At 44.3% G+C, this 72,089-nt stretch overlaps 1 protein-coding gene across 3 annotated transcripts; it reads right to left on the minus strand.

Annotated features, from left to right (window-relative positions):
- Window positions 1-11,563: 11,563 nt before the first annotated feature.
- Window positions 11,564-37,950, minus strand: EIF4E (eukaryotic translation initiation factor 4E). Of its 3 annotated transcripts, none has more exons than XM_044302315.1 (7): window positions 37,799-37,950; window positions 24,736-24,836; window positions 23,807-23,902; window positions 21,005-21,068; window positions 19,013-19,126; window positions 16,859-16,998; window positions 11,564-12,724 (listed from the first exon to the last, which is right to left on the minus strand). In XM_044302315.1, the coding sequence occupies exons 1-7, from the start codon at window positions 37,814-37,816 to the stop codon at window positions 12,610-12,612; spliced, it is 648 nt and encodes a 215-aa protein (XP_044158250.1). In that variant the 5' UTR covers window positions 37,817-37,950; the 3' UTR covers window positions 11,564-12,609. The 3 variants fall into 3 exon arrangements, with proteins under 3 accessions (XP_044158250.1, XP_044158243.1, XP_044158236.1); XM_044302308.1 differs by having other exon boundaries at window positions 37,778-37,831; XM_044302301.1 differs by having other exon boundaries at window positions 37,745-37,831.
- Window positions 37,951-72,089: the final 34,139 nt, after the last annotated feature.

The following is a 72,089-nucleotide window of genomic DNA, read 5'->3' on the forward strand; positions in this document are numbered from 1 at the left end:
AGATTTATCCTCCTTAACGTCCTCAATGTTCATAGTAGATCTTATAACTTTCAGTAGTTTGTCAGTATCTTCTGGAGGAAAAAAAGTGTTAGACATAGACTCATCCTCCGATGAGGAACCAGACGCGGACGACCCCGGTGGTGTGTCATTGTCGTCTGATGAGGGGTCAAGAGATAGGCAAGATCCCGCACCTTTATCCTTAACGGATGTTTTAACCCTTTTTTCTGATTTAAGGGAATTTTTAACCTCCGTCTTAATGAGTGATCTAATATTCTCCAGTAAGGAAGGTGATTCGTCCGAAATGGTCTTGTCAATGCATGCCTGGCATAATTTCTATTCATAAGAAGATAGAGAAGCTCTGCAGAGCGCACATTCCTTGTTTTTTCTTTTTGCCAGCATTTTCTTTGGTTTAGGCGTAAATTTTAAAAGGGTTTGTAAATGAATTGAGCCACTTACCCCTTGAAGATCAAAGAGCTACCAGGATGGGAGTCACTTCACCCTCAGCAGCTCCTTGTCTTCTTTCCTCCTCCATTGTTTATCGGATGGAGGAGGTAGGGAGTCTATACGCTAAGGAAACAAGGGGGGTATAATTAATCAAAAGGCCTCCATTACAGATACCCCTGTACTACTCCCAGGAGGCTCCTACATGTCTATAAGTAAGCACAGACCGTCCAGTATAGCTCAAGGACTGGTCTGGCTTGCCTCCCTTAAATAGAGAACCCGGCGTCTATTCAGACATCTTCACACTATCCGGTCTCTCCGATGGAGCTGGGGGAAACCGGAAGTCACGTGTGCGTTCCACGCCTCAATGGAGCTGGAGGGAAACCGGAAGTCGTCATACCCTCCGCCCACGTGACCGGAAGCGCAACGCTGCTCCAGCCTGGTTCTAAGTGGTAGAGCCCTGCGATCAGGGATACCACCTCCGGCCGCCACTTGTATTCCCCATGGGGCAGAGCTCTCCCCGAGTCACCCACATGGCTGCCGCAAGATACGGAGGGCCCCTGGAGCACCTCCGCATCCTAGGGTCCTGTCAGCCTGCCCAGCAGCGCGATGGACCCCGGCAGCTACCGCCAGCCCTCTAGGAACTCCTAGGAAGCAAAGACCGACGGTAAGACCTGAAAGGAAAAACTGTAGGTCTCCCACTCCAGGGACAGGAAACCACTGAATGGGAGGAGAGGCTCCAGCCTTTTATTTCTGTAGGTTTCCTGTCCCTGGGGGGTGGATCCCTCTCTCTCTCTCTCTCTCTATGGTGCTGTCGTGGGGGAGGGGAAAAAGTAAGTGGAGCGCCATTGATGGGAAGCGGTGCAAGTACTACTGCTGAACGACACCTGAGAACAGAACTTTCGTTGCAGGAGTTTGCAGTAAGGACACCTTCTGAACCTTTTGGTTCTAACAAGCTGGTAAATCTGTATATAATTCTATGGACATTTGAGTGGTACAATTGAATGATTCTTGCAGTTACACTCTAGCCATAAGCTATTTAGGTTTTGTGCGCGAGCTCCGCACTTTATATACCTTTAATGTATTTATGCTGACATGTCGACACTAAGTTGGTTTTTGTTTTATTAAGTGTATTAATAAATTTGTATGCAAAAATACTGTGAGCCAGCCTATACTATTATTATTTGATTTTGTAATCAAGTCCAAATTGATGGAAGGCAGGGGCAACACAAGTAGGCGAGCCCAGCAATACCATATTGTGGCACATTATACCACCCCCAACAAAGTCAAATATCACAATCCATCACAAAATACATTCCCAAAAACTTCCACTGGCCATCCAGGAGGAGGGCTCAGGCGGCCACCTGGGCATCGGCCCACCAGATTTCCCTGTGAGGTCTATGGCCAATCCACCCCTGGACGTCCACTTCCATGCCTTTCCGTCTCTCTGTTGCAACCTCCTGATGACACTCTAAGCTCAGTGGCTACTTCCGCCTGAGAACATCCTGCTTTAAGCCTCGCAATGCAGAGGTGTTGATCAATTGTTAGGTGTTGTATTGGGCTCATGATGTCAAAATGTGAACAGCATGATGAGGAGGACTATTTAAATGCCAATTCTAATTGAACCAGAAAATTTATTGGTAGACTTATGGAACATCTGTTGTGAATTTTGCCGTTAAGCAACTTGTTAGAGAAGTTGTGCAAAAAAGTACTAAAAACATTGAACAGTTGGACATGTGCATTCAAACGTTTAGAGAAGGTCAGTTAACCTGTAAAGGTTAGAGTGTATTTTTAACGTTTATCCTGAAATTTCACTCACAAGCCAAAAATGCATAACTTTGTGAGTAGTGTATATACATACATGTGTTTTATATACAGGGTGGGAATAATTCTGGGTGCTGGCATAGGCTCATGGAAAACAGATTACTAGTAAGTGTAATTCAATATATCCTTTACACCCATGACATCACCTGAGAGAAAGATAAGAATGGTAAATAGCTAGGGAGGGATTACAGCTTGCAACACCTTTCTTCCAAAATATAGCTGTAAAGAATAAATCAAGGCTACTGGACGTACTGTAGATTTCTTGAAACGTTTCACTCGTTCTTCCAACGAGCTTTCTCAATTCTGAGTGATTGTACAAAAATTCTGGGAATAAATATGTAACTGAATCCACATCTGGTAATTGTACCCAGCATTGGGTCAAAGGTGTTGATTCCATTATCCTAATTGGAGTCAGTAGGTGATAAAGACTTCCCAGAAAAAGGTGTCAATCTTCCAAAAGATAAAAAGGTCATCAGAACCCAAGTCTAATCTATAGTGCCTGAAATAGGTATTAGGGGAGCTCCAGGTGGCTGCTCTACAAATTTGTTCTATTGAAGTGTCAGCTTTCTGCACCAAGGAAGTAGATATGGACCTGGTATAATAAGCCCCAAACCCAGACAGAAGTGGATCTATCTGCTGCAGTGTAGACCAAGGAGATGGCCCCCATTATCCATCTAGCAAGAAGAACCCTCATCTCCCCTATTCTTGCCCCCACACTGAACAAAAAGATGAGAAGTCTTTCTCCACTGATTAGTCAACTAGAAAGACACCTTTTAACAAAACATTGTTGGGGTCCTGACCGTGATGGTCCAATCCCCTGAGATCGATGAAAGGGGAGACTACCTTAGGAAGGCCGACGGAAAAAGGTTGGATAACATTCCTATGCTTCAGGATGTTAGTGCAAGGGCTGTTTCACACGAGCAAGGCCACTGCAGGAATCACACTACGTGTGCGAGTGATCCTCTGCTCTGGACTTGCAGAAGCGCACAGTATTATCATGATTTAGAATGCCATGTTCCTCTGCTTGACCTTATTTCTACAGAATCCTAAAGACAGCTTTAAGTCACTATGATTCTGTGGAAAAAAGGTCATGCAGAGATGCTTAGCATTATAAATCATTATAATGCCATGCGCTCCTGCAAGTCCAGAGCGGAGGATCACACACGGAGTATGATTGCCACAATGAACTCGCTCATGTGAAACAGCCCTGAGGAGAGGCAGAAAAGGTGCTAATCTAACCAACCCTTCTAGCTGACGAGATGGCAACCAGAAAAGCAGTCTTGAACAACAAAACCTTAAAATAGGTAAATCCTGTAAAAGCTTGAAAGGTGGTTCTATCATTTCTGACTAGACTAAATTAAGCTCCTATAGGGGAACACGTCGTTTTAGAGACTTAATTCTACTCACTGCCCTAAAGAAAAGTTTAACCCAAGGGTAATAAGCAATAGGGAAATAAAAAAAGGCACTAAGAGCAGAGACTTGCACGTAAGTGTGCTAGGTTTAAAGTTTTATTTAGACCTTCCTGTAGAAAATCTAAGATCCTGGACATAGGTGGGGAACAAAGAGGGTCAATGGAAATTTTTTAAAAATTAAGGAAAGCTCTCCAAACCCCAAGATAGATAGTAGAGGTAATGTCTTCCTGCTGGATAAAAGGGTAGAGATCACTGATCCGACAAACCTCTCTCCCTCAAAATCCTCCTCTCAAGTACCAGGCAGCTAGGTGAAGGTTCTGTAACTCGGGGTGATAAATTGGGCCCTGAAACAGAAGATCTGTCCTCATAGGAAGCATCCAGGGGTCTGACAGCGACATTATCCTTAGCTAAGTGAACCAGGTTCTTGGCCAGAATGGGGGCAATCAATATGACCTTTACCTGTTCCGGTCTTAGCTTCTGCAGAACTCTGGGAAGAAGGCTCAGAGGAGGAAAGGCATATAGCAGCTGGTCTGGCCAGGGTAGGGAAGAGACGCATTCATCCCTGTAGGGTGGCCCTCAGGATTTAGAGAAAATTTTTATTCTGCGTTTCCTGTTCTGCCTCGTTGCAAAGAGGCCCAGGGACAGAAGACCCCAAAGCCAAACTATCTGCTGAAAAACTTCCTGAATGATGTACCACTCCCCCGGTCTAAAAAGTGATAGCTTAAAAAATCCACCACCTTGTTTTCCAAACCCCCAAGCTTTGATAGATGGACCCAGAGGCATAATCATAGAATATTTTTTTTTGAGACTAAGGACATCAAACTTTTAAACAGAGTATCCCCACCACCCACCCGGCTGTTTAGGTAAGCTAAGGCATTGTCTGACATGATCTTTACGGCGTTTCTCCCCCCCTTATCTTCCAGGGACTACCAGTCTGCAGTCATGGCCCGCTGAGGTCTCCCTAGGATGGCATTGGATTAAATAGGTTGGCTGAGTTCCTGCCATGCAGCACAATGTTCCAAAACTGCTGGCACTCACATGTGGTCAAACTGGAAGATGCGCTCCCCATGTCACTACCAATGCGCCACTCAAGCAACTCCATGTGCCTACCCAATACAAGAAGTTGCGCCACTTCCAGTACACACATCTGCTGCCCGCATCAGGAGAAAGACGCCCAGATCGTAGATGATACAAAAAATGGCCCCAGACCTCCTCAATCCTGCAAGGAGGATCAGATGTGCCTGGACAACCTCCAGGTTCCCCAGGGACTGCTGCAAACACTGACTTGACAGAAGTCAGGAACAGGGAAGGAAAACCCCAGCCTTTACAGGCGTCTCTTAGAGGCAACTTAAACATCAACATAATCGAGGCCTGGCAGGCTAAATGCAGCTCTCCAAAGTGACCCCTATCAAGTAGGACAGGAAACAGGAACTGACGTACAGGGGGAGTACCTCTATTTATAGCTCTTCACTGAAGTTCCTGTTCTGTATAGGAGGTGGTCTCTCAAGGGTGCTGTCATGGGCATGAAGGAAAGAGAAAGACACCAACTGACCAAAACTGCTGCAGACTGAGTGTAGGACACCACAAGCAAGCAGTCAAGATAATTGTATGGCAGTACTCAACAATTGAGTCCAATATAAAATACCAATGTATTCTTTGTATCAACATTGAAATATACTGAGTGGATTATCATACCAATGTATTTTTGTGATATGAAAAGGGGGTCAGACCCAAAAAGAAAATTTTACCTTCCCGGATCTGACAGAGTAATACTTTGATCCACTTTAAGATCCCGTAGTCTCAGCTGTTCTCGTCTCATGAGGTTTTGGCGATTTGGTCTAAATTGTTGAAGTTCCTCTAGCTCCCTCCTACTGTTTTAGAAATCTCAATGCTTGAGCAATCAACTGAAGTGGTGATGTGGTGCTTTTAATTTTGAGGGGTGAAAGGTCCCTTGTGCTCTCCACAAGGAGATCTCTGTGTGTGGGAGTTTTTTTTTTTTATCTGTCTTCCTACTTTCATAAAATTCTGTATATTTAGTGCCATAAAATTAGTTTTCTGTAAAAGCAGGAAAACAAGATTTTTGTAAAACTTACCAGTAAAATCTCTCTCGCTCTTCATTGGGGGACACAGAGACCATGGGTATAGCTATGTCCTCTAGGAGGCATTAACACTAGTAAAAGCTGTTAGCTCCTCCGCTGGCAGCTATACCCCCCTCCAGCCTGGAGAGAGAGCTTCAGTTTGGGAGAGACAGTAGGAGAAGCAAGTAAACCAACGAAAAAAACCTGGAACAGCAGCAATGCCAAGAACCGAACCGGGTTCTAACCAGCAACAGCCACAACTGTGGCCGAACCACAATACTGGGTGGGTGCTGTGTCCCCCAATGAAGAGCGAGAAAGATTTTACTGGTAAGTTTTACAAAAATGTAGTTGTTTCGCCCATATGCATTGGGGGACACAGACCGTGGGACGTCCTAGAGCAGTCCACAGGGAGGGAAAACCACAGACCCATGGAGCAAGTGCCCCTGCAGGCAACTAAGAACTGACGCCTGCAAGACCATGCAACCCAAGGCAGCGCCCGCAATGCATAAATATGCGCCTGGCAAAATTTTGTGAATGTGCATAAGGCGGACAGCAGCCGCCCTGCACAACCGAACCTTGAATCCTCCGAGCCCAAGAGAGCCCACTGCTCTGGTGGAGTGAGCCGTAACACCGAAGGGGTGCAGTATGCTTAAGCAAATGCAGACGTGCAAGTGCCACCCTGGAGGCCGCCAATGCCTTGCGAGGACCCTCCGGGATGACAAAAAAAAAAAAAAGAAAAAAAAAAAAAAAAAAAAAAAAAAAGAGTCCGTACGCCGGAAGGAACTGGCAGTAAAACGTCGGAGACCTGACAGCGTCCAAATGATCTAACTCCCTTTCCCTAGTGTGTGAAGGGTAGGGACAGTAATGGAAGGACAGTCTATTCATTGAAATGGAAATCAGAGACCACCTTCGGGAGAAAGGAATGAACGGGCCGGGGAACCGCTTATCCCTGTCAGAACCAGGAAGCTCTCTACAAGAGTGCCCCAATCCGGACACCCGTCTGATGGATGTGATAGCCACAAGAAAAAAAAAACCACCTTGCAGTACATAAGTTGGAGAGACATCTCCCGCAAGGGTTCAAGGGGAAATTCCGGAGCACCGAAAGGACCAAGGTCAGATCCCCAGGTGGTAAGGGAGGACGGTATGGAAGGTATAATGGGCCCCGGGTGAGTCAGAGGGCGCTGGGAGGATACACAGTGCCGAACCTGACCCAGTAAGGAGCTAATGGCCAAACCAAAAAACCCAGCACCGCAGGATCCACCCCTGCAAAAGGGAAGTGCTCCACGGCGACGGTAAGTGGTCCACCAATGTCCCCCGAGCTGAAGAAGCTTGTGGGGAGACTGAGAAGCTGGCTGATAAACTACCGAGAAAAAAAAAAGAAAACACACGCCTGATTGAGGCATGTTTAACCTGAGAATCACCGGCGGTGGAGTTCCGTCAGCGACCGTGTATTGACTGTGTAGCAACCCTGCTCAAAAGAAATTTCGACCAGACCAAGATGAGCGAAAAAACACCTGCCTCGAAGTGGAAGATAGAAGGGGTGTTACGGTCCAGGAGCAAAACTATTAACCGCCATGACAGCACCCCTGCTCAGCCTGGCGTGGCGAGTCTCGTAGTTTAGCCACGGAGGGTGCAGTGAACAGGCATGACTACATCGGACTGACATGGCAGTCACTAGTCAAGTCTTGGGAGAGGTAGTTATAGCTACGGGTAGTACACCCAGGACCAACGGGTGAATTTGGAAAATCGTCATAGCCCAACAGTTGATCCGGAACAAGACTTGGAAGAAGAAAAAAATAAAAAATACAGAACAAATACCCTGCATCAACATCGATGAGGGGAAGTAGTAACATAGGAGCTACCCAGGGTTGCGGAGTGGCCGTGAACCCCGAGCCAGATAAGGAAGGGAAAAAAAAAAGAAGCAGGGCAAAGCCCATTCCCCATCTGAGACTGACACTACACAGAAGTAGCCACCGGATGATCGTGGCGGTGCTATACTCCGCCTAAGGGTCCATTCACACGTCCGCAATGTGTTTTGCGGATACACGGATCCGCAAAACACGGAAAGCGGCAATTTGCGTTGCGCATTTTGCGGACCGCACCTTGCCGTCACTAATAGAATATGCCTGTTCTTGTCCGCAATTGCGGACAAGAATAGGACAGGTTCTATTTTTTTGCAGAAACTGAAGCACGGATGCGGAAGTGCGGATCCGCAAATGTGGATGCGGACAGCACATTCCGGCCCCATTGAAAATGAATGGGTTTGCACCCGTTCCGCAAAATTGCGGAACGGATGCGGATCCATTTTGCGGACGTGTGAATGGACCCTAAGGAGGAGGCCATGCAGTGTACGCCACTGAATTTGGCGTAAGAAGAATCAGTCACCTGAGAAAAAAAAAAACGTGCAGGGGGAGCCAGAGTATGTAATGGCTAATCCAGGACCCCCACACCATAGTAGCTGTAGCGTGCCACCAGCACAAAATGAGGGGCAGACTAGAGGGATCCAGTAGAGACCATGGTACCATACTGCCCCAGGAAAGGAGAGCTAACCTAAACACTCCACCCGGGAAGGGCGTTGGACAGGAACAACCTCCAAGCCAGCGTCAGTGTAGAACAAGTACCTGAGGTACTGCCCCACTGCAGCGACTGCGAACGCTAGTACCAGCGTGAAAAATCCGCACCATCGGAGAACACGCTGCAATGCTAAACCAGAGTGCCAGCACAACCACTTCCCACATCAGAAATAGTGGATAGGGGATATAGAGTCCGTGAAACACTTGACTTGCTGGAACGTGATCACAATATTACGTGCCATGGTGTACACACTATATACTGTTGAAGACACATAGTGGGACAGTGGATGACCATGGATATAGGGGACGCTGGACAACCCCCTGAGGGGAGAGGTTGTCATATTCATTCCCCAAAATGGCATTGAAAGAAAAAGACAACGTGAAAACAGCCACAGTAACCCTGAAGGCACCGAGATACCAAGAGAATAATACAGGGCAGCAGCATGTACGATACTCGCTACGCTCCACATATAGAAGCTAAGGCATCTATAGCTGTGGCGTAGTTGATAGTGGATCAGTTGTGGAATAGGCAATGTTGTAATTATCCCACCAATGAAAGGGGGTAATGCTTACGGCAAGCACTACCCTAGTGGTAGTGCAAATACTCCACCATAAAGGGTGGTAATGCATCTAGTAGGAACTGAATCCAAATAGAGAGTACACCTTTCACGGAAAGGGCAAGGCATAAGGAGAGTCCCGTATTGATACCCCACCTACTTAAGGGGGTAAGACATATAGTAAACACTGAACCAGGGACAATGCCATGGGGGGGGGTCCCGTAGTGATGGGGACTGAGGGGTGAGGGCCCGAATAGACTTTCTTTTTAAATATATATAAAATTGGGATGCCCATCTGAATTGGGCAAGGGGCAGAGGAGTTAAATTCCTCAACATTAAGGCCCCTCAGCAAGAAAACCCCTAGAATCCTGTGCCAGCCTCAAGAGAAGGCTGACCAGGAACAGAAAGGGTTAACTTCCTGAGAACTGAGGGCGGGTCTCTGTGAGCTACAGTGGGAGGGGAAGCAAAGTCGGGAAGAATTCGCGCCAGACCACCCCCCTCCCCGGGGATGAGATGTGGGCTAGTAGGCCGCAAGCCGGGGCCTAAAGTAATGGGACCCGGCTGACTGTACGGCCGGAGCACCGAGGGCTGCGGGGACAATACTGCACGACCCATGTCATTTGCGCAGGCAGCCGCTGACAGCCAAATTGGACTGCGCAGGTGAAGGGCAGACGACCGCAGACAAATGAGCACGCATGTCGGGGAGATCACAGCGGCAGGGCAGGTGGTCGTTGGAGCCGCAGCCCGTGAGGAGGGGGGGGACTGACAGAGGGGACGGCACTGCAGAAAATAGCTGAGGCTCCAGCAGGATCGGTGCGTGCAGCATAGGAGTAGGAGCCGACCGGACCCAGCGCTATTTTCCTGGAGAGGTGCGCTCCCAGGGGATGATAACGCTGGGGAGCAGAAGCAAGGGGTGTCTGAGCACGAGGTCAGCACTCTGCAACCTGTACTCCACACCCTACCAAAGCGGTGCGTACGGTCGCCCGCTGTTTAAAAGTGCCTGCGGAGACCTGGTCATTAACCCCCTTATGTGCCCAAGTATTGACGGCACAGAGGGGGAGGGAAGGAAGACTGTTGGAGCTGGGCTTGGGGGGGGGGGGGGGGAGTTATAAATGAAGCCTGTGTCTGCCAGGGAGCCTATTCCGTAGAACCCTTTAATAGGAAGGGAGGGGGTTAACATACTCACCTAGTCCCGTGTACTCACCTTATCTTCCTCCTCTTCGCTTCACCCTCCCTAAGTGGGCCCATAATGGTACCTTCTCCAGCAGGGTCACCTCCTCAGCAGCTAGCACCGAAGTGGCAGGAGTCTGGAATGGCGGAAGGGTCTTCTCAATGTTGGACCTAGGCGACTCCTTGGCTGGCAGGATGCAGGGGAGCGAGGCTGCCCTGGTCCACCTTGTCTTCTGTGGGGGAAGCAGCAGTGCGAGTGACCGGCACTGGCACAACTCAACCCCAGAAGAAACAGGGAGGTGAGGCGTCCACTGTTTGCCCATCTGAAAAAGAAGGAACAAAATAAACTAAAATAAGAAATCTTCAGGAGATCCCTGCAGAGCAGGGAGGTCTTGCCTCCTATTGACACTAGAAAAAACTGAAGCTCTCTCCCCAGGCTGGAGGGGGTATAGCTGCCAGGGGAGGAGCAAACACCTCCTAGAGGACATGGCCATATCCACAGTCTGTGTCCCTCAATAAATATGGGCGAGAAAACCCTCTTAAACCACCACCCTCCCTCATACTATGGGAAGTATTCCCTGCATTAATACTAGGGTATCCAGGGCAGTTTTTTGGGGCACTAAATCTATACCTCACACCTACAGCTGTATTAAGTAAATGAATGCAACACCATGTTCCTATTTTATGGCCACCAAAAAAGATTAGAGGATTAAGGTTGGCACAGTCCTATACAATAGATAAAAAGCTGAAATTTGTGCACTAGTTTTTGGATTAACGGAAAAAAATAAAGTGAGCCAACTGTCCCTTGCAGCGTCTCCATTTCTGGAGAAAAATAAATCTCCATTTAGTTATCCATTTCTCACAAAGTAATTGTTGCATCAACGCTTGCTCCCAGTACACCACAACGACAAACCATAAAATGGGGGGGGGGGGGGTTCCTACAAAGTTCTCTAAACCAAGCTAAGTCTTTAGAACATGATCTAATGCTCCAGGTATACTGTACCACCAGCAGAAGGAACAGTCAACTGTTGGTACCAGATGAAAGGAAATTTTTGAAATGCAATTGCTAGAGGTAGAAATTATTACCATATTTAGACAAACACCATGCGTGATTTCATTAGGATCCATTTACACGTCCGTGAATGTGTCCGCAACCGTTCCGCAATTCTGCAGAATGTGTGCGGACGCATTCATTTTCTATGGGGAAGGAATGGAAGCAGACAGTGTGTGGTCTGCATCCGCATTTCCGGAGCACCCCCGAGATCTTCCGGTATGCGGCTCCGGACAAAAAATAGAGCATGTCCTATTCTTGTCCGGACAAGAATAGGCAGTTCTTTGGGGGGGGGGGGGGGGTGCCGGCCGGGTGTATTGTGGATCTGCAATACTCTACAGACGTGTGAATAAACCCTTACAGTGTATATGGATTACTAGAAGGATGGTGCACACTTGCCATTTTGAAGGGAGTGATTCCTCTTGTGGAAATAAAAAAAATGACAAATCTAGTTGTCTAAAAGACAATTCACTGTACATGTTTTATTTACAGTTTTGTACACTGTCTTAATATGAATGGTGACTGCTTTGCTACTTGAGCCAATTTTTTTTTATATAACCAAAGCAAAATATAGTCTAATACAATGTGTTAAAATACGCCATAGGATACAAAAAAAAAAATTTAAAAAATAAAACAAAGGCATACTATGTCTAGTAAAGGAATGTCATTATGATGTACATTAAAAAAAAATCCACAATTATGTTTAAGAAATCACAGAAACAGGTCACTGATTCTACTGAAATGCATAAACTTGCAGCAAAGCTTTGTAATGGCATACAAAATAAAAAAATTAAATTAAAAGAAGGTTTCTAAACGCACAAAATAACACTTTTATTCAACCAATTTCCTTTTTTTCCCCTGGATCCATCACCAATGTTACATGAACTAAAAAAAGAAAAAAAATGAAATCAGAATATCACTAATGTTATCAAGGAGGGAACAAATAAATTAAACCTAGCAGCCAACATCAGCACAAAATACAGCCAAAACAATGCTGTTAAAAAGAGAAAGAAAAAAAAAATTCAAATAAAACAAACCATGAATCGCTAGATAAGTTTGAATGCATTTTAATCCTCCGCCTTGCAAATCAGCAAACTATTGTAACTGCAGACAATGTAAATATTCATTTTCCTGTGGGAGTTGCAAGTGCACACTCTGGATAAATAGTTCTGTAATAGTAGAGACAAAAAATAAAGGACTATTACAGAGATAACCTGGGCAACCTTTGAGAGAACTGGGAGGAAGGGCATTTGCGCATTGAAATGTTTTGATTGGATAACTTATTTGACCAAATATAAAAGAAAAAAAAAGAAAAAATGTGAGGGAATTAACATAGCACAAGACAAAAAGGCGAATGACTTTTCATAATTCTTAGCAATATTGAGGTGGAAATCAATTTTTTTAAATGCAGTCCACTCTGCTTTTGTAGAGGCTTTGGTACAGCTCCCAAGTCGCGATTGCTTGACGCAGTCTCCTATGAAAGAATACTCAGATGGCGTCTTCTTAAACAACAAATCTATTCTTAGTGGTGGAGCCGCTCTTGGTAGCAGTGTCTGCATGGGACTGGTATCCAAGTGCTACTTTGGGGGGAAGTCCTAACCTTTCTTTGTAAACTCTCCTAAAGGTTTAAAGAAATAAAAAATAAAAAAAAGAACATTAGATATTTCACATAAACATTCAAAGTTGTAAAAAAAAAAAATTAGTTTTGAATATCAAAACTGGAAAATCAGTTTTGATATTCAGTTGCTGTAGGTTGTGCGCTACAAATGCAGGACGTGATCTGATGTCAGGATGCCTATCACTGCCATAATCAGCCTAAGGTCTCATGCACATGAACGTTGTGTTTTGCGGTCCACAAGAGAATAGGACAGGTTATATTTTTTTCAGACCACGGAACAGATGCGGACAACACATGGAGTGCTGTCCGCATCTTTTGCAGCCCCATTGAAGTGAATGGGTCCGCATCCAAGCCGCCAAAACGGTGACTCCGATGTGGACCAAAACAACGGCAGTGTGCATGAGGCCTAAATAAGAGTAATGTACACATTACAGGTGGATGGTTTTCTGGATAAACTCTTATGAAGTCACTACTTCCTGCCCTGGCTCTAACTTTCTCCTGTGTTTGCATTTTTATCATGGTAATCAGGCTCACTTTAAGGTCCCTTTAGACGGGAACATTCATAAGGTGACTGTTGAGAAAATAGGGATAGTCTTATCTTTTTCCCCCCCTTTTTAAAATAGTGTCGGTTTTTTTTTTTATGCCATGACTAAGGAAAGTATGCGGATGTTTGGGGTAATTTACTATTCAGAAACTCCTCTATATTAGATGCATTTCTGGTGCAGATTGTGGCACAAAGGTTATTTGCAACGCAATGTAACACTTACCTGCTCACAACAGGTCTAAAAAAAAAAAAAAAAAAAAAAAAAAGTGGGCGGGGAAGGGGACGGTCTCGTTCATCATTTTCTACACCTGTTTTAGATGTAGAAAATGGTCTAAATTAGGGATCGACCGATATTTATTTTTTAGGACAGATACCGATAATTTGTGAACTTTCAGGCCGATAGCCGATAATTTATACAGATATTCTGGAAATTTTCATTTTTGAAAAAAAAAAAAATATATATATTCTTGCACAAATCTGCAGAAAATTAATATGTTTATTGTCAACATGTAGGTTTTATTTTTTTTGTAAATCTTTTTTTCATTCATACTTAATATTTTGGCGTTTTGTTTTTGTTTTTTACTTTCTTTTAGCCCCCTTAGGGACTAGAACCCTTGTCCTATTCACCCTGATAGATCTCCATCAGGGTGAATAGGAGCTCACACTGTCCCTGCTGCTCTGTGCACACAGCAGCATGGAGCTTACTATGGCAGCCAGGGCTTCAGTAGCGTCCTGGCTGCCATGGTAACCGATCGCAGCCCCAGGATTACACTGCTGGGGCTCCGATCGGAGGAGCATGGGAGAGGAGATCCTGTGGCCACCAATGATTAATACAGGGGGGAAAGCGCACTGCGCCACCAATGAAGAGAAATCTCTCATTAATTCATATACAGGAGGCGGGAGCTGGCGGAAAAAAAAAAAAAAAAAAAAAAAAAAAAAAAAAAAAAATCACATAGCCGACTCCCAACCTCTATGAGCGGTAGCTGCGATCTGCGGTAGTTAACCCCTCAGGTGCCGCAGATCGCAGCTACCGCTCAGAGGTTGGGAGCTGGCTATGCGATTTTGCAGCCAGCTCCCACCTCCTGTATATGAATTCATGAGAGAGGTATCTTCATTGGTGGCGCAGTGGCCACAGCCCCGCCCCTTCTCTCATTGGTGGCAGCAGCACAGGGGGGGGAGGGAGACACTGCTTCCTTCTCCCCTGTGCTGCTGAGGGAACACGGAGAGCACTGACAGCAGCGCGATCTGTGTTCCCTATAAGCTATCGGAATATCGGCAAAATAGATGCCGATAGCGGTCAAAATCCTGAATATTGGCTGATATCGGTAAAACCAATAATCGGTCGATCCCTAGTCTAAATGTAAGCCAGCAAGGAAGCTGTCTTACACTTAGACTGGAGCTGAATAGGCCAAAGATATGTAGAGGCGGATCCACCGCCAGCTATGGGGTTACTAAGACCTGCGTCTAAAACGTCAGTCTCAATAAATGACCATGGATTTCCTCTGATATTCTGGAGCCGTAGCAGCCTCCTGTGCACTGTCCCATACGTGTGGTCAAATGCATTACGCCTATAGACTAATTTGGACTGGTTTATTTTCATCATTTACTTGTTGCCAAGATTTTCAGGTGTCTCGTATGCAGGAAAAAATTGTTATGCATGCAAATGACAGACACTATTGCAGAACCAATGGGGTCTGTGACCGCTGCATGACGGTCTTACAGTATCACAGCATGGACTCCAACTTCATGTATGGCTCTGGTCACATCTTTAAAGATGTTGCCCGCTCCAGACCGGGTACAATAGCTGCCAGATTTCTGCTGTTAGTCGTAATGCTGGTCACAGACTATTAACTTCTTAGATGCCGTGGTCAACTGTGACTAAGCGTGGTGACCGAGGGAGACGTTCAATCGTTGTGATAAACTTGGTCCCCCTGAAGAATCTGAGGCCATCACAGCAGTAGTTACCATGGATGCCTGGAAGTGGCAGGGCTCCATAGGAACATTTCACAACTGCCATAGGCTGCAGTGGTAGTGCCTTACAGTCTATGGGCTAAGCGATTGCTGGTTAAAGTCTTCTACCTGAGGGGACTTAAAGGGAACCAGTCACCTCAAAAACGCATATAAACCCACCATCACCACCTTATAGTAGCCCCAATTCTGTTATTATAGAGGTGTTTGATACGGTAATCTGATGCTCCATACATAGCAAAAACGATGGTTCAATCGCCATCAGCGCTATCTTGCCGGTCAGTCTGAAGTCAAGGGGGCAGCGGCCTCCTTGCTCAAGTCCAGATAAGCACGCCCCCCCAACCGTCCCCTCTTCTGTGTGATTGACATCCTGCAGTACGGCCTGGGATTGTGTTAGTCTCACGCATGTGCGGTGCGCTCCTTGTTACTGCGCGATCCCGGCTCCTGCAAATACCCGGGTTTAATCAGCACACCGCGCATGAGCGAGACTAACGCAATCCCAGGCCACACTGCAGGATGTCAATCACACAGACTTCAGACTGACTGGCGAGATAGCGCTGATGGCAATTACATTGTTTTTGTCATGTTATGGAGCATCAAATTACCAGATCAAATATTAACAGACTGGGGGCTACTAGAAGGTAATGTGGGTGGTTTTATATGCGCTTTTGAGGAGACAGGTTCCCTTTAAAATGTGTAAAAAAATAAAAAAATATTCCCCATAAAAAAAATAAAGATCCAAAATGCCCCTACTCCTACTAATAAAAAAAATGTAGTATAAAAAATTGTGATCAGAAGTCACACCATTCAAAGTGGCATCAATAAAAACTATGGATCACCACACAGAAAAATGGAGCCCTCACAGCTTTAAAGATGTAACTAAGGCTACTTTCAGACTCTCCTTTGGTGTGGATCCGTCATATATCTGCAGACAGATCCGTTCAGATAATACAACAGTCTGCATCTGTTCAGAACGGTATCTTTAACATAGCCAAGACTGATCAGTCATGACCACCTTTGAAAGTCAATGGAGGACGGATCAGTTTTCTAGTGTGCCAGAGAAAACGGATCCGTCCCCTTTGACTTGCATTGTGTGTCAGAACGGATCCGTTTGGCTCAGTTTCGTCAGACGGACACCAAAACGCTGCAAGCAGCATTTTGGTGTCCGCCTCCAAAGCGGAATGGTGACTGATCGGTGGCAAACTGATGAATTCTGAGCAGATACTTTTCCATTCAGAATGCGTTAGGGCAAAACGGATCCATTTTGGACCGCTTGTGAGAGCCCTGAACGGATCTCAGAAACAAAGCCAAAACGCCAGTGTGAAAGTAGCCTTAAAAAGTTATCGGGATCAGAATATGCCTAAGCTATTTTTTTTTTTTTAGCTTCCCACTACATCGTACGCAATATTAAATAGTGCCATTAGAAAGTAAAACTTGTCCTGCAAAAAGAAGCCCATATAAGGCTATATGAACTGAAATAAAAAAGGGGAGAAACAAAAATAATAAACGCCCAGGGCTGAAACAGTTAATTATATGATAGAAAAGGAATTCATAACTTGATGTTACCCAAGTTTACACATTGCATGGAATTGGTCATACTAGCTATCCACTTTGCAGCTTACCCTATGTGTGTAACAGCGTCCCTGTTTTCACATTCAGTAGTCCAAATTGCTATTTTATCTCCTTTTGCTCTAACATTTACAACAGCTCCACATATATCATCACTGTGTTCATCAAAGGATTCTCCAATAAGGCACATGAGCTAAAAAAAAAAAAAAAAAAATAATAATTAGGTATATATTTACCGGGACATTTAGGGGTGGGTTCACATCATGTGTCATGCCTCCGTTTGACGTATACATAAAAAATAAATAAAAAGCACTAACGCAGAACACCACGTTCTTGTATCCTGCAGTCCAGTAAAAAAATAAAAAAATATAAATACTTGACCTTTAAAATTATTCTAAAATAAAAAAGCATTAACAAATTCATCCAGTGTCGGTAGATTTAGTAGATCCTAGTTCGGTCTTGGAACCAGGCCTGTTCCTCTACCATTGTTTCTATAGGAGGATAGTATCAGTAAAAGCCATACCAATCATTTAGCTTTACTTTCTTAGTCCTCCGTGGTGTGCAGAAAAGATAAGTGTACACATTATTAAAGGGGTCGTCTGCTTTATTTACACTAGTGACCCATCCTCAGATTGGCAGGGGTCTGACTCCCAGCACCCACGCTGATCAGCTGTTTGAGGAAAAGACTACACTCCTGCAAGCGCTTCACTGTGAGCGGGTGTAATTACAACTAAGCCGCCCCATTCACTCCCATGGGATGGCTCCTTCCTGTTCAAATTAATACTACAGAGCCGTCCCATGGAAATTAATGGGACAGCTTAGGTGTAATTACTCCAGCTCACAGGTAAACAGTGAATCGGCAAAGTACGGATTGGCAGGGGTGCCATGAGTCATTTTGATCCTGAAGATAGGTAATCAATTTAAATAAAGCGGACAACCCCTTTAAATTCATGCATCAAGGTCAGGCCTGGGCAAATACACAAGTTTATGTTCTCAGAACTATAGCTGTGGTCATCATGACAATATTTACAAGCCCGTTTATTGAGGGCATCAAGAGGATCTTGAGAAAGTACCATAAAAAGCTACCAAATTATTAAAGTGCATCTGCCAGCATGAACAACCCTAGTGAAACAGGCATAGTGCCTGGTAGGGTTGATCATTGACTCATTTTCTTGCAGCGATTGGATGTATAGCTTTTGTGACATTCATACTACCTGAATCTGGACTGACCCATACTTGATTTGATGGGACGTCCAAGAACACCATTACTAATCGTGCCTTATATGAAAATAAGGTTTGATATATTCTATTGGAGCATAAGCTCAACATTGGGCTCGAAAGGACGAAATGACATTGGTGGGCGGCTCACATCACGAAAAATAACTGGCGCAGCAGGTGATATTTTTTCTTGGAGACCGTATGCTCACCATTGTGTGCTTGTTCTATTAAAGGAATCCTGTAACATCACCACACACGTCAGGAGATGTTAGAGGCGTTCATTTACAGTACTGTGGGGGAAGTTCTCATGGTGGAGCAGCTGCGGACCTATATAGTGCTATATTACCTACAAATAGTATAAAATTATTTCACGTCATGGGAGAGAACGATGAGACAAATATATCCTGCTATGCAATATATTTTATGCCGTGGTGAAGTTGATGGATGTCTTTCAACTTACTGTGTCTGTATAAGGGACCATTCACACAGCCGTATGAACGGGTCTGCACAGTTCCACAATTTTGTGGAAGGTGGGTGGACCGATTTATTACAAAGTGGCCGCAAAAGATGCGGACAGCACACAGTGTGCTGCCTGCATCTGTCGTTCTGTTTTGCGGCCCTGCAAAAAATATAGAGCATGTCCTATTCTTGTCTGCAATTCCAGACAATAGGCATTTTCTAGAGAGTGGCGGCCATGTGCGATCTGCAAACTGCAGAACGTACACGTGCCGATAGTGATTTGCAGACTGCAAAACAGATACGGCCATCTTAATGAATCCTAAGGATGACTTCACAACACCTAGCTAGTTCGTTCCATTATTGTCGTCCTCAGTCAGAGGAGCAGAAGCCAGGCAGACTCCACTGAATAAATAGTTCAATGTCACGGACCCGGAAATGAGCCTCCATTGCAGACATGAACTGCATTGTTCACATATAACTAAAAGGGCAAGTAAAAAAAAAAGAAAATATCTAAAAATTCACAAACCTACCGTTTCTAACCAAAAGCGATCTAAGTCATTTCTTCTTTGCTGTTTATTCAAAGTAATTAGCCATCTTCCACCACGCTTATTCTTTTCATCTTCCCACATGGGCTCAATCCCATCCTGTAGAAAGATAAAATTCACATAAATATGTTTTTGGGGGTTTTGAGACGCATTCTATGAATGCACACAAGCTCCACGGTGATATGAAATATTACCATGTTACTGCTCTTTACTCCCATTGCTAGATTTATAGAAACGACAAAATGAAGCCGACTTATACACAGACCCCCTAAAATACCCAACACATACTGGAACAGGAATTTCACACATGTCAAAAAACAAAACAATGGATATAATATGGGACAAAAATGCCAGAAAATTAGTGAAAAAATTCCACAGCCAGAGAACGCCGCGATTTAAAGCAGTGTACGAGATGACAAAATGAAGCCAGCCAGGCATTATAGACAATCCCAATACACTAGTAAGTGCCTTGTATTAACGTTCTCTACATGATGAATGCTATTTGCTGAAGAGAGACAACCCCTTTAGAAGGTGGATAACCCCTTTAAGGAGAAATCTCTTAAAAACAATTATTTTGCACAGTGTTTTAAAAGTATTGTCTAACATGAAATTACTAAGAATTAAAGTATGGCTTTAACCCCTTCAGCATACATATAGGGTGGATGTTGTCAGTTTAACTATGTCGTTCATTGGTATCTAAACGTCCCAAAAATACAAAAGCTATATATCCGGTATGGTGAACGTACAAAAACCTGAAATGTGTGAATAGCCATTTTTTGGTCACTAAGTTCCAAAAAACAAGCTATTGTATTTTTCCCACCAATATGCATTTTATTTCCCCCAAAAGTAGTAGAATACTAATGAACGCTTCCATTATGGAAGAGCTCATTCGTACTGGAGAACCAGGAAGCGGTGAAGGCTCTGTACTCACCGCTTCCTTGTCCTTCACTTTTGGCTGTGCACAGTGCGAGGGCACTCTGACCACACTGTGCACGTCGGGTAACCGCACAGCCGGCAGCAGGAATAAGAGTGCGCGCTGGGGGAGAGGAGTGGCGGCAGCCGGAGCAGGAAAGGCAAGTGTTTTTTTTATTTCATCAAGCATGAGGGCTGATGAGATGCATTGGACTCCTATTTGAGGTCTGATTGGGGGGTCATTCACAATGGGGTCTGAGCTGAGGTCTGATTGGGGTCTTATTAACATTGGGGGGTCTAATTGGGTCTGTCAGCTGAGGTCTAATTGATGGTCTGATGTCTAATAAAATATTTCTTATTCTTCTCCTCTAAAACCTAGGTGCGTCTTATGGGCCAGTGCGTCTTATACAGTGAAAAATGTGGTAAAAAGCAATCAAAACATATACACCACAAAAAGGTATTAATAAAAAGAGCCCTTAACATAACTCCAACAGAAAAGAAAATTGATGTCTGAATATGGTGTTCTAAAGTTTTATCTAGTATTTTTGTATTTCAACAGAGTATACAAATTTGTTATCACTGTAATCGTACTGACTTGCAGAGTAAAAGGTAACATAGCATTTTTACCACGCAGCAAACACAGTAAAAACTAAATCCTAAAACAATGGCACAATTGTGTTTTTTCCCAAAAATACCAAATTAAATTTTTCCAGGTTCCCAATACATGGTATGGAATATCAAAATGGCACCATTAGAAATTACAACTTGTTTTTCTGTACAGCTATGCACAGAAAAAAAAAAAAAAGTTATTGCTTTTGGAAGACTGAGTAAAAAGGGGTTCAACAGACTTCCTGTACCATCACATTGATGTCCACCCCGACGTGGCTGACAGAAGGGGGTGGACTGTAGGAGCACTGCTTTATCTTGTACTGCTACCTAGCTGCATTCAGATTAGGTCATTCACCCCAGAAGCAGAGTGGGTAAGATCTATAATAAACTAATATTTTAAATAAAATTGCAAAGATTTAACAAATCTTGCCTTCTGATATATAGTGTAAAACTTACCTTAAAGAGTGAGTAGTCACACCCTGACATTAAGTTACTAGACAACTGGATATGATTGTAAAGCCTGGAGGAAGAAATACAAAAATTCAAAGAATTGTTAATACAAATCATTAGTCAGGACTGTGAATAAAAGACTAACAGGATGACCTGCATTTTTACTGCAACACAACAGCATCCAAGAAGAAATAATCAGAGCATGAGGCTATGGAGGCCAACCTCAAACATTGAGCTACTAGCCTCCCTATTCTATTAAAGGGGTTGTCCCATTACAACTCCTCCCGTGTTTACTGTTTGAATGGAGTGGCGGTCATGCGTGTGTGTTGCTGCTCCATTCAAATGTATGGGACTGCTGCAGTGCAAGTGTTAGCCATTGCCAGCAGTCCTATGGAGTTGAATAGAGCAGAAGTGTGCATGCGTGCCCACCAGGCCCCTGGTTCTAGTGGTTGGAAGGGCCCCAGAGGTTGGACCCCTGTTTAGACACTTATCCCCTATTCTGCTGTTGTAATGGAAAAAACACTTTAAGCACTTCATGACAAGCCCCGCACATGTTCGGCACTGGTCAGGTCTTTAAAGATGACAGCCGGCAGGTTTCTACTGGTTTAAATCAGCAGATACCCGGAACCAACGTCTGCAATCAGCAATAATGCTGATCGTAGACATTTAACCACGAAAAATGAGGCTGTGCTCCCGAGGTTCATCTCCCATACACTACAATAGTAATTCATTGCTGGGTAAGGGAGAAGCAATCTTAAGCTCACATTCAAGTCCCCAATAGGTAAGAAGTGTAAATAAAAAATAAAGTCTTCTCCAAAATAATTTGAATTGCACCCCTTTGTCCATAATAAAAATAAACAAATACAATGAAGATCAGGGGCACTGCTGTGTGCCAAAATGCCTGTACTATTAAAATATAAACAGTGAATGTGGTAACAAAATTGATTAGTAATTTTTCTGTTGCTTAACCTCCAGATCACCCCACAAATAATGAAAGAGTTAGAGATTCTGTCGCCTGGAAATTCATTGCTAAACCAGGCACAATGCCTTCCAGGGCTACCTCAGCTGAATGTAATGATTAGGGGTGCACGAAAATATCGGCCGAAAATGCACCTAATCCATTTCGGCCGATATTGATACATATCGGCAGAAAATAGCGGGGAGGGACTGGGAGGAGGAGCTGGGGGCCGATGCGTTCACTGTGCTCCGGCCCCCAGCTCCAGTAGTTATAAAATGTGTACAATTAATAAGGATTCTATTCATGAGGCCCCCTCTGCAGTAGAACATTCAATATAGCCACATCCTACTCACAGGGCTGTTATCTTAATGCTGGCCGGGCAGAGGAGCGGCAGCGTCACGACTGACGTCATGTGCCCGGCCTACTTTCTGAATGAAGGAGGCGGCGCAGGCATGTGACGTCAGTCGTGACGCTGCCGCTCGTCTGCCCGGCCGGCCAGCATTAAGATAACAGCCCTGTGAGTAGGATGTGGCTATATTGAATGTTCTACTGCAGAGGGGGCCTCATGAATAGAATCCTTATTAATTGTACACATTTTATAACTACTGGAGCTGGGGGCCGGAGAACAGTGAACGCACCGGCCCCCAGCTCCTCCTCCCAGTCCCTCCCCGCTATTTTCTATTAATTGTACACATTTTATAACTAGTCTGTACTGGAGCGGCAATGGGGGGGGGGGGGGGGGGGGGGGGTCTGTGGATGGCACTGTTATGGGGTGGGTGGGTAATATGATTTATTAAATTCATGAAAAAGAATTATTAATAAAATCATTTAAAAAAAAAAGTATTTTAAAAGTATTTGGGCAAAAAGGCAGTTTCGGTTAAGGGGTATCCTGAATTTTCGGTTTCGGACCAGAATTTTCATTTCGGTGCACCCCTAGTAATGATACCTTTCACTTAGTGATCTGTTACTTCATGCTGGAGAAAAAGTACTTTCACACTAGAGTTTTTCTTTTCCGGCGCCGAGTTCCGTCCTAGGGGCTCAAATCCGGAAAATAACTGTTTGATCCTAATGCATTCAGGATGCATCAGGATGTCTTCATTCAGTCTTTTTGACTAATCAGGCTTCTCAGAAAACCGTAGCATGTTGTATTTTTACCTCCGGGCAAAAATCCAGAACACTGACTTAACGCCAGACCCTGCATTTTTCCCATTGACTTGCATTAATGCCGGATACGGCGCTGTGCGTTCCGTCAAACCCCAAAAATGTGCAAAAAATAAAAATAAAAGTTGAAGTCCACAAATGGCGGATCCGTTTTTTCCAATGCACTTACATTGTGATCAGAATCCTGATCAGGATTCAAATGTAATCCATTTTCACACGTTTTTCTTTAACTGCTCATTTGCATATGAGCACCTTTTCTCCAGAATGGGGCAACGAATGGCGGAGTGAAAGCTCACTCAGCTGATCTAGCCCTACAAAGCACTGCGTCTGGTAACAGATTCCCTGCATAGTATTTAAGAGATGGCAAAATAAAAAGTTGTCTTTAGCCAGCAATTTCTATGGTACCAGAAGGAGCAAGCCGAGCTATCTATAATATGAAGTGTGGACACCGCAAATTTTAGAGCCTTGAATTACTTACAGGTCATGTCAAACTTTTATAAATTATTAAAAAAAAGACTCTGTAATAAAGGGAAAATACAAAGTATTGGGTTTGATCCATCCTTTCATTTCTACCTGGACTCAGGGTACCATAGCCTTATTCATAAAAAGAAATCCAGCTATAGCTGCACTAATTGGTAAGGAGAAAGTAGGAGAATTAAAGGATAGAAAAACAACAAGCTAATACTTACGCCCAAAAATCTTCAACTGTGTCAAACTTAGAAATTAGACGAAGGTTGGCCTGCCAGGTTTTGCTTTTGTCATTCTTGAAGAACCACAAGGCCCATCTGTAATAAATACAAAGGGAATAAGGCAGCCTGAACTTGTCGACAGGTACTGGAAACCATTAAAGAAGGGGGACAAAAAAAATGTGATGTGATAGCTGCACTCCTACTCTGCACAGGAAAGCTGTGCATCGCTTAGACTATGCTGACAAAAAAAAGGTGTCAGCCTAGTTAAAGGGGTATCCCGTGTAATGAAGTTTCAATTATTGCGTTTATTCCACCACATGCAACGTTTTAATTGATCCCTCCTTTCCTCTCTATTTGCATTTCTTCCTCTGAGTTGTGTACATGTGGTTGCCAATGGTTACAGCCACCGCCGCGGTGTCGTCCTATCTTCTTGTAGGCTGGATGGCCAGATTTATGGGATCGTGCATACGTGGTCCATCTCTTGCCTCCCTTCGTATGTTCATTCCCGTTCGCCCTATCATTTCTTCAGCTGTAAAGTCAGTGCATGCACGGTCTCTGTATCGTGCGCCTCTGCCACTCCCGGCTCAGACGCGAGCACACACAGACAGGCGGCAGGGGTCAATGCCCCCTGACTGAAGAGGGGAGAGCAGCCACGGCACGCAAAACAGAAGGTGGGATAACCCCTTTAAAGGCTCATAAGTGACCACCATAAAAAGGTGTAATGGCAGTGCCACTCAGGACTGACAGCTAACTCAACACCGAGCCTACAGGGTAACCTGTCAATCACTGAGAAGGACCACATGACTCCTAAACAAAAAAAATAATTATGATTTAAATTAATAAATCACAAGTTACACAATCTTTGCCATCTGCTCAGCTCGCCCTGCTCTAACAGGCTGCAAAATACAGAAAACTGTAGGCGCTCTTACCTGTTCTGTAGTGGATGCTTGATGTAGTGCTCAGGGTCTACAATCTCCTGACTAGTCTCTGTTTTTTCAGCTGCTTCTTCTTCTTGAGTATTGACAGTTTCCTATGAAGAAAAAAGTTTTGCACAAATAAAATTTGTATCCTATGTCACGATGAATGTCCGCGTGCGATACACTGACATGGCTCACACAACAGGAAGAGAAAAAAAAAATGGTCAAATCGGCAGCAAAACAAGGTCTTACAGGTTTCATTTTAGAGCCGATTTCATCCTTTGAATAGTTTAAAGGGAACCTGACGTGTCTAAGCTGCAGGTGATGGAGCAGGAGCGGAGCAGACTTCTCATACAACTGTATGCCAAATATTCAGTAAAACTTGTATTTCATTTATTTCAATTCCTGCTCATTCTGGGCTTTGAGGTCCAGGAGACGGTCCTATCAGTTCAAAGCCCAGAATGAGCAGGAATATAAAATGAGAAAATTACAAGTTTTACTGGATCTTTTCCCCATAAAAACTATCACACTGCTCAGCTCCCCCTGCTCTATAACATGCTGCCAGCAGACTGCATTGCATTTTCGTGGCGACAGGTTCCCTTAAAAATCTGCTGTAAGATCCAGGACAGGTAGGGCACGTTGTACATTACAATCCACAGAAAACTTATCTGTTGTAGATTCTCGACAGAATGAATAGGGTTTCTGAAAACGGTTGCCCTGTATTGTACTGGACCTTCCAAGATGGTCAGAATGTTCATACCTGTAACACAGCTTTAACCCCCTAAAAGGGTTCAACATTTTAATACTAATGACTTATCCAGAGGGTAGGTCATCAGTATAAAAAAATCCCGGAAACCCCCTTTAAATCTATCAAAGCTCTGGCAACCTCTGGATTTGCACCACGGTTGGACAATATCAGGACAGGATTTGTTTTTCAGCCTGTTGGTGTGAACAATGGAGGCATTTATTTACTGGCGGCGAGCAGAAACCTTGGAAATTTTTAGATCGGTTTTACGTACATAAAAAAAAGTGCATCATTTTAACTTTGCCAGTAATTGCTCCACTACGATTATGTATTCTGAAGTACGGTCGACTTTCATACCGTAACAAATCCATCAGAGAAACCTCCACCGCACATCCCAGACGAGACAAGACCAAGGTTCAGCACCACATACAGCAGTATTTCTTAAAGGGGTCCTCTGGGAATGATTTAGAATTGTTGCCATAATTTTTTTTTAAAGTAAAATAAGGAAAAATACCACTTTGCATATTTTTGGGGGCTGCCCTGGTAAGCTCCCTGCTGCTGTGTGCACAAAGGCCAGGGCAGCAGGAAGAGTGTGAAGTCCTATTCACTCTAATAGAGATCTATTAGGACGAATAGGATAAGGGCTCTAGACCCTAAAGGGGGCAAATAGTTATAATAAAATAAAAAAAACACCATATTTTAATTCACCCCCTTTCCCAATTTTACATATAAAAATAACTAAAAACATTTATCACCAAGTCAAAAAAATTCAAAACTATTAAGACATCTATGTGGTGAACGCCGCAACAGAAAAAAACAAACATGCGATTCACCTTTTTTGTCACCTTGTCCCTTCCAAAAAACAGGACAGGACTGTTCCATTATGGGCCGGACGTTGCATAAAATGCGGAATGCAAGTGGCCTTTTCCCAGCATGGTATCAAAAAGTATAGAGTATACTTTTTCATGGTATCTAATCAAAATTTTGGTATCCTGACAACCCTACTAGGCATGATAGGCATACATTGCATGGCAGCCTTCATTTGGCCCCTGCCTGCCATACTAACATCAGCACCACAATCTTATTTGTGGCAGTGCTAATGACTGAGAGGGTGCCTCCTTGCTCTAAACCTTTTAGAAATCAGTGCTGCTGCTGATCGGGCTGTCATAGGAGAGGTCAGATCCTGCTGTTAGCTGCACGGGGGATCTGTGTAGGCCAAGACTAGGCCACCGTAATAATTTTTAAAAAAAAGGCACCTTAGTGACCACTGTAAATAGGCGTATTGGCGGTCACTAATGGGTTAAGCTGCGCTTCATTTTCTGCTATTCTGTTCCCATCAATAATTGATATCCATAAAACTGCTGACAGATTCCCTTTCCACTATGGGTCCATATATGTTTTGCGGATTTCGAAAAATCAAATGCATGGGAGAAAGTAGAACTTTTTGGTCTAAACTTCACTCGTCGTGTTTGGAGGAAAAAGGATGAGTTGCATCTCAAGAACAACATCCCTACTGTGAAGCATGGGGGTGGTAACATCATGCTTTGGGGGTGCTTTTCTGCAGGATGACTGCACACTATTAAGGAGAGGATGAATGGTGCCATTTATTGTGAGATTTTGAGCAACAACCTCCTTCCAGTCAGAGCATTGAAGATGGGTCGTGGCTAGGTCTTCCAACATGACAACGACCCGAAGCACACAGCCAGGATAACCAAGGAGTGGCTCCGTAAGAAGCATATCAAGGTTCTGGAGTGGCCTAGCCAGTCTTCAGACCTAAATCCAATAGAACATCTTTGGAGGGAGCTGAAACTGTGTTGCTCAGTGAAATCCCCAGAACCTGACAGATCTAGAGGAGATCTGTGTGGAGGAGTGGGCCAAAATCCCTGCTGCAGTGTGTGCAAACCTGGTCAAGAACTACAGGAAACGTTTGACCTCTGCAATTGCAAACAAAGGCTTCTGTACCAAATATTAACACTGATTTTCTCAGGTGTTCAAATACTTACAGTGGATAAAAAAAGTCTACACACCCCTGTTAAAATGTCAGGTTTCTGTGATGTAAAAAACAAGAGAAAGATAAATCATTTCAGAACTTTTTCCACCTTTAAATGTGACCTATAAATTGTACAACTCAATTGAAAAACTGAAATCTTTTAGGTAGTGCTAGGAAAAAATATGAAAATAAAATATGGTTGCATAATACTTTGTTGAAGCACCTGTTGATTTTATTACAGCACTCAGTCTTTTTAGGTATGAGTCTATCAGCATGGCACATTTTCACTTGGCAAGATTTGCCCACTCTTTGCAAAAACACTCCAAATCTGTCAGATTGCAAGGGCATCTCCTGTGCACAGTCCTCCTCGGATCACCCCATAAATTCAGGTCTGGACCACTCCAAAACTTTAATCTTCATCTGGTGAAGCCATTCCTTTGTTGATTTGGATGTATGCATTGGGTCGTGGTCATGCTGAAAGATGAAGTTCCTCTTCATGTTCAGCTTTCTAGCAGAAGCTTGAAGGTTTTGTGCCAATATTGACTGGTATTTGGAACTATTCATAATTCCCTCTAGCTTAACTAAGGCCCCAGTTCCAGCTGAAGAAAAACAGCCCCAAAGCATGATGCTGCCACCACCATGCTTCACTGTAGGTATGGTTTTCTTTTGGTGATGTGCAGTTGTTTTTGTGCCAAACATATTTTGGAATTATGGCCAAAAATTCAACCTTGGTTTCATCAGACCAGAACACCTTTTCCCACATGCTTTTGGGAGAGTTCAGATGTGTTTTTGCAAAATGTAGCCCGGCTTGGATGTTTTTCTTCGTAAGAAAAGGCTTTCGTCTTGCCACTCTACGCCATAGCCCAGACATATGAAGAATACGGGAGATGGTTGTCACATGTACCACACAGCCAGTACTTACCAGATAGTCATGCAGCTCCTTTAATGTTGCTGTAGGCCTCTTAGTAGCCTCCCAGACCAGTTTTCTTCTAGTCTTCATCAATTTTGAAGGGACGTCCAGTTCTTGGCAATGTCACTGTTGTGCCATATTTTCTCTACTTGATGATGCATGTCTTCACTGTGTTCCATGGTATCTAATGCCTTGGAAATTCTTTTGTACCCTTCTCCTGACTGATGCCTTATAACAACGAGACCCCTCTGATGCTTTGGAAGCCCTCTGTGGACCACGGCTTTTGCTGTTTAAATGATGGCAGGTGTATGATGACTCATATTTAACATGATTTTGAATGCGATTGCTTAATTCTAAATACACCTACATTCCCAGTTTTTTTTCTTCCCTCCCCCTAAAAGATTTCAGTTTGTTTTTCAATTGAGTGGTACAGTTTATAGGTCACATTAAAGGAGGAAAAAGTTCTGAAATGTTTTATCTTTGTCTTCTTTTTTTTTACATCACAGAAACCTGACATTTTAACAGGGGTGTGTAGACTTTATATCCACTGTATGTTCAGTAGCGCAAGACAAACAAATTCTTTTGTTCATAAAATGTGATTTCCTGAATTATTTTTTATTCTGTTTCTCAGAGTGAGAATGTACCTACAATGTGAATTTCAGACCCCTATATGATTTCTAAGTGGGAGAACTTGCAAAAATCCCAGGGTGTTCAAATACTTCAGTTCCTCACTGTATATGTGTGATGCTAGACAGCCATGCCTGCATATCACTGAAATCTAGCACCAATGTGAACTGAACCATACCGGCAGGAGCAACACTGCATGGACCCCTGACCGGGCTGTCTGCTGGCACCGAAGGGGAAAAAAAATGTTCTGCTAACATTCACCACAAGTCTTATTGGTGGCATGAACTCTACAGTCACAGCTTTGAAACAATGCAGAGGACACGCAGGCACACAAGTAAAGCATGTAAAGTTGCAGACCTTAGGGTTTCCACAAAATGCTTTTACCTACTGCACTTCTAGAATAACCTCTTTCAATCCCCCTAAACATAGGAATATGACAGGGCAGCTAAACGTGATGAGGGCCACCGCATGTGACAAGACAGCTTCACATAGAAAGTAACGTTATGCAGAGTAAAAATCACCGCTCTATGGCATCCACGTGCCCAACGTGTCCGCAGGGCATTCCTGGAGTACATAATGCCAGTACCATCTCCCGATACGGCACACATGCCATTGTCATTTGCCTCAAGTTACCAATACTGACAATACTCAGGCTTGAATCTAACAACTATAATGTTTAACCGATGGTCCCATTATTTCTGTATTTAATTATTTATAATGCTGTGTGTTACCGCCCAACCTCAGCTGCTGGGAGATGGACTACAGTGAGCAGGAAAGAAAGGCTGACGCGCAGGCGTTAGACTAGAGATAGGAGGGCCATGATCATGTGAAAGCAGGGGGGCTGCTCATCTGGTATCCGGAGAAGCAGTCTACACATAAGTTGCTCGGATAATACATTTAAAGGAGCTAAAACAGAACTTTAAGCGGAAACCCCCTTTAAGAACTGCCACAGTATAAGCGCAAGTGCAGAGCTGCCTGGTTGCCGAGCAATGTATAGAGAATACTAAAAACATTAATAAGGGCCCAAACTGAGAAAAACAAGAATATAGAGTGTTAGATGTGGAGTAAACCAGTTAAACGGATAGCACAGGGAATAGTTCCATCAGCAGGAGCCCAGGGCAAACCCCTGGAAACGTAGTTTTATACCGTACAGCAGTGGTATCTGCTACCTGCTTAGAGGTGCAGTCCCACCATTACATATCATTTCATAAAATAAGTAGATTTGGTTTTAGGCAGGTGTAGAAAATGCTGCAATGTAACTGCTTTCAAAAATAGCAGCGTTAATAGTTTATTTTTATCAATTAACTAAATGCAAAGTGAATGAATAAAAGAAATCCAAATCAGACTAATATTTGGTGTTACCACCCTTTGCCCCCAATTCTTCTAGGTATACATAGTTTTTGAAATAACTCAGCAGAGAGGTTGTTCCAAACATCTTGGAGAACTAATCACCGCTCTTCTGTGGATGTAGGCTTGCTCAAAGCCTTCTGTCTCTTCACTTAATCCCAGAAAGACTCAACATTAAGATCAGGGCTCTGTGGGGGCCATATCATCATTGTAAAGAACAAGGAGTCCTAGAAGTGAAGCTAGTTCCTAACAACATTGCCCGTATGTTTGAGGTCATAGTCCTGCTGCAGAATAAATATGGAGCCAGACACCTCCCTGATAGGACTGCATGATAGATCAGTATCTGCCTGGGGACACTAAGGGCTCATTCACACGAATGTGTAAAGCCCATGCTGTGGACCGCAAAGCATGGGCCCCTTCCGTGGGGCAGGCGCATGGGGATAGCAGACCCATACACTTGAATGGGTCCGCGATCCCTCCCTTCCGCAATAAGAGCATGTTCCATCTTTTTGCGGTGCGGAGGCACGGAACGGAACCCCAGAAAGTACTCCATAGTGCTTCCGTTTCGCATCTCCGGACTCATTGGAATGAATGGGTCCACATATGTAATCCGGAATGACAACAGAATGGTGCCCGTGTATTGCAGATCAGGACACCAATGCTCGTGTGCATGAGCCCTTAATACTGCCCAACTGAATTTGCTGAAATGCAGCCCCAAGCCTGCAAAGAAACTCCTCCATGCCTCACTGTTGCCTGCAGACACTTTGCCCAAGCACTGGAGAGCAATACACGAACACACTGCCTTCTGTGACAGCCACATTTCTCAAATTTTGACTCATGAGTCCAGAGCACCTGCTGCTTGTCCTTGCTTCCACATCAACAGTAAGGCTTTTTGGCCACAATTCTCCCATGTAGACCTCTTCTGGTCAGACTTCTCCAAACAGTAGACAGGTGTCCCACTGGTTTCTTCTAGTCCAGAGAGGATGGCACTGCTGAACATCTTCCAATTTTGAAGGGAAACAAGCAAGATGTGTCCTTGGCTGACAATTGCATCTATAGTCCTAAAGTGGTCAGAATTAATGGTGTCCTAAATGCTGAGAAATAAAAGGCAGATACTTATCCAACATGCAATACCATCAGGGAAGTGTCCAGTTGGCTCCAAATTTATTCTGCAACAGAACAACTCCAAAGATGCAAACAATGTCATTAGGAACTATCTTCAGCATAAAGGAGTTCTTGAAGTGATGAAATGACCTCCACAGAGCCCTGGTGTCATCATCCAGTCTGGGATTACATGAAAAGATAGGATTTGAGCAAGCCTACATCCAGAGAAGAACTGTAGCTAGTTCATACAGATTATAAGCTTGATAAAGTCCCCCCCATCATGTTCTGAACACCAGCTTGACATGAATAGAGAAAGGGAGACAGATTGCTACCAGACACTGACCTTGCCCATCCTCTAGCACAAATCAAAATGATACCCATCACTGCAGATATTAGGCATGGCACGCTCGTCTCATTGCCAGAATCCTGATAAAATCCTGACATAACGCTGACAAATCTGTGGCAGAAACTTCCTGACAAGACTTCACTATACAAAGCTCGGCAACAAATGGTGACTAAAAGAAAAGGATTTTTATAGTCGTCGGGAAGGAAGCGTTCCGTTCTGACAATCGCTTGCTCGTCCATGAAGGAGACCGCTGAACAGTATGGAAAGGAGTGATCGCTAATGCCATTGCTCGTCCACATAAAGAATCATTGTTTGCCGGCAGCAGAACGTGTTTAGACAGTAACGATCGGCTACCAGCAGATGATCGCTTGTTAGTGGTGATCTGTCCAGAGTAAAGGAGCCTTCGTTGTTCTATCAGACATCCGCCATAATATCCAGCTGGCTTGGTCTAACTGCTCTGTAACTGCTTTCTGAGAAAGACTGACAATATTTTTTGAGGCCACATCTGATCCGCATTTTTTTTTGTTGAGACCCATTAATTTCTAGGTGTCCGCAAAAAATACAGACGGCTCATAGATCTTTCAAGACAAGAATAAATTTGTAGAGTAAAATGGCAGCAGTGCGTTACTTTGCCAGCTCCCCTCAGCTATTTCCAGCCGGTAGCATTTAGCTGTAATAGAAACCCAGAGGACAAGCCTCTAAAGCAAGTTTTGGGAGGCCAAATACCTCTTCCACAGTCCTCGTGAGAAGGACCTAGCAGTGACATTTCTGGAGGAGAACGAAGGTATGCTTTTCACATATCATGAAGGCTGGTCTTCAAAGTGAAATCCATCAGACGAGCTGTCTGACATCGGGATCAGAACTCGAACTCCAAACCGCTCGCCATGCCCGTGTGCGGACAATGACAAAAGCTAGTGTGCTGGGTGATCACGGCACCTTTAGGCCACCTGCACGCGAGTGGTTGTGAGGGAACGCACATAAGATCCGCACAAATTTCAGTGCCGATTTAGGGTCCATTCACACGTCCGTATGCGTTTTGCAGATCCGCAAAACACGGACACCACCAATGTGTGTTCCGCATTTTGCGGACCGCACATCACATAGAAAATGCCTTTTCTTGTAAGAATAGGACATGTTCTATTATTTTTGTGGAGCGGAAGTGCGGATCCGGACAGCACATTCCGGCCCTATTGAAAATGAATGTGCAGAACAGGTGCGAACCCAGATGCAGAACGGATGTGGACCCATTTTGCAGACGTGTAAATGGACCCTTGTGTACGTTTCTGCCTTATATCTGCACAAAAATCTGACAACATTTCTAATTGTGGATTTTGGAGCAGATTAGATGTGGTTTTGCTGCAGATCTCACCCTTCATTGAAAAAGGGTAAAATCTTCAGCTAAAACCGCAAACATAATTGACATGCCGCAGATTTGGAAATCCGGTACTATACTACACTGCGGTTTTTCAACATGGGAAACCGCGCAAAAAAAAACCTCAATTATTCATCACTGTGGGCAGGAGGCCTAGGGGGCCTTTTTATTGGCACAGTCATTTATATTCTCAGTCATTACAATTCTAGGGATGATTGTCACATTCCTGTGGATTGGACAAATCTGCCTGGCTGATAATACATTCCAGACCTCTAAGGGTTACATAGCATCATAAATCAATATAGTGCCATGCAGTTCCGGACGAGTGCTGCGCTGCAAATCCGCAGTGTGACACTCACTTGTCTGAAAGGGGCCTTGGCGAGCAACAGCGACCTCCTAAATTGTCGCTCACTGCTCATAAATGGAGATGTCTCCCTAGAACATTCAGGACCCCTGCTCACGGGTATGGGTTTTCAAACAATTTCCACACGAGGATAGGGCATCAGTATATTAATCTCAGAAAAACCCCTTCACTACCAGCGCCATACATGGCGCCTACTCGCACGGGCAGCGGGCGTCATGGCCGGCAGGTCTCTGGTGTTTTTAAACAGCAGAGACCTGTGGCTAATTAAAGCCTTCAGATGCCGTGATCAAATGCGATCATGGCATCTAAATGGTCAAAAACCTGGACGTTCACAATTCCGGGGCTGTTACTGGCATCCTCTGTGGCCAGTGACTGATTCGAAAGCACTCAGCCTCACAGAAGAGGCTGAGAGTATTCAAACTGCAATTCTTATTTTGGCCATCAGGTGGTAGGCCAACATAAAAAATGAGCAGTAGTCAATAAATTCATTTTAAAAATACATGATTGTTCAAAATAAAATAGATTTTGTAGTCTCAAATATGAACTTCAAAATCATTACAAAAAAGGGGAAAAAAAGTAACAAAAAATTTGAAATGGGGTGGAATTTGAAAAATAAAAATACACAATTTCCCCACCATTTTACAGGTTTTGTTCCCACAGTCTTCTGTTTGCAGCAAAACTGACCCATACCCTTTATTCTCTGCGTCAGTACGATTACAACAATACCAGATATATGTATACTTTTTTATGTCTAAATACTGTCAAAAATTCTAACACTTTTTTTTACATAACCATATTCTGGCCCTCAGAGGTTTTTTTTTTATAATTTTATCCACTGAGCTGTGTGGGGGCTCATTTTTGGCAGGACAATATGCATTTTTTTATTGAAACCATTTTGGAGTGTGTGACTGTCACATAAGAGAAGCAATGAAAAAATTTGCCAATTGCCCATTTCTCCCTTTTTTTTCATTACGCCGTATTTGAAAAATATTTTTATATTTTAATAGTAGGGGCATTTTTGGTCGCAGTGATACCCATAATGTTTATATTTTTTTATTTATACGGATGGGAGTGAATTAAATATTTTTATAAACAGTTTTTTTTTTTACCTTTTTGTTATGATTTTGAAGCTCTTAATTGAGCCTACAAAATACAATTGTTAGTTTTTACTTCTGAACATCCATGTTTTTTTTTTTTTTTTCCATTTAAATGTCAGAATTGCCCATTTCTTATGTTGGCCTGTCATCTTCTGGCCAAAATAAGAATTGCAGCTTAAATGCACTAGGTTTCTTCAGCGAAACCCAGCATATTTAAATCAATTACCGGCATCCTCATTGGCCGCAGAGGATGCCTGTAAGAAGCTCAGAAGCACGAGCTTCCGGGTTTTTCACCCTTTAGATGGGGTGATCTCACTTGATCACATTATCTAAAGGCTTTTATTACCGCGATCAGCATTATTGCTGGTCGCAGTCGTTAGCTGCAGGTGTCTGAGCAGGGACCTGCCGGCCATGACTACCACTGCACGTGTGAGCAGGCGCCAGCTTTGCCCATCGCTGGTAGTGAAGGTGTTCAGGATCATTTGGGGAATAAAATATTAAACGACCTATTCTCAGAATAGAACATCACTATCCTTGGAACAGAACCAGAGTTCGGGAAATGGTTTTTTACATTATAAATCAATTTCTGAAGTTATTATGCAAATTGTCATCAGAACCAGTACATTCTAAAACTGTACGGAACGCTAGCTTCCTACAGTACTGAAACTAAGTTTCATCCGAAGTCGATTCGCTCATCCCTAATTATAATACTGGGGTTGTGGGGACGCACAGCGCCATCAATGAAGAAAGCTAATCTTTTAATACAAAATGTTGGCGATGGTATCACATACCGGGCCTCTACGACAAGGCCGGGTGCTGGGTATGTGATACTGCTGACGGCACCTGCCACCTATATTTGAATTAATGAGGCTGGAACATGGCACTTGCTGCTATCATTTTCTCTCCCTGCTTCCCCACTGAGCCACCAATGAGAAGCCCCTCCCCTCCATCTTCTCATTGGTGGCTCAGTGGGGAAGCAGGGAGAGAAAATGATAGCAGCAAGTGCCATGTTCCAGCCTAGTATCGGAAAATGGCAAATATTGTATCGATCTGGGTATCGATAATTCAATATCTGGTACAACCCTAACAGTAAGCGCTATATAAATATGGGGGGGGGACGAGAGAAAAAAAAAAAAAAGGTTAAATATCTGATCGCTAGGGGGACACCAATCACCGGAGTGCTGTACTCGTCTGTATTATATGTGCTTATATAGCGCTGTCATATTAAAAAGCACTTCATAAACATGATCATCACTCCAACAATCATTTAGCAAGCGCTACATAAAGTAATTAAAAAAAACCTGATAAATGTCTGATCGTGGGGGGCCACCGATCACCGGAGCGCTGTACTGGCTGTGTCCAGTCATATAGTAAGCGCTATATAAATGTCTGATCGTGGGGGGCCACCGATCACCGGAGCGCTGTACAGGCTGCGTCCAGTCATATAGTAAGCGCTATATAAATGTCTGATCGTGGGGGGCCACCGATCACCGGAGCGCTGTACTGGCTGCGCCCAGTCATATAGTAAGCGCTATATAAATGTCTGATCGTGGGGGCCACCGATCACTGTACAGGCTGCGTCCAGTCATATAGTAAGCGCTATATAAATGTCTGATCGTGGGGGGCCACCGATCACCAGAGGGCTGTACAGGCTGCGCCCAGTCATATAGTAAGCGCTATATAAATGTCTGATCGTGGGGGCCACCGATCACCAGAGGGCTGTACAGGCTGCGTCCAGTCATATAGTAAGGCTATATAAATGTCTGATCGTGGGGGCCACCGATCACTGTACAGGCAGCGTCCAGTCATATAGTAAGCGCTATATAAGTGTCTGATCGTGGAGGCCACCGATCACTGTACAGGCAGCGTCCAGTCATATAGTAAGCGCTATATAAGTGTCTGATCGTGGAGGCCACCGATCACCAGAGTGCTGTACAGGCTGCGTCCAGTCATATAGTAAGCGCTATATAAATGTCTGATCGTGGGGGGCCACCGATCACCGGAGCGCTGTACTGGCTGCGCCCAGTCATATAGTAAGCGCTATATAAATGTCTGATCGTGGGGGCCACCGATCACTGTACAGGCTGCGTCCAGTCATATAGTAAGCGCTATATAAATGTCTGATCGTGGGGGGCCACCGATCACCAGAGGGCTGTACAGGCTGCGCCCAGTCATATAGTAAGCGCTATATAAATGTCTGATCGTGGGGGCCACCGATCACTGTACAGGCTGCGTCCAGTCATATAGTAAGCGCTATATAAATGTCTGATCGTGGGGGGCCACCGATCACCAGAGGGCTGTACAGGCTGCGCCCAGTCATATAGTAAGCGCTATATAAATGTCTGATCGTGGGGGCCACCGATCACCAGAGGGCTGTACAGGCTGCGTCCAGTCATATAGTAAGGCTATATAAATGTCTGATCGTGGGGGCCACCGATCACTGTACTGGCTGCGTCCAGTCATATAGTAAGCGCTATATAAGTGTCTGATCGTGGGGGCCACCGATCACTGTACAGGCTGCGTCCAGTCATATAGTAAGCGCTATATAAATATATAAACTGAATAAAGTGACACCATGTTATGGAGAAGGGCTGGGGATCCTGGTCAGCTGTTACTACGGGAGTACAGTTCGGCAGACATGGCCGAGCAGTCCGCATGTCACTCGGCCCGGCCATTCACGTCACGTCAGAGAAAGGAAAGAGAAAGGAACTGGCAGCGGGACAGCCCTGATGTAACACGTCTCCCTGCCGGGCTGCCAGCCCCTATAAGGCCGGGGGACCCCGCCGCCCAGGAGGCGGAGAGCGGCCGCGGGGCTCAGTGTGGGCTCCTCGCCCTCCCGCCACGCGGCCCAGTCCTCGCGCCCGCGTGACACGCGCACCAGCAGCGCCCCCTCCCCCCATCACGACCCCTCCGCCTCACAGCCGGGTCACAGTTGCGCCCGCCCGCGAAACACATGAGAAACGTCGCAGGCGCGGCCGTCTCGGCCTCGTAAGGAAGGAGGCGCCGGCACAGCGCAGCCCCACCAGCCGCCTGCTACTCCGCACAGACACACGCTGCTCCGGGCTCCTCCTCCCGGAGAGCGGCCGCATGTCTCCCGCCTCACCGAGCCATCCGCACACCTCATCTGCCGCTGCGCTGTGTCCGTTCATTACCCTGGCCACGGGTCCACTCACCGGTTCCACGGTCGCCATTTTAGAGATGTGACTGCACAGCAGCCGCTGGCAGGGAAAAAGAGGAGACGAGAGAAAAAAAATATTCAAACCCGGTTGGTTTGGGGCGTGTCACGTGACGTCCGGCGGCTTCTGGGCATGCGCCGCCCCGCCTGCTTGCTGCTTCTGAGGCTGCCGGGAGTTGTAGTCTAGCCGTCTGTATAAGTGGCCGCGTCCTGTGGGAGAGTGGAAGTCGTGTGAGCCGGTTGACGTAAGAGAGGCGGGAGGGCTGGCGGCTGCTGAAGGGCACAGGGGTGGCGTCACATTGTGTGAGATGTGCTGAGCTAGACGGGCTCCGGGGTTGTCACAGTGTGGTACTATGGTGTGAATAGTGGTCTTGTAGACTAGAGCTGGAGAAACCACACATAGACACCTGAGCTTGTAGTAGAGACAGAAAACAGATATTTTACCAGAAGAATCATATTTAACCACTTCAACCCCGCTAGCTAAAACACCCTTCATGACCAGGCCACTTTTTACACTTCGGCACTACACTACTTTCACCGTTTATCGCTCGGTCATGCAACTTACCACCCAAATGAATTTTACCTCCTTTTCTTCTCACTAATAGAGCTTTCATTTGGTGGTATTTCATTGCTGCTGGCATTTTTACTTTTTTTTGTTATTAATCGAAATGTAACAATTTTTTTGCAAAAAAATGACATTTTTCACTTTCAGCTGTACAATTTAGCAAAAAAACCAACATCCATATATAAATTTTTCGCTAAATTTATTGTTCTACATATCTTTGATAAAAAAAAAAAATGTTTGGGCAAAAAAAAATGGTTTGGATAAAAGTTATAGCGTTTACAAACTATGGTACAAAAATGTGAATTTCCGCATTTTGAAGCAGCTCTGACTTTCTGAGCACCGGTCATGTTTCCTGAGGTTCTACAATGGCCAGACAGTAGAAACGCCCCACAAATGACCCCATTTCGGAAAGTAGACACCCTAAGGTATTCGCTGATAGTGAGTTCATAGAACTTTTTATTTTTTGTCACAGGTTAGCGGAAAATGATGATTTTTTTTTCATTATTTTTTTTTCTTACAAAGTCTCATATTCCACTAACTTGTGACAAAAAATAAAAACTTCCATGAACTCACTATGCCCATCACGGAATACCTTGGGGTGTCTTCTTTCCAAAATAGGGTCACTTGTGGGGTAGTTATACTGCCCTGGCAATTTAGGGGCCCAAATGTGTGGTAAGTAGTTTGAAATCAAAATGTGTAAAAAAATGACCGGTGAAATCCGAAAGGTGCTCTTTGGAATGTGTGCCCCTTTGCCCACCTTGGCTGCAAAAAAGTGTCACACATGTGGTATCGCCGTACTCAGGAGAAGTTGGGGAATGTGTTTTGGGGTGTCATTTTACATATACCCATGCTGGGTGGTCGTGCTTGCACAATAAAGGAAAAAGTGCAGGGCTCTCTAGTGGCCTCGTATCTGTGCCGCAGCGGTGGCCATAACCATGGAAACGTGCAGTGTATAATGTGATGGAAAAATGAATCCAGCCAACAAAGGAGGCAATATGGACAATCACCATACATTAGTAAGTGCCTTGTATTAACTTTCTCTACATGATACATGCATTTTGCTGAAGGGACACAACCGTTAAAGAACTTGCCAATGAGGCTACTACTCAAAAGTGTACTTGTCACCAGATAAAGAAATGGTTGCGCCTAGAATGTATGGGCTCCTGGGAGCATGTGGCCCTGTGTCCACCACACCGGCAACCGTAGCCCGAGAGATCACACAAAGTCCTGTAGTCTCCTAAAACTGTGCTTTTCACCACCATAGGCCTCATGCACACGACCATATCTTTGGTTTGTGTCTGATCTGAATTTTCTGCTTAGCGGAAGCCCTAAAATAAGATAAGCCCAAGATAAGAATCAGTTAATGGGGGGGGGGGGGGGGGGGGGGGGGGGGGTTCTGGGGACAGAGGCTCTGGATTGCCCCATGACGGTGGAAGGGTGCTGCACATCTGTGACCACCGCCCCATTCACGTCTGGGGGACTGCTGGAGCTAGGCTGTGGATGGGGATAAGTATTGATACTGGGATGACCCCTATAATGGAGTAAGTGCCAGCTATATACCGCTGGTGAGCGCAAAGGGGTATGGCTACATGGTGTCATCTCATATTAATTTCAGCGGTGTCGCAGTGTGACATGCTGTGATGGGACAGTCTCAGAACAAATCAGACTTGGCTGCGACACCATTGAAATGCATGACATTTCGCCCTACCCTTATCCTTTACCCAAATATCATCTGGTGGGTGCCAGTTGGCACAACCCCATACACATAGGATAGTCATTATTTGGCTGCCGCCTCTTACCTGCACCTTTAGGCTACATGGCGACACTGGTCGCAGACAGGGTCGCTGGGTAGTGGTGATCCCATAGAAATGAATGGGACTGCTGCCGCAGTCACGAGAAATCCATCACGACTCGATTTCTTGTGACTGCCGCGGCAATCTCATTCATTTCCATGGGATCGCCACTACTCAGCGATCCTGGCCTGCCAGCGTTGCCGTGTAGCCCCAGCTTTCATCTTGGCTGCAGCTTTGCTGACTCAGGGAACGAGCATTCCAACAATTTCTGCTATGAAATATCTAAGGAGTAACAGGTAAGTGATATGTGCTTAATTACAAACTGGGTAGGTGATCCTGGTTTCATACTGACGCTGCTATCCTCCTGGACCCGTCTGACAGGAACTACTAGACATTACTCAAGTTATGTGCAACTTCTGTGTGTTGTCGCTTAGGGTACCTTCACCCGTGGGTGCTACGTCGCAGATCGCTGTGCAGTAATTCGGCAGCATTGTACAGCACAAGCAAAGTGGGCGAGCTTAAAAGAAATCTCACACACTGCAAAGAAAATATGCAGCGTGTCAGTTTAGGGCAAGACCACGTACCGCGCGGCTGTATGGGCAGCAGCAGTCTGTAATTAAAGTGATGAGACCGTACAGTTTAGTCAGTCAGTATTGTTAATGGTCGCGTGGCACAGTGCTGTCTTATTAGTTTAATCAGACTCCTGTATGCTGCAGTCAGTGTCCTTAGTGTCCTTACTGCTGAGGCCAGTGAGTGGCAGCGGTGCAATGGACGGGGTTCGGGACGGTGAGTATAATTTTCTTATTACTCAGATCGCATCCCGGCCATCAATCAAAAAAATAACTTGGTCCCTTTAATATATTACAGGTCTTCCCGCATGGGCACAAAAAAGACCTGAAGGTGCCCTGTGTTATCTGACACCAAGACGTTACCAGCAAATCCTATTAGGGTACATTCTCACACAGGTTTTTGCTGGTACTTTTTATTTTATTTTTTTGCATCTTTGCATTCTTTTGCTGTATTTTTGGCAGAAAAAAGCGCCAGCTCCAGAATTAGCTGAAGTATGAAGTAGGGATCGACCGATTATAATTTTTTTTTATTTTTTTTTATTTTTTTTACTCTGTGAACTTTCAGGTCGATAGCCGATAACTTATACCGATAATTTATATCTCATAATATATATTATATTAGAACAACAAAGAAAAATGGAGCTCAATATGCCAAAAAATAAATGTTGTAAAAGTTTTATTATTACAAATTAAGACATAGAAATTACATAAAAAATGCAGTAGGGCAGGGAACAAAAGGAGCAGGGAGAGGGAAGAACGGCGCCACCCTGGGAGGGACACTCCGGTCAAAAATATAATAATATATGGAATCAGCGGAATAAATATATGGTAAATACAAGATGTACATAACCCGCAGATAAATGGTGTATATAAATAGAAAAAGTGAGTCAAAGGGTAACTGCAAAGTCCACAAGAACATGGACATACACTCCGACGGCAGGGAAAAACCCTAACTATAAAATGAAAATCCAAATAGAAGGACGCCGGGGAGTGAAATAGCAGATGAGACTCACCAGAAATCAGACCAGGAGCGGACCAACCAGGATGGCGCTACCCCAACGCGCGTTTCGGTGTGCCTTTATGTAATTTCTATGTCTTAATTTGTAATAATAAAACTTTTACAACATTTATTTTTTGGCATTTTGAGCTCCATTTTTCTTTGTTGTTCTGATATTGTACTCGGGAGCTTTAGCCGAGTTTACCTTTCTAGAGGCATCGCTGGGGGTATATTGGGTGGACACTTGTTCCCCCTCCTCTCCTTTTCCCCTTCTCGGCGCCCCTGGGGTCCCCTCCCCCCCTTCTTTTCTGATCTATATATTATATTAGTTGATAGTCACTGAGGTGGTGGAAATTGGCATTTGGCACTAGTATATTATAAATGTAAGTTATAAATTAAGAAAGCCCCTAGTTGGTAGTCAATTTATAATTTACATTTATAATATACTAGTGCCAAATGCCAATTCCCCCCCCCCCCCCTCCTCACCGACTCTATTAACCCCATATCAGACCTCAGATCAGACCTTTATTAACCCCTATCAGATCTCAGATGAATAAAATAAAATAAACTCGCCTCTCCTGTGCCACGGCTCCTCTTCATCTCCGGGTCCAGCCTGTGTTCTCAGACAGCGTGCAGTCTCAGGTCATAGTGCGCGCACTACATCTTGATGCTGTACGGGGTCAGGACAGTGGGCCCCATCAAAGAAAACCAGAGAGGGTGAGTATCGGAAGCTGCGCTTCTTCCCGGCTCCCTACACCGGATGCATACTAGTGTGCACTCCCATAATGGAAGCGCTCACTAGTATTCGCTTTATACGCATTATTGGTATATCGGCAAGGTTAGATGCCAATACCGATAATGTACGAAATCCTGAATATCTGACAATAATATCGGTATTTCTGATAATCAGTCGATCCCTAGTATGAAGTGCAGGGCACACAAGCTTTTCTTTTTTTTTGCTCTTGGCGGTTTTGTTCATGAGGTGTGTTTTTTTGTTTGTTTTTTTGTTTGTTTTTTTCTTTTTCCCCTCTTTCTGGCACGCTGTAGCTCTTAGGCCCCTTTCACATGAGAGTTTTCCACGCAGGTGCAATGTGTGACGTGAACGCATAGCACTGAATTCTGACCCATTAATTTCAATGGGTCTGTGTACATGAGCGTCTTTTTTCACGCATCAGTTCCACGTTGCGTGAAAAACGCAGCATGTTCTATATTGTGCGTTTTTCACGCAGCCCTGTCCCCATAGAAGTAAATGCGGCCTTAGTGAAAAACGCATTGCATCCGGAAGCAAGTGCAGATGCAATGCGTTTTTCACTGATGGTTGCTAGGACATGTTGTTTGTAAACATTCAGTTTTTTTTTTATCACGTGCGTGAAAAACATATCAAAACACACTCGCGGGGAAAAACTTAACAACTGAACTCAATTGCAGATGAAACTGACTGAACTTGCTTGCAAAATGGTGCGAGTTTCACTAAACGCACCCTGAACGCATCTGGATCTAATACGTCACGCTCGTGTGAAAGGGGCCTTAGTGTTTTTTTCACACATTTTGGCAACACTTTCTGTTTACAAAGAAATCTGCTTCAAAAAACGTGGCTAAAAATGCATGAAGCAAAAATTGCAAGCAGTTATTCTGGCATTTTTCTTAGGGGTAAAAATAAAAGTGCCAAATCCATGTGTGTAGGGACCCTAAATTATATGGATACCGGTACCACGATATACCGTGGTATTAAAAAAAAAAAAGGCAATATGGCGATATCGCTGTTTCCTAAATACCGCAATATTTCGTGACATCATAGAAGCGGTCATGTGCGCTGACCGCTTCTAAATCTGCGTCCGCCCGCCCCAGCATGAACCGATCTGGGACATTTGCAGAGTACCTGTACTCGTGCAAATGTCTCCGATACCTGCTGGCAGCTTGCGGCGGCGCTCTTAGCAGTTCGGCCGGCGTGGGGGAGGGAAGGAATTCTGTGACTCGCATTCCCGGCACCCGACCTCTGAGAGGATGCTGTGATCCGTGCAATTAACCCCTCAGGTGATCACAGCGTCCTCTCAGAGGTTGGGTGCCGGGAATGTTCTTAAGTCTCTGCATTGGTGGCAGTAGGCAGTGCGCCCCCCCTCCCTCCCTCCCCAGTATTAATCATTGGAGGCCACAAGGTCGTCTCCCCATCATTGGTGGCAGTGGGCAGTTCCAATCGGAGTCCCAGCAGTGTAATGCTGGGGCTCCGATCGGTTACCATGGTAGCCAGGACGCTACTGAAGCCCTGGCTGCCATGGTATGTTAGTGAGCAGCATTATACTCGCGTGCGCTGTGGCCTCCGGGCGCTCCTTCTTCTCATAGATCTGTGCGGCGCATTGATGACATGCGCATGAGATTTTGTGCGGGATCTTCAATCAAGATGGCAGCTGAAGCCTCTTCGCACTCAAATGGATGAGGTGAGTATATTTGGGGGTTTTTTAACATCAGTTCAGGGAAATTGATTAGTTACCATAAAGCTTTGTGGCAAATCAAATTTTTCCTGAAATTCGGATTGAAGTTCACTTCAGATACTTCGAATTGCTCAACCCTCAAAGTCTTTGACACCCTCCACAAGGAGGTTAAGCCATGAAAGGTCATTGCTAAAGAAACTGGTTGTTCACAGAGTGCTGTATTATTATTATTATTTATTATTTAAGCGCCATTCATTCCATAGCGCTGTACATATGATAAGGGGTGCTCATACATAATACAGACAATTGCACTAATCATAAACAAAATGAGTTACAAACTGGTACAGAAGGAGAGAGGGCCCTGCCCGTGAGGGCTTACAATCTACATGGTATGGGAGAAGGACACAGTAGGTGCGGGTGAAGCAGGTCGTGGCGGTATAGAGGCAGCAGGGTCACTGGTTGTAGGCTTGTCTGAAGAGGTGGGTTTTCAGGTTTCTTTTGAAGGATTCCACTGTAGGTGAGAGTCTGATATGTTGGGGTAGCGAGTTCCAGAGTATGGGGGATGCACGGGAGAAATCCTGGAGTCGATTGTGGGAAGAGGCAATAAGAGGAGAGGAGAGAAGGAGGTCTTGTGAGGATCGGAGAGTGCGTGTGGGGGTGTATCGGGAAATTAGCTCAGAGATGTAGGGAGGGGACAGGTTATGGACGGCCTTGTATGTATTTGTAAGTACTTTGAAGTGAATTCGTTGGGCAATGGGGAGCCAGTGAAGGGATTGGCAAAGGGGAGAGGCAGAGGAATAATATGCTGTATCTCAGCATATTAATGGAAGCTTGAGTGGAAGAAAAGTGTGGTAGAAAAGGGTACACAAGCAACAGGGATAACCGCAGCTTTGAAAGGATTGTCAAGAAAAGGCCATTCAAGAATTTTGGGGAGATTCACAAGGAGTAGACTGTGGCTGGGGTCACTGCTTCAAGAGCCGCCACACACAGATGTGTCCAGGACATGGGCTACAGCTGTCGCATTCCTTGTGTGAAACCACTCATGACCTAGAGACAATATCATCTCTAGGCTAAGGAGAAAAGGACTGAAATGTTGTTACGTGGTCCAGAGGTCTTTTCAGATACAAGTACGTTTTGCATTTCATTTGTAAATCAAGGTCCCAGAGTCTGGAGGAAGAGTGGAGAGGCACACAATCCAAGTTGCTTGAGGTCTAGTGTGAAGTTTCCACAGTCAGTGAAGGTTTGAGCAGCCATGTCATCTGCTGGTGTTGGTCTACTGTGTAATATCAAGTCAGCGCAGCCATCTACCAGGAAATTTTAGAGCACTGCATGCTTCCCTCTGCTGACAAGCTTTAGGCCCCTTTCACAGAAGTGAGTTTTCCATGTGGGTGCAACGCATAGCACCCACACTGAATCCTGACCCATTCCTTTCAATGGGTCTGTGCACATGAGCGCTGTTTTTTTTCCACGTGGGAATCACAGCATGTTCTATATTCTGCGTTTTTCACGCAGCCCTGGCCCCATAGAAGTGAATGGGGCTTAAGTAAAGAACGTATTGTAATCTAAATGCAATGCATCTTTCACTGATGGTTGATAAGAGATGTTTGTAAAACCTCCAGATTTTTTTTTCATGCGCGTGAAAAACTCATCAAAACTAATTGCACGCGAGCAGAAAAAACTGAACGCAATCGCAGACAAAACTGACTGAACTTGCTTGCAAAATGGTGCGAGTTTCACTGCACGCATCCTGAATCTGTATCATTCATATGTAAGAGGCCTAATGGAGAGATGTGCAGGAGGGAACAGCAGACTTGTTTCTGTCTCGTTTCTGGACTAATAGCTTGTTGGCGCCAAACACGACTGGTTTTGATCTTTTATTGACAACATGTTTCGGGGTACATAGGGCCCCTTTCTCAAGTCTTGTCTTCTAAGTCAACAGCTTTGAGAGTATGCCGACCTCTGTATGACAACGCCAAATGAATGCTTCTTCCACTGACACTTTTGGCTGTTCTTATATCTTCTCTTGCCTCATAAAGTTCAACCATAAATCCTTTCAAGCATTTAAGTTTCCAACCTGAAAGAGCCGAGGTCCAGAAGCTTTTTGGAGATGCTGATTTCATTTTCCAGTAGGACTTGGCACCTGCCCACACTGCCAACAGTACCAATACCTGGTTTAATAACCCTATCATTGTGCTTGATTGGCCAGCAAACTCACCTGACCTAAACCCATGGAGAATCTATGGATATTGTCAAGAGGAAGATGAAAGACACCAGACCCAACAATGCAGATAAGCTGAAGGCTCGCTATCAAAGCAACCTGGGCTTCCATAACACCTCCACAGTGCCACAGGCTGATCGCCTCCATGCCACACTACATTGATGCAGTAATTCGTGCAGAAAGAGCCCTGATCAAGTATTGAGTGCATATTCTGGACATACTTTTCAGTAGGCCTGTATTAAGTATCTTTTTTTTTATTTTATTCATCTCATATAATCTAATTGTCACGGTCCCTCCCATGACAGAGGTTAGAAGATCTGAGAGACTGGTGGCACATGAGGGTATTATTATTATTAATTATTAAAGCGCCATTCATTCCATAGCACTGTACATATGATAAGGGGTGCACATACATAATACAGACAATCTAACAGTCTCTCTATTTTCTCCTTGCAGTGTTGTTTGGTAATGACTACACCTCTTGTCAGGTGCAGCTTGTGGTCATTACTGAGGCTATTTAGTTCTGACTCGCAATGCTTATCATGCGGTTGATATTTCCTGCTGGAGTTGGTTGAGGTGGTGTGTGGTTCGTTTGGATCTCCTGCTGTTCCATTCTTAAAGCTAAGTGCAGTTTGTTGTTCGCTTGTGTTTGTTGTTTTCTAGGCCTCAGGGAGACGCAGGTTCCTTTATCGGGGCAGGAACCAGTAGTCTCATTCCCTGCCACCACTCCTAGGGATTTCCAGGGTCTCCAGGGCTAAGGTTACGGTGTATGAGTAGTTCCACCTTCAGGGTCTACTCATATTGGCAGGAGTCAAGGAAAGGTCTAGGGATTCCTAGGAGGTCACCATCCCTCTCCCTTTTGCTTTGAGTCCTTCTGTGTGTTATCTGGTGTTTTCCCCTCCCCATTACCTGTGACACTAATTTTCGGAGATACTGAGGGAGATTTATCAAACTGGTATAAAGCAGAACTGGCTTAGTTGCCCATAGCAACCAATCAGAGTCCTTTCATTTTTGACAGCTCCTTTGGAAAATGAATTGTGGAATCTGATTGGTTGCTATGGGCAACTAAGCCAGTTCTACTTTACACCAGTTTGATAAATCTTCCCCACTGACTTTTGGGTTTTCATTAGCTGTAAGCCATAATCATCAACATTAAGAGCGGGTTCACATTAGTGTTATGGAACTCCGCTATAGTTTCCTTTGTAACAGATTAATAAGGGAATTCTAAGATGGAATACAAAACTGAGCATTACGTTTTGCTCTGTCCTAATACATGTCTATGGGGACAAATACAGTTCTGTTTGGTTTACTTATACATGACAGAAAATAATAGCCCTGTCCAACCCGCCCTAAAAGAAATAATCACTTGAAATAGATCACTCTGTCTGTAATGAGTCTATAATATATGGGCTTCACTTTTTGAATTGAATTACTGAAATAAATGAACTTTTTGATATTCTAATTTATTGAGGTACACCTGTATATGTTTGTGGATGTAGCCGATGACCATAAAGTATATACTTGTGTGTGGAGTTATCCATACATTAGTGACATTGCCGGCTGCATCCAGACACCTGGTACCAATGTATAAAGTGATGCGCATTTTATTTCATGACTAAACAGCGTTAATGACCTCTTGAATGATTTGTAGCAGTCATACGTGAATGAAAGTATGAAGCTGACACTTATGGCTGAGCCTGGACTAGTCACACTGCAAATAAAGATCAATGACTGCTAATGTAGCATCCAATAATCATTTTCAGTCACTTGTCATACCAATTGCATAGTAGTGCCGCCAGATCAGGATCTGTAATTATGGGCAAGCACAATACGATTCCAGGAAGTTATATTTCGGCATGTGTAATGCATGTTGGGACTCCAACACCACACCCTGTATGAATTATCTAAAAATACTTATAAGCTTTCAGTTTATTGTGTGTTTTATGGCATGACTGCACACTGCATCCAGGGTTGTCACCTCAATCCAGCCTGGTAGGTGGAATTTGAGGAATGTAGACCGTAGACATTGGAAATGTATGATGCATGGACAGCTCCACATGGATACAAAATTCCATAGTAGTAATAGAGGTCAGTGACGTTCACAACATTTATTGGCACTTGGTTCTGGTTGTAGATAAAAGCAAATAAAGCTCATAGGATTCTGGAATGCACTCACTCACCGGATCGAGACCTGACCTTGAAAAACTAATTTCTGATATTTCATAATGTACTAAAAATGCAATGCGTCACATTTCATGATAGTTATCAATGAGAAAACTCGAAATAACACAAAATTTACAACAGCCTATGTATGCTGATCATGAGAGCAAATGACTATAGCCGAAGTTATGTGGGCACTTCACTTGGTAAACTCATAATGGTCTAGGTAAATGGCCTGCAACTACAACTCCTAGCATGCTGTGAAAACTGTGAAGCTGCGCACAGTCCAGTTTAACCCCTTAGGTTCCCCGGAGAGCAGGATGTAATAGAAGAGAAGCTGAGCTCTGATACATAGATTTATATTTTCACCTCCATTTGATTTGGGGCAGTATTTGGAAGTAAAAGAACAGTGTAAACCCTGACAGGACTCTTAGAAGAGACCATGAGAGTCCTGATTCTCTCACCCACACACAGTGATTGACAGCCTGCTCTCCACACTCTGATACATCATCGGTGTCAGCGGGATTATCAGAAATTACTCTTCTTTTTACTCCTACACCCATTTATATAAACCTATATAATCACAGAGCTCATCTTCTCTCCCTCTGTGATATGTTCCTCAGAAAGTGCAGCATAAAGCCTACTAGGTAGATGCCTATGACAAACCTGGCTGCCATGGTAACGCACAAACCCTCCTCTATGATAACATTATACGGCGTAGCCCCGCTGTCTGTCAGTTTCTGTGACAGATGTACAGTTGCCGTAAAGGGGTTGTCCAAGTTAAAAATCTGTTTTGAAAAAGGCAGGGAATCTTTTGAGAACAATAAAAAGTAAAAAAAACTTGGGGGCGCAGGTAATGGTGCGTGGCTAAGGTGGTGTAATTTCATGAGTCTGGAGCTCAGTGTTGGACTGGCCCAACAGAGGATCCTCTGCTGGGCCCAGGCTCTAATACTATAATGTTCCCCCGACTTTGATTGTATGGGGCTGGAGCTTTCAGCCTTAAAGGGTTTGTCATCAGAAAAATGGTTATGTAGCTGGCTGAACAATGACTTACATATCCCTGCCTGCCGCCGTTCGCGCTAAATAATGACTTATAATATGCAAATGAGCCTCTAGGTGCTAGTGGGGCATTGCTGCAGCACCTAGAGGCTCTGTTCTCTCACTGTTTGGCACGCCCTTGTAAAGGTGATTGACATCCTTGGTCTCCTCTGTGCCCCGCAAATCCCACGCCATCCATTTTAGTATTTGACGCAGTGAGTTAAGGACGCTCGCCTGCTGCCATCCTTTACTCACTGCGCCTAATACTAAAATGGATGGCGCAGGCATGGGATTTGTGGAACACGGAGGAGACCGAGGATGTCAAACGGTGAGAGGACGGAGCCTCTAGGTGCTGCAGCAACGGCCCTCTAGCACCTAGAGGCTGATTTGCATATTATAAAAGTCATTATTTAGCGCGAACGGTGGCAGGCAGGGAGATATAAGTCATACAGTTATGTTCTGCTGACATCGCTAATGTCAGCCAGCTACATAACGATTTTTCTGATGACAGAAACCCTTTAAACCTGAACACACTGACGCTTACTTGCCTCAAAACTGATACCATGGGCTCAACTTACTCTCTGGATAGTGAGGTGATGAAGACCTGAGCAAAAAAGAACAGTCTGCTCAAACTCGCCCAGTTTTTTTCCCTGCCGCGGATTTCTTAAAATGGCACTTCCTGTTACTCTGCTTCGGAACACAAGGATCTCCTAGCGCACAGTGGTTGTACATCCCACAGCGGTGAATACGACGCATTCTCCCCTCACATTTCCATCTGCAAGCCCAGCATCAGCCTCCTCTGCATCTGCTCCTTCTAGTCTTGTAGAGCAACAGACTAATGCGGGGGAAGTGCTTGTAGAGTGGCTCCAAACCAGACACAGACACGTGCCCTTCCTATCTTCCCCATGGCAGGGGACCTAGAGAGATACCTCCAACTACAGTGAGGACTTTGCTTGATGATTTAAGAGTTACTCTACTTGTCTAGAGAGTGAAATGCCTGAAATTACTTCTGCTCACAGTGAAACTGTAGATGTTGCAAACTCAGTCAAAAAGTGCCCTCAAATTGCACACACGGAAGACCGTTCTAGATGAAATAACTTGCATTTCAGAGACATCCCTGAAACGGATAAATCTGAAAGACTTCCTAACAGACTTCTTTGCTTATTACCTCAATCACTGCAAAGATATGCTCATTGACAGAGCACACAGGCTGCCCATTGCCGTCCACTGTTCCCAGCGATGTTATTACTTGCATCCACTTTTTTTTTATGTCAAAGAATATGGACATAGCTCATAATCCAACGTCCCTTCCCAGATTTAAAAATATCTTTTTTTGCTGATCTCTCAGATGCCACCTTGGCCTGCCATAGGGAATTCAGTGCCAGCACAAAAATACTGCATGACAATGGTATTGCTTATAAATTGGGATTTCCAGTAAAACTAATCATTACTTACAATGGAGCTAAACAAGCCACATCAACCCTTGAAGAAGCTGAGCGTTCTTGCCAGGAATGGCATCTAATCCCTGTAGAGGACTCTGGAGGAAAGCAAAAAGAAGCTCCCCAACATGTGCCCAATGACTGGACAGCAGTAATCTACTGGAAACCCCACACTCTTAAGTTTCCTTGGTGACATGATCTCTAATTTGTTACGGGCCTTGGATGCGGATTTACTTTGTCAACCAACCGCACCATTCTTATAGCCCCTATAGATTGAAAAGGGCATAACTTGAAAAAACAGGAATACCACTTTATTTTACTCGCTTATATAGCGCTGACATATTCCACAGCGCTTTACAGACATTGGGGGAGATTTATCAAACTGGTGTAAAGTAGAATGTAGAACTATTAGTTGACCATAGCGACCAATCAGATTCCTCTGTCTCCCATTGACACCCCGCAAATGCGATCGCAGGGTGCCGATGTGTTTGAAGGCTGCCTGGCATCTGTTGTAGGCCCTGGTCCCGGCTGTAGTAATTTCCAGCAGGCTGCACCTCTCTGGTGCATCCTGCTGGTCAATGTTAAAATAGCATTGCTATTAAAATACAATGCATTATAGGGATAATGCATTGCATTTTAAAAGCAATCAAAATACTGTCTATTAAAGTCCCCTTGTGGGACTATTAAGTGGTAAAAAAACAACACATTTATTAAATAAAAAAATTAAACTTTTTTTTCCATTGTAAATACGCTTTTCAATAAAAAAAAATAGCAAAAAAAAAAATCGCCCTCGTATATTTGGCATTTTCGCATCCGTAACAACTATCCCCTATTATCCCCTACGGTGAACGCCGTAAAAAAAAATTCAATAAAGAGACAGAATTGCTAATTTATTCTTAGTTGCCACCGAAAAAACTTAATAACAAGTGATCAAAAAGCGCCATTTACTCCAAAATGATACCAATGAAAATCAAGCTCTCACACAACTCTATAGAAATAAAAATAAAAAAGTTATGGGTCCTGAGGAAGCGGCAATGTAAAATTTGTTATTTATTGCAAAAAAGTAGTAAAACCTTAAAAAAAAAAAATATATAAATTATTTGGTATCACCGTGATCGTGCTGACCCAGAGAATAAAGATGATATGTTATTTATACCAAAAAATTAACGCTGTAAAATTTATAACGTAAAAACGCTGTGGCAGTATTGCTGTTTTTCCCATTTCCCTCCCAGAAAGAGTTAATAAAAGTTAAAAACTACAACTTGTCCCGCAAATAAAACAAGCCATCAGAAAGCTATATAGACGGAAAAATTTAAAAGTTATAGCTCTTGGAACGTGACAATAATAAAAAGGAAGAAAAACGCTTGGTCAGTAAGGCCCAAAACAGGGGTTAATAAATAATTACAATGAGAAGTGTAGTTGCCAGTGCTGTGCAGCAACAAAATGAACACTGTAAAATTCCTTCAATCCAGTATCAATGGAACCTGACAGATGCCAGAATATCAAATATTCTAAATTATTAGATGAACGTAAGCAAAATTCTTTATCAGAGGCCTGTTCCAACTCATCTTCTATTCCAGATTATATTTCAGTTCTCGACTGGAAACAAGTGCTGGATAATCAGCCGTTCTGTATTATTGGATGCCAGATTACTGGTATTTATTTCACTGTAATATGTAAATTTGGTATTTACATAATAAATGATTATCAGAACCAGGCTTCTCTAGGTTTTTTTTTTTTGTTTTTTTACATTCATTTTTATTACAGAACATCTGGACTGTGGTCGTTTCCAAGGTAATAAAAACGGAAACAGATTGTAGAACATAGCAGTCAGTGTCTGGCCTGTAACACACGAAAGCTGCCGTCTGTCTTGATCACGTATAACTAAATCCATTCTTGTCCAGATACCGTCACAGAACCCTGGAAATTGACGACAGCTTTTACTTCCGTACTAAAGTGTCCATCGTCCCCGCAAACTTGTGCATTTCCAGCATTACACCATTAGCCACCAGGCACTGGGAGTACATTGGGGACTATTCGCTTGTAGAAGCCATAGAACGTTGTGTCCTATAAGACAGGAGAGACAGAAATGTAACCTCATGGGTAATGAACAGTCCTCTCTGTTACTGTGTAGTCTGGCCCGCATCCTGTCATTTGTTAAAGGAAAGTTAGAGGGCGCTCTAGACTACAGGACCAAAGTGCCAGAGGGCGCTCTAGACTACAGGACCAAAGTGCCAGAGGGCGCTCTAGACTACAGGACCAAAGTCTTGTGGAGAATGCAGATTCCTGTGAAATTCACTGAAAAATTCACAACATCCCCCAGGATGTTACATAATTTGGCACCTAAAGGAGTCTATGGGGTCTACTACTTCTCCATATGCTTCAGATGTCATACTTTATTTTTTCCTTTCCCAGATTACGTATGAAAAAAAGGCTACATAGCCATAGACCCCCATTCATATGACAGAGGGCTGACCACAGGAGACCACTTTCCTATACAGTGGGCCTCCCCCCAAAAAGTACCCACACTATATATATTTTTAACATTGTGAGCTGGTGTAGATTTCACTTTTGTCTAATTTTGTCCCATATAATAATAAATAAGACCATTTGGAATAAATATTGGCCGCAGTGTTTCAGGGTTACCAATCAATATATAAATAAATAAATATAAAATATCTTAATTTAATAGATATTGAACCATATTAAAACCAACAATATAAGATCAGCAATGACCAAGTCCACCCAGCACAAGCTGGGCGACAATACCCCACAAATAAACATCGCGACAAGAGCAAGCATTAAAATTAGGCGGGTGGGTAATCAAGATCTCAGAACTTGCTCATACTGCTGTACCTGACCCACAGGTACCTGACCTTAAGAGATGAGGCGGAAGAGAAAAAGGGGTGGGGGGACCATACACATACATACAATATTAACCCCTCAGGGACTGTGTTGCCATGTGTTGTTTCCCCCCCCCCCCCCCCAAGACATGGCACTCTGGGGGGTCCTTTCATTCCCAGCAGGTAACATAGTTTATAAGGCCGAAAAAAGACATGCGTCCATCCAGTTCAGAAATACATCCAGGCCCCTCTTGAATTCCTTTATTGTACTCACCATCACCACCTCCTCAGGCAGAGAGTCCATAGTCTCACTGCTCTTACCGTAAAGAATCCTCTTCTATGTTTGTGTACAAACCTTCTTTCCTCCAGGTGCAGAGGATGTCCCCTCGTCACAGTCCTGGGGATAAATAGATGATGGGAGAGATCTCTGTACTGACCCGGTGCCCCTTGATATACAGTTGCAAGAAAAAGTATGTAAACCCTTTGGAATGATATGGATTTCTGCACAAATTGGTCATAAAATGTGATCTGATCTTCACCTAAGTCACAACAATAGACAATCACAGTCTGCTTATACTAATAACACACAAATAATTAAATGTTACCATGTTTTCATTGAACACACCATGTAAACATTCACAGTGCAGGTGGAAAAAGTATGTGAACCCTTGGATTTAATAACTGGTTGAACCTCCTTTGGCAGCAATAACTTCAACCAAACGTTTCCTGTAGTTGCAGATCAGACGTGCACAACGGTCAGGAGTAATTCTTGACCATTCCTCTATACAGAACAGTTTCAGTTCAGCAATATTCTTGGGATGTCTGGTGTGAATCACTTTCTTGAGGTCATGCCACAGCATCTCAATCGGGTTGAGGTCAGGACTCTGACTGGGCCACTCCAGAAGGCGTATTTTATTCTGTTTAAGCCATTCTGTTGTTGATTTACTTCTATGCTTTGGGTTGTTGTCCTGTTGCAACACCCATCTTCTGTTGAGCTTCAGCTGGTGGACAGATGGCCTTAAGTTCGCTGCAAAATGTCTTGATAAACTTGGTGATTCATTTTTCCTTCGATGATAGCAATCCGTCCAGGCCCTGACGCAGCAAAGCAGCCCCAAACCATGATGCCCCCACCACCATACTTCTCAGTTGGGATGAGGTTTTGATGTTAGTGTGCTGTGCCTCTTTTTCTCCACACTGTCACAACCAGACAGCTGAGAAGCTCTAACAGAGGTCTTTCAGAACCTTCTCCTTGAGTTTCTGTGTTGTGGTATTCAGTTCCTCCTCTCGTTAGCCTCTCTCAGCTGTCATGTGTTGGACTAATTGCTTCCCTTTAAATTCCTCCCCAGAATGCTTTTCTGGGCGGCTTATACTTCTTCCTGGAGTGTGTGTGCATGCTGACTTTGTTCTCCTGTCTGCTACAAAGCTAAGTGTTGTACCTTTATCTGTTATTTTCTGTTTGCTGGATCCCAGGTGACCCTGACTCCCTCCGTATCTTGTGTAGGGAGCCGGTGGTCGTGTCCCCTCACTATTGTAAGGTGCTCAGGGCTTTATAGTCAAGGTTCGTGGATATGCAAACCTCCACCATTAGGATCTTTGCATAGGCTGAGCAGCCAGGGAAAGTGCCAGGTCTTCTGCAGGGGTCTCCCTTGGTTCCTTAGCTTTTGGATCCAGCGAGTCATTTATACATGTTGCTTTGCCTTGTTTCCTGTACACCGTCCGTGACATTATAAGCCGCCATAACCGTCTCAAGCATGGATCCGGTTTCACTTTTGGCTGAACGCTTCCAGGGTCTTTCATTGGAGGTAGCTGATCTCCGTAAGACTTTTTCTCAGCTTCAAGTGACCGGTTCAGCTTGCGTTCATGGAGTTTGTTCTGAGCCTAAGATCTCGCTCCCGGATACGTTCTCCGGGGGTAGTGAGAATTATGTGCGTTTTAGAGAGGCTTGCAAACTCCATTTTCGCCTTCTTCCCCACTCCTCTGGTGATGAGGAACGGAGGGTGGGGATCATTATATCGCTGCTCAGAGGTAACGCTCAGTCCTGGGCCTTTTCGCTGCCGGAGGGGGCACGGCCTCTCCATTCAGTGGATGAATTATTTTTAGCCCTGGGTCAGATATATGATGATCCGGATCATATTGCTCTGGCTGAGTCTAAACTACGTCTATTATGCCAGGGTAAACAATCCGCAGAAATATACTGCTCAGAATTTCGGAGATGGGCAGTTGATACTGGTTGGAATGATGCTGCGCTCCGAAGTCAATTTTGCCATGGTCTTTCAGAGGTATTGAAAGATGCATTTGCCTTTCATGAGAGGCCTATTTCTTTGGACTCTGCTATGTCTCAGGCCGTTCGTATTGACAGGCGTCTTAGAGAGAGAGGAGAGATGTCCCCTTCCTGTCATACTCGGTCTCAGGACAGTGCAGCGGTCCCATTCTGTGCGCAGGGGTCTCAGTCGCCGTCAGCCCTTTCTGAGCAGGAGCCCATGCAGCTGGGGTTGATTGCTTCTGACAATAGAAGATTCAGCTCGCATGGGAGGGTTTGTTTTTGTTGTGGAGGTATAAATCATTTGGCAAATATTTGTCCCTCTAGGAGATTCAGGCAGTTTTCTGGGAGTAATAAAGAAACAAACAGGAAAAAATCTTTTAAAAATGTTCCGTCTGTTACTATTGGCAGGGTTAAGGCGGAAATTGAAGGTTTTCCATTTGCTTGTAGTTCCCGTTTTGTCCTGCCGGCTAGGGTGGCGCTAGAGAGCAAGAACATTTTTTGTGAGATTTTTGTGGATAGTGGAGCAGCGGTCAATCTCATTGATAATCAATTTGCGATAACTCATGGTTTCCAGGTGCGCACTTTGGGAAAGGATATTGCTGTTTTTGCTATCGATTCCGCTCCACTTTCTCAAAAATCATTAAAGGGCATAGTTCACAATATCCGTTTAATTGTGAGTGATGCTCATGTTGAGGATGTGTCATGTTTCGTCCTTAGCGGTTTACCTACCCCTCTGGTGTTGGGGCTGCCCTGGCTCACTAAGCATAACCCCACCATTGATTGGCAAGCGAGGCAAATAAATGGTTGGAGTGACTTTTGCAGAGAGAATTGCCTCATGACATCTGTTTCTGAGGTTGCTACTAAGACTGTACCATCTTTTCTCTCTGAATTTTCGGATGTCTTCTCTGAGAGTGGAGTTCAGGATTTGCCCCCGCACAGGGAGTACGATTGCCCTATTAATCTCATCCCAGACGCCAAGCTGCCTAAATCTCGTTTATACAATCTTTCCCAACCTGAGAGGATCGCTATGCGTGCTTATATCTCTGAGAGTCTGAGAAAGGGACACATACGACCCTCGAAGTCACCTGTTGCCGCTGGTTTTTTCTTTGTTAAGAATAAAGATGGTTCTTTAAGACCTTGTCTGGATTTCAGGGAGCTGAACAATATCACAATTCGTGACCCTTATCCGCTTCCTCTGATCCCGGACCTGTTTAACCAGGTTGTTGGGGCTAAAGTATTTTCCAAATTAGATCTAAGAGGGGCATACAACCTGGTCAGGGTCAGAGAAGGGGACGAATGGAAGACGGCCTTCAATACCCCTCAGGGCCATTTTGAAAATTTGGTTATGCCTTTTGGTTTGATGAATGCCCCAGCCGTTTTTCAGCATTTCGTGAACAGCATTTTTTATCATTTGATGGGAAAATTTGTATTGGTGTATTTGGATGACATTTTGATTTTTTTCTCCCGATTTCAAAACTCATAAGGAACACTTACGTCAGGTCTTGCTCATCCTGCGGGAGAATAAATTATATGCGAAACTGGAAAAATGTGTGTTTGCGGTTCCAGAAATTCAATTTCTGGGGTTTCTTCTCTCCGCTTCTGGTTTTCGCATGGACCCCGAGAAGGTCCACGCTGTGCTTGAGTGGGAGCTTTCTGAGAATCAGAAGGCACTGATGCGTTTTTTGGGCTTTGCCAATTATTACAGGAAGTTCATTTTGAATTATTCTTCTATTGTTAAACCACTCACTGATATGACCAGAAAGGGGGTAGATTTTTCTTCTTGGTCAGTAGAGGCGCGTAAGCCTTTTTCTGATATCAAGGAGAGTTTTGCTTCCGCTCCCATCTTGGTGCAACCTGATGTTTCTTTACCCTTCATAGTTGAGGTTGATGCTTCTGAGGTGGGTGTGGGGGTGGTCTTGTCTCAGGGTTCCTCTCCTGCCAATTGGCGACCGTGTGCCTTTTTCTCAAGAAAACTCTCCTCCGCAGAGAGAAATTACGATGTGGGAGATAGGGAATTGTTGGCCATCAAGTTGGCTTTTGAGGAATGGCGCCATTGGCTAGAGGGAGCCAGACTCCCTATTACCGTATTTACTGACCATAAAAATCTGGCCTACTTGGAGTCAGCCAAGCGTCTGAACCCGAGACAGGCCAGATGGTCTTTGTTCTTTTCTAGGTTTAATTTTGTTGTCACGTTCCGCCCTGGAGTTAAGAATGTGAAGGCAGATGCCCTGTCACGTTGTTTTCCGGGAGGCGGGAATTTTGAAGACCCGGGTCCCATTTTGGCTGAAGGTGTGGTGGTCTCTGCTCTTTTTCCTGAATTGGAGGCAGAGGTGCAGGCAGCCCAGTCAGAGGCTCCTGATCTTTGTCCTCCTGGGAGGTTGTTTGTGCCTCTCGCTTTAAGACACAAGATTTTTAAAGAACACCACGATACGGTCCTTGCTGGGCACCCGGGGGTAAGAGCCACACTGGATCTCATCGCTCGGAGATTCTGGTGGCCTGCGCTTCGTAAGTCGGTTGAGGGTTTTGTGGCAGCCTGCGAGACTTGCGCTCGTGCCAAAGTCCCTCATTCACGGCCATCAGGTCCTCTCCTTCCCTTACCCATTCCTTCCAGTCCTTGGACACATCTGTCCATGGACTTCATAACGGACCTGCCTCGTTCCTCGGGGAAGACCGTGATTCTGGTGGTGGTGGACCGTTTTAGCAAAATGGTGCATTTCATCCCTTTTCCTGGTTTGCCCAATGCTAAGACGCTGGCGCAGGCATTTATTGATCACATTGTCAAATTGCACGGTATTCCTTCAGACATAGTCTCTGATAGGGGCACGCAGTTGTTTCCAGATTCTGGAAGGCTTTCTGTTCTCGCTTGGGGGTTCGGTTGTCATTCTCTTCTGCTTTCCACCTGCAGTCGAATGGCCAGACAGAGCGCGTCAATCAGAATCTGGAGACATATCTGCGCTGTTTTGTGGCGGAGAATCAAGAGGATTGGTGTTCTTTTTTGTCCCTTGCTGAGTTTGCTTTAAATAACCGTCGTCAGGAGTCCTCTGATAAGTCACCATTTTTTGGTGCATATGGGTTTCATCCGCAGTTTGGGACTTTCTCGGGAGAGGAGTCTTCTGGTTTACCTGATGAGGACAGATTCTCCTCCTCTTTGTCATATATTTGGCAAAAGATTCAGGATAATCTAAAGAGCATGAGTGAGAGATGTGGCAGATAAGAGACGTGTGCTTGGTCCGGACCTGAATGTTGATCTGGTGTGGTTGTCTACCAAGAATATCAAATTGAAGGTTCCCTCCTGGAAGTTGGGTCCTAGGTTTATTGGGCCTTACAAAATCCTGTCTGTCATCAATCCTGTTGCATACCGTCTTGATCTTCCTCAGACTTGGAAGATCCATAATGTTTTTCATAAGTCCTTATTGAAACCTTATGTTCAACCCATTGTACCCTCGCCTTTGCCTCCTCCTCCGATTATGGTTGATGGGAATCTTGAATTTCAGGTCTCTAGGATTGTGGATTCTCGTCTTGTCCGCGGTTCTCTTCAGTACCTTGTTCATTGGGAGGGGTATGGTCCTGAGGAGAGGATGTGGGTCCCAGTGACGGACATTAAGGCCTCTCGTCTCATCAGGGCTTTCCATAGGTCCCATCCTGAGAAGGTGGGTTCTGAGTGTCCGGAGTCCACTCGTAGAGGGAGGGGTACTGTCACAACCAGACAGCTGAGAAGCTCTGACAGAGGCCTTTCAGAACCTCCTCCTTGAGTTTCTGTGTTGTGGTATTCAGTTCCTCCTCTCGTTAGCCTCTCTCAGCTGTCATGTGTTGGACTAATTGCTTCCCTTTAAATTCCTCCCCAGAATGCTTTTCTGGGCGGCTTATACTTCTTCCTGGAGTGTGTGTGCATGCTGACTTTGTTCTCCTGTCTGCTACAAAGCTAAGTGTTGTACCTTTATCTGTTATTTTCTGTTTGCTGGATCCCAGGTGACCCTGACTCCCTCCGTATCTTGTGTAGGGAGCCGGTGGTCGTGTCCCCTCACTATTGTAAGGTGCTCAGGGCTTTATAGTCAAGGTTCGTGGATATGCAAACCTCCACCATTAGGATCTTTGCATAGGCTGAGCAGCCAGGGAAAGTGCCAGGTCTTCTGCAGGGGTCTCCCTTGGTTCCTTAGCTTTTGGATCCAGCGAGTCATTTATACATGTTGCTTTGCCTTGTTTCCTGTACACCATCCGTGACACACACATAGTGTTGTGTGTTTCTTCCAAACAACTCAACTTTGGTTACATCTGTCCACAGAATATTTTGCCAGTACTGCTGTGGAACATCCAGGTGCTCTTGTGCAAACTGTAAACGTGCAGCAATATTTTTTTGGGACAGCAGTGGCTTCCTCTGTAGTATCCTTCCATGAAATCCATTCTTATTTAGTGTTTTACGTATCGTAGATTCGCTAACAGGGATGTTAGCATATGCCAGAGACTTTTGTAAGTCTTTAGCTGACACTCTAGGATTCTTCTTCACCTCATTGAGCAGTCTGCGCTGTGCTCTTGCAGTCATCTTTACAGGAGTGCCACTCCTAGGGAGAGTAGCAGCTGTGCTGAACTTTCTCCATTTAACCGCCTCCGGACCGCCTAACGCAGATGTGCGGTCCGGAGGCGGCAGCCCTGCGCACAGTGACGCATATACGCGTCATCTCGCGAGGGCCGAGATTTCCTGTGAACGCGCGCACACAGGCGCGCGCGCTCACAGGAACAGAAGGTAAGCGAGTGGATCTCCAGCCTGCCAGCGGCGATCGCTCGCTGGCAGGCTGGAGATGTGATTTTTTTTAACCCCTAACAGGTATATTAGACGCTGTTTTGATAACAGCGTCTAATATACCTGCTACCTGGTCCTCTGGTGGTCCCTTTTGTTTGGATCGACCACCAGAGGACACAGGTAGCTCAGTAAAGTCGCACCAAACACCACACTACACTAACCCCCCCCCCGTCACTTTTTAACCCCTTATGAACCCCTGATCACCCATGATCACCCCATATAAACTCCCTGATCACCCCCCTGTCATTGATCACCCCCCTGTCAGGCTCCGTTCAGACGTCCGTATGATTTTTACGGATCCACGGATACATGGATCGGATCCGCAAAACACATACGGACGTCTGAATGGAGCCTTACAGGGGGGTGATCAATGACAGGCGGGTGATCACCCATATAGATTCCCTGATAACCACCTGTCATTGATCACCCCCCTGTCATTGATCACCCCCCTGTAAGGCTCCATTCAGATGTCCGTATGATTTTTACGGATCCACGGATACATGGATCGGATCCGCAAAACGCATACGGACGTCTGAATGCAGCCTTACAGGGGGGTGATCAATGACAAGGGGGTGATCACGCATATAGACTTCCTGATCACTTCCCTGTCATTGATCACCCCCCTGTCATTGATCACCCCCCTGTAAGGCTCCATTCAGATGTCCGTATGATTTTTACGGATCCACGGATACATGGATCGGATCCGCAAAACGCATACGGACGTCTGAATGCAGCCTTACAGGGGGGTGATCAATGACAAGGGGGTGATCACGCATATAGACTTCCTGATCACTTCCCTGTCATTGATCACCCCCCTGTCATTGATCACCCCCCTGTAAGGCTCTATTCAGACGTCCGCATGTGTTTTGCGGATCCGATCCATGTATCCATGGATCCGTAAAAATCATTCGGACGTCTGAATGGAGCCTTACAGGGGGGTGATCAATGACAGGGGGGTGATCACCCATATACACTCCCTGATCACCCCCTGTCATTGATCACCCCCCTGTAAGGCTCCATTCAGACGTCCGTATGATTTTTACGGATCCATGGATACATGGATCGGATCCGCAAAACACATGCGGACGTCTGAATGGAGCCTTACAGGGGGGTGATCAATGACAGAGGGGTGATCACCCATATACACTCCCTGATCACCCCCTGTCATTGATCACCCCCCGTCATTGATCACCCCCCTGTAAGGCTCCATTCAGACGTCCGTATGTGTTTTGCAGATCCGATCCATGGATCCGTAAAAATCATACGGACGTCTGAATGGAGCCTTACAGGGGGGTGATCAATGACAGGGGGGTGATCACCCATATACACTCCCTGATCACCCCCTGTCATTGATCACCCCCCTGTAAGGCTCCATTCAGACGTCCGCATGTGTTTTGCGGATCCGATCCGTGTATCCATGGATCCGTAAAAATCATACGGATGTCTGAATGGAGCCTTACCAGGGGGGTGATCAATGACAGGGGGGTGATCAGGGAGTCTATATGGGTGATCACCCCCCTGTCATTGATCACCCCCCCTGTAAGGCTCCATTCAGACATTTTTTTGGCCCAAGTTAGCGGAAATATATATATATTTTTTTTGTTTGTTTTTTCTTACAAAAAAGGTATTCGCTTAGGGGCATATTGAGTCCATGAAAGATTGAAATTTTTGTCCTAAGTTAGCGGAAAGTAAGACTTTGTGAGAAAAAAACTAAAAAAAAAATCTATTTCCGCTAACTTATGCAAAAAAAAAAAATAAATTCTATGAACTCGCCAGGCCCCTCATTGAATACCTTGGGGTGTCTTCTTTCCAAAGTGGGGTCACATGTGGGGTATTTATACTGCCCTGGCTTTTTAGGGGCCCGAAAGTGTGAGAAGAAGTCTGGGATCCAAATGTCTAAAAATGCCCTCCTAAAAGGAATTTGGGCACCTTTGCGCATCTAGGCTGCAAAAAAGTGTCACACATCTGGTATCACCATACTCAGGAGAAGTTGGGCAATGTGTTTTGGGGTGTCATTTTACATATACCCATGCTGGGTGAGAAAAATATCTTGGTCAAATGCCAACTTTGTATAAAAAAATTGGAAAAGTTGACTTTTGCCAAGATATTTCTCTCACCCAGCATGGTTATATGTAAAATGACACCCCAAAACACATTCCCCAACTTCTCCTGAGTACGGCGATACCAGATGTGTGACACTTTTTTGCAGCCAAGGTGGGCAAAGGGGCACATATTCCAAAGTGCACCTTTCGGATTTCGCAGGCCATTTTTTACACATTTTGATTGCAAAGTACTTCTCACACATTTGGGCCCCTAAATTGCCAGGGCAGTATAACTACCCCACAAGTGACCCCATTTTGGAAAGAAGACACCCCAAGGTATTCCGTGAGGGGCATGGCGAGTTCCTAGAATTTTTTATTTTTTGTCACAAGTTAGTGGAATATGAGACTTTGTAAGAAAAAAAAATAAAAAATCATCATTTTCCGCTAACTTGTGACAAAAAATAAAAAGTTCTATGAACTCACTATGCCCATGAGCGAATACCTTAGGGTTTCTACTTTCCGAAATGGGGTCATTTGTGGGGGTTTTCTACTGTCTGGGCATTGTAGAACCTCAGGAACATGACAGGTGCTCCGAAAGTCAGAGCTGCTTCAAAAAGCGGAAATTCACATTTTTGTACCATAGTTTGTAAACGCTATAACTTTTACCCAAACCATTTTTTTTTTTTGCCCAAACATTTTTTTTTTATCAAAGACATGTAGAACAATAAATTTAGCGAAAAATTTATATATGGATGTCGTTTTTTTTGCAAAATTTTACAGCTGAAAGTGAAAAATGTCATTTTTTTGCCAAAAAATCGTTAAATTTCGATTTAATAACAAAAAAAGTAAAAATGTCAGCAGCAATGAAATACCACTAAATGAAAGCTCTATTAGTGAGAAGAAAAGGAGGTAAAATTCATTTGGGTGGTAAGTTGCATGACCGAGCAATAAATGGTGAAAGTAGTGTAGTGCAGAAGTGTAAAAAGTGGCCTGGTCATTAAGGGGCTTTTAGCTAGCGGGGTTGAAGTGGTTAAAGAAAATTTGTCTTACCGTGGACTGATGAACAGCAAGGCTTTTGGAGATACTTTTATAACCCTTTCCAGCTTTATGCAAGTCAATTCTCAATCGTAGGTCTTTGGAGAGCTCTTTTGTGCGAGGCATCATTCACATCAGGCAATGCTTCTTATGAAAAGCAAACCCAGAACTGGTGTGTGTTTTTTATAGGGCAGGGCAGCTGTAACCAACACCTCCAATCTCATCTCATTGATTGGACTCCAGTTGGCTGATGCCTCACTCCAATTAGCTCTTGGAGATGTCATTAGTCTAGGGGTTCACATACTTTTTCCGCCTGCTCTGTGAATGTTTACATGGTGTGTTCAATAAAAACATGGTAACATTTAATTCTTTGTGTTTAGTTTTTAAGCAGACTGTGATTGTCTATTGTTGTGACTTAGATGAAGATCAGATCACATTTTATGACCAATTTGTGCAGAAATCCATATTATTCCAAAGGGTTCACATACTTTTTCTTGCAACTGTATTTACACATAGTGAATAACCCTAATTTTGATCATCTTTCAGGGTACTGTAGTTCCCTCATTCCAGTTATTACTTTAGTTGCCCTCCTCTGAAACCTCTCCAGCTCTGTTATGTCTGCCTTGTTCACAGGAGCCCAGAACTGTACACAGTACTCTCTGCCTTGTTCACAGGAGCCCAGAACTGTACACAGTACTCCATGTGTGGTCTGACTAGTGATTTGTAAAGTGGTAGGACTATGTTCTCATCACGGGCATCTATGCCCATTTTGATGCAACCCATTATCTTATTGGCCTTGGTCTGGTAGAAACCCCTACAAATACAGGACATGATGGTTACTGATGGAAAAGCCTGACGTCTGATGATTGTAGGACATTATAGAGACAACCATTACCCTGTACATGAGGGGATTCCTTTCTGCCTCAAGATTGTAACCAGAGCATGGAACATGCCTTCTACCACAGTCTGTCCTGCATATGTTCTGTACCTAATGTCTTCTCCAGTCCCACAGAGATTCAGCTGAAGATCTTATTAGTTGTATTCAGGACCATAATCCCTGACAAGCAGAGCAGAAGAAGAGGCTGAGGCAGCTCTTTACCTCAGTGTTGTAAAGTAACTTGTCCTCCTGTGTGATTAGGACAGATTTTGTGTGTACTCCTAGGACAGTGGCCATTTTATTTCTCCTAATGATTGCTCCGTGGACAAAAGGAGCCATTATGACTAATTTATTTATAATAAAGTAATGTTTAAGAATTTAGCTGAGCAGCTTTTTACTGCTGATGTCATTAAATGACAGGTCACCATATCTCCAGATGCAAAACAATCTTAATTTCCATTAAAGTGCTGAACTATTGGTGCAGCCTGGCAGTGATAGTATGACGGTATTATTTAGATGATATGCTGCACTATTACTTCTAGGCTGTATGCAGAGATTGCAACACAGACTTCTTTGGCTCCTCAATTTTCCAGCATCCACCCAAACTTTCCAAAACTACATGAATTATCATCATCCCACTGATACCCCATCTGCCCATACTACTGTACCTGCTGCACAGTAAAATCCCCCCAAATGCTATACTTAATGTTACTTACTGTACTTAAAGGTGTTACTCGCCAGCTGTGCCATACATCTACAGTGCAAGGCCTAATAGAGCTTCCTTGGTTTATGTGAATATAACTTAATCTTTGCAGTATGAAAAGTTGTATAATATTCTAATATACTTGATGTATCAGTTCACCATATTTGAAAATGTTTATTTGCTATATAGTGCTTGCAAAGCGTCTAATTTTGTTGCAAATTCTCAACAGAACTTGCTAAAATTTCATCCACTTTGCTGTGACTGTAATGCGCTGTGGATTTTCTGCCCTGAAAGACAGGATGGAAAATCTGCAGTGTATATGCTACATGTAAACTTACTCTTGCGCCAGTATTAGCCACTGAAAAGAGGCATGCCTACTTTTACTGACAGGAACAGAGATCCTGAAAATGTAAGTACTAAGTATTTTTGAAAGTGACATAAATTATCATTAAACTATTGAGGGGGACTATAACTCCCAGCATGTCCACCATAGATTTACAGAAATATTACATAAAGGTGAGGTGCCTAATGTCTTTAATTTCCCTAATGGATCATATAAGCACTGTGGTTATACCTACAAAGCGGATCTTGATCTGATCCAGCGGGTGTAGTAGTAGCAGGGTAGAGATGACGCCCCCATTATGGTCAACTACTCGGTTCTTATTCTGCATGTTTCCATAAATTTGTCTCACTGATTTAACCGGGATGGGTGCAGAAGGTAAAAGTCGGTCAAGAAGGGGCAGCCATGTGGGTATTCTGACGCTTGCACTGTACAGTCGTGGCCAAAAGTTTTGAGAATGACACAAATATTAGTTTTCACAAAGTTTGCTGCTAAACTGCTTTTAGATTTTTGTTTCAGTTGTTTCTGTGATGTAGTGAAATATAATTACACGCACTTCATACGTTTCAAAGGCTTTTATCGACAATTACATGACATTTATCCAAAGAGTCAGTATTTGCAGTGTTGGCCCTTCTTTTTCAGGACCTCTGCAATTCGACTGGACATGCTCTCAATCAACTTCTGGGCCAATTCCTGACTGATAGCAACCCATTCTTTCATAATCACTTCTTGGAGTTTGTCAGAATTAGTGGGTTTTTGTTTGTCCACCCGCCTCTTGAGGATTGACCACAAGTTCTCAATGGAATTAAGATCTGGGGAGTTTCCAGGCCATGGACCCAAAATGTCAATGTTTTGGTCCCCGAGCCACTTAGTTATCACTTTTGCCTTATGGCACGGTGCTCCATCGTGCTGGAAAATGCATTGTTCTTCACCAAACTGTTGTTGGAAGTAGTTGCTGTTGGAGGGTGTTTTGGTACCATTCTTTATTCATGGCTGTGTTTTTGCGCAAAATTGTGAGTGAGCCCACTCCCTTGGATGAGAAGCAACCCCACACATGAATGGTCTCAGGATGCTTTACTGTTGGCATGACATAGGACTGATGGTAGCGCTCACCTTTTCTTCTCCGGACAAGCCTTTTTCCTGATGCCCCAAACAATCGGAAAGAGGCTTCATCGGAGAATATGACTTTGCCCCAGTCCTCAGCAGTCCATTCATCATATTTTTTGCAGAAGATCAATCTGCCCCTGATGTTTTTTTTGGAGAGAAGTGGCTTCTTTGCTGCCCTTCTTGACACCAGGCCATCTTCCAAAAGTCTTCGCCTCAGTGTTCGTGCAGATGCGCTCACACCTGCCTGCTGCCATTCCTGAGCAAGCTCTGCACTGGTGGCACTCCGATCCCGCAGCTGAATCCTCTTTAGGAGACGATCCTGGTGCTTGCTGGACTTTCTTGGACGCCCTGAAGCCTTCTTAACAAGAATTGAACCTCTTTCCTTGAAGTTCTTGATGATCCTATAAATTGTTGATTGAGGTGCAATCTTAGTAGCCACAATATCCTTGCCTGTGAAGCCATTTTTATGCAACGCAATGATGGCTGCAAGTGTTTCTTTGCAGGTCACCATGGTTAACAATGGAAGAACAATGATTTCAAGCATCACTCTCCTTTTAACAGGTCAAGTCTGCCATTTTAACCCAATCAGCCTGACATAATGACCTCCAGCCTTGTGCTCGTCAACATTCTCACCTGAGTTAACAAGATGATTACTGAAATGATCTCAGCAGGTCCTTTAATGACAGCTATGAAATGCAGTGTAAAGGTTTTTTGGGGATTAAGTTAATTTTCATGGCAAAGAAGGACTATACAATTCATCTGATCACTCTTCATAACATTCTGGAGTATATGCAAATTGCTATTATAAGAACTTAAGCAGCAACTTTTCCAATTTCCAATATTTATGTAATTCTCAAAACTTTTGGCCACGACTGTACACAGGTTATATCAAGGACTGTTGCCCTTTGCAGCCAAACCCATACTACCTGTGTAGGTCAAGAACCAGGGTGTACTGGGATGGACAGTAGTGACAATTTTAGGCAGTATTAAACCAATGGGGGAGAGTTATCAAAACTGATGTAAAGTAGAACAGGCTTAGATGCCCATAGCAACCAATCAGATTCCACCTTTCATTTGCCAAAGGAGCTGTCCAAAATAAAAAAAAAAGGTGGAATCTGAATGGTTTTTGGCGGCAACTAAGCCAGTTCTACTTTACACCAGTTTTGATAAATGTTTCTTCATTCTTCTCTGTTCCATAAGGAGCCAGCTGAGATGTTAAGGTTTTTAGAAGCCTAGAGTTGCCAACCATCCTGAATTTGCAGGGACTGTGCCTAATTTGAAAAGATAATCCTAGAAAATTTGGACTGAAAACTACATAAACCTAGCCCAGAAGTCGGTATTGACGGACAGTTTGGGGCGTTCCCAGGGTGGGTCTTAAATACCATGGATTTGCCAACAAAAATGTAGCTGAGTATGAAAGTATAAAGCTATACATGTCATTGAGCCCCTTCTGATAGTAGAAAGGCATGATGGGAGTTGTAGTGGATATGGCCTGTGCTGCTGACAGGTGCAATTTGAAAAAAAAATAAGTATGATTTTTGTCTGCTGATTGGGATGAAAGAGAAGTGACAGCGCCCCAAACAGCTTTTCCTCTCTGCCATATGTACTATCTATAGGTGATAGGTGGCAGTATTATACAGCTGTCACCCTGTTTAACCCCTTAGCGACCATGGTATTTAAATGATTAGAAATGGGCTGCTTCTGTCACCCTCAGGCTACTTTCACACTTGCAGTAGCAGGGTTCGGCAGGCTGTTTCGGCGGAGGAATGACCTGCCAGATCCATGCTACCGCTAGTCCACCTTGCCGCCAAAAGTCTGCTTCTAGTCCCATTTACTATAATGGGGGCACACAAGTCATACTGTACACACACCAGTCACACAATACATCGCCCCTGCAGCTGCTCCAGAGCTCTCATGGTACTCCATTGATGGCAGCTATATTGACATGTGACCACTGCAGCGATTAGCTGCAGAGGTCATGTGTCAATATGGCTGCTGTTATGTAAATAGAGACCGATGGGGACCACGAGAGCATCATTACTGGTGCAGTAGGGGATCTAGCTGCTTACTTGACAGCCAGAAGCGTGTCTAGGTTGGGCCCCATAGCAAACTTGTAATTGGGCCCACCCTTCTTGAAACATGAATATTATGGGCAAAATTGTGCTGCACTGTGAGCATGAGGCTCTTGGGGATTTTTAATAAATCAATATAAAAGTTGGAATTGTGTTAAAATAAGCAATACTCATCTGTCACATTCCCTCCTGCTCCAGAGCTGACACTTCATTGATAAGGAAAGCCAATCACTGGCCTCAGCGATGATACATGGATGGCACAATGTTTTATATCATTTCCTACGGTTAGGATTTATTCAGCTATTTTTTATTGTCTACAGTGCCTCCACAAACCATAGATGATAAAAATGTGTGCAGCTCTCTTTATCAGTACACAGTCCAAGGAAATCCTAGATATTGACATGGACAAATCTGTTCCCACAAAATGGACCAGAGTAGGACAAGCTCCAATTTTCCTGTATACTCAGTGTTGTATGGTGCCATCCACTGACAATGAGACCATATACTGTCTGAGTCTAGTTTCTCCAGACTTGAACTTCATGTGGACCTGAGAATATGCCTGTCGGAATAACCTCTGCAAGTGTACCTAAACTTTGGAATCAACTTTATTAAAACCTATTCTAAATGTTCTAAAATGAAACTTAGTAATTAGTTACATAGTTAATTCAGTTGAAAAAAACCCCATTAAGTTCAACAAAGGGATAGGTAGAGATGTGAATCCCAGAAGCAGGGCCGGTGCAAGGATTTTTGCCGCCCTAGGCAAAGATCCATTTTGCCGCCCCCTCATGTCACTCACTCACTGACAGACACACACACACTGACAGACAGACACGCACTCAGACACTCACTGAATGACGTACACAGAAACTGACAGACACACATACACTCACTGACAGACAGACGCACACTTACTGACAGACAGTCACTCACTGACAGACACACACCTACCCACTGAAACACACACACACACGGAAACTCACTGACAGACACTCACTCACTGGCAGACAAACACACACATATACGCACTGACAAACACACAGACACTTACTGACCGACAGACATCCACACTTACTGACAGACACACATACATTTACTGACAGAAAGACAGACATACATGCACTCACTCACTGACATAAATACACAGGTAGACACTCATTCAGTCAAACACTTAAACACTCACCTCACCGGGGTCCAGTGTGGTGCAGCTCCTCAGTCCTCCAGCGCGCCGTTTAGTATGCCGGGGCCGGAATGACGTCATATTCCGGCATCACAGAGGGCGCGCGAGGGAGGAGTGGGGAGCTGCTAGAACAGCCTCCCTTGCCGCCCACCTCATCTACGCCGTTAATTTATTGGCACAGCAGGCACCTGCCATCAGGGTAAGCAGATGCCTGCTCTGCCATATTTTAGAAGGACCTCCACCTCTTGGCCCCCCTGTAACGTCGCTGGGGGCGGCTCAAGAGCCGCTTCGTGGTTTTCTAAATTAGATTTGAGAGGAGCATATAACCTAGTTCGTATTAAGGAGGGAGATGAGTGGAAAACTGCTTTTAATACTCTAGAGGGACACTTTGAGTATCTTGTTATGCCATTCGGTCTTTGCAATGCCCCAGCTGTGTTTCAGAATTTCATGAATGACATTTTTAGAGAACTCATCGGCAAAGTTATGATTGTTTATCTCGATGATATTCTTATCTTTTCACCTGACTGGGATTCTCATGTGTCTCACATCAGATTGGTTCTTAAAATCCTCGGGGAGAATCATCCGTCCGTTAAATTAGAGAAATGTGTGTTTGGAGTTCAAGAGATTCCTTATCGCGGCTATATTCTTACTCCTCATTCATTTAAAATGGATCCGAGTAAGGTTCAGGCTATCCAAGACTGGGTAAGACCATCCTCCTTAAAGGCACTCCAACGCTTTTTAGGATTCGACAATTTTTACCGTAAATTCATTAAGAATTTTACTGTTATTGCAAAGCCCCTTACTGACTTAACTAAAAAAGCTTCTGATCTGGTTAACTGGTCGTTGGAGGCCTGTCGGCCCTTTGATACCCTTAAAAATTGTTTTCAGATGGCTCCAGTCTTGGTTCAGCCCGATACCGAGGAACATTTTGTGGTGGAGGTTGATGCCTCAGAGGATGGTGTGGGGGCCATCCTTTCTCAGGGGTCTTCTAACCTCACTAATTTAAGGCCATGCGTCTTCTTCTCTCGTAAGTTCTCTCCTTCTGAGAGAAATTATGATATTCGAAACTGCGAATTACTGGCCATAAAATGGGCATTTGAGGAATGGAGGCTTTTTTTAGAAGGAGCTAGACACCGTATTACTGTCCTCATTGATCATAAGAACTTAGTGTTTCTTGAGGCAGCCAAATGCCTTAATCCTAGACAAGCCAGATGGGCCCTGTTTTTTACTCGTTTTAATTTTTCGGTTACTTTCAGACCAGGAAGTATTAATATTAAGGCAGATGCCTTGTTCCCGGAGTTTTAATGCCATCTTGCCTGCAAGCATTTTTGTGGCAGCAGTTTCTGCGGATCTTTCCTCTGAGATTCAATGGGCTCAGCAACTTGCTCCTCCACGTTGCTTAAGAGATATGTGTCATCAGTGGTTCCGGTTAAAAAACCTCCTACACCTGTGGAGGTTGAAGGTCGGGAGGAATTCATCATCTCTAGAATTATTGATATTAGAAAGGTTAGGAACTCCTTTCAATACCTGGTCCACTAGAAGGGCTATGGACCCGGGGAGAGGTCTTGGGTCCCAGCTACTGAGATCCACGCCACAAGGCTCATCAAGAAGTTTCATAATGAGCATCCTGAGAGATTTGTACCCAAGGTCTTGGCTCCGGTGACCCCTCGTAAAAGGGGGGGGGGGGGTACTGTAACGGGGCGCCGAAGGCACACTCAGTCTCCCATCAGCCGCAGACCTGCTGCTTAGCTTCGGGAGCGAGGATCTGTGTTCTGCCTCATTCCCAGGGCTGCTTTGCTAGCTAGGAGGCTCCCTGTTCCTAGG

Source organism: Bufo gargarizans, chromosome 1 (assembly GCF_014858855.1).
Source record: "Bufo gargarizans isolate SCDJY-AF-19 chromosome 1, ASM1485885v1, whole genome shotgun sequence".
Classification (NCBI taxonomy): domain Eukaryota; kingdom Metazoa; phylum Chordata; class Amphibia; order Anura; family Bufonidae; genus Bufo; species Bufo gargarizans.

Excerpts from the sequence above, each read along its gene's own strand:
- EIF4E (XM_044302301.1), bottom strand. The coding sequence starts at position 37,816 with ATGGCGACCGTGGAACCGGTGAGTGGACCCGTGGCCAGGGTAATGAAC. Across the intron at positions 16,999-19,012 it reads ATCGCTTTTGGTTAGAAACG|CTCATGTGCCTTATTGGAGA; the intron begins GTAGGTTTGTGA and ends TTTTTTTTTTAG. Across the intron at positions 12,725-16,858 it reads GACGCTGTTACACACATAGG|GAGAGTTTACAAAGAAAGGT; the intron begins GTAAGCTGCAAA and ends TTAAACCTTTAG.